Source organism: Dermacentor andersoni, chromosome 6 (assembly GCF_023375885.2).
Source record: "Dermacentor andersoni chromosome 6, qqDerAnde1_hic_scaffold, whole genome shotgun sequence".
NCBI lineage: Eukaryota > Metazoa > Arthropoda > Arachnida > Ixodida > Ixodidae > Dermacentor > Dermacentor andersoni.
In genome coordinates this window covers 12,509,610-12,581,698 of record NC_092819.1, presented here as the reverse complement: position 1 = coordinate 12,581,698, position 72,089 = coordinate 12,509,610, and the positions used below count along the sequence as shown (strand labels likewise).

The following is a 72,089-nucleotide window of genomic DNA, read 5'->3' as shown; positions in this document are numbered from 1 at the left end:
TTTGGACAAAGCAAAAAAGGTGAAGAAAGTCGCTGTATGACTGTTCTCACTGTATTCTTTGCAACTTCAGAAAAAAAAAAAAAACACTGGCAAAATGACATCGATACGTCGGTGAAGATAGCGTAGAATGTCTGTGCTGTTTGTTTACTCGGCTGAGATAAATAGGTTACAAATCACACCGAATTACTCCCACAAAGTTGAGTTTGCTGATCATAGACATAAAGGATAGTTTTTCATCTTTTGAGCTGATCTTGTTGAAGTCTTTCTCCCTGCGTGTCTGTTATAGACGGAAAGGTTGCTGGTTTACAATATGTGCCATGTCAGACCTTGGCGTTTGTTTTCCGTAAAGAATCTACTTTCCGGTGTCGAACTTATTGCACGATTGCTCTGTACTACAGAAACAGCTAACGGTTAGACGCACTATCACCAGGCCATTTCTCTCACAACACGGTTAATGGTAAAGAAAGAGCTAAGCAAAATTGGGCAGATATAAACGTAAGCTCAATGAAAATTCGCGATGCATGAAACATAATGGCAGGGATTGTTCACATCACAATTCTTAGATTTTTGACACGATGAAAGACGGAGCTGTAGCTCAGGCCAATGACAAAGCATGAAAAGGCAAAAGGAATTGCAGTGAAAATTGCTCCATCGTGCCGTCCCCGCCATGTGTTGTTTTGTGCTATCTTTTAAAAATCATGTTATCGTTCAAGGGGAATAAATATTTATGTTTTGGATGTCAGCAAGAAAATATGCTTGAAAATATAGTGAACGTTGTAAGAAAGCAAAAGTGCTGTGCAGACGTCCACGACAAAATCACAGAAAAAAAAAAAAAAAGAAACCGGCTACTGGGTCGCAGAAACACGACTGTGCACTATGCGTCCGCGCACGGTATCGACTCACGGATCGAGACAATTGTTTTCTCGCTTTCTCAAAGAGATGACCAAAGCTGAATAGTTTTATTTTGTTGACATCAGGCTATTTATATTTTGCCGTTCGAAAGATATCAAACAGCTTCTAAAGTGAACAGCCTATGGGCTCTTTATTTTTCTTCTGTTTAGTGAGGATGCGGTCCAGTTCACAGGACGCCGTTGTGTTTAGTTTCATTGAAATATTTGTCCTCCTCGTGCCGCCTTCCCTCCCTCACTTTCCACTTCTCTACATTCACCTTAGTCAAGAGAATGCAGATGCCGAGATGCAGGACAATCGGCTGAAACGTTATGTGACTTATTGATGCACACGGAAAGAGTGAAAACAGGGGTTAGCGACATTAAAAAGACAAAACAAAATGAGAAGAGAGATTACAAAGTAAGCGACATCTTGGAACGAGTAGCAAGTCGTGGTAACAGAAGATGGTTGCGCTTACAACAGCTGATACCGACCATTGGCGATTAAAATGTCGGAGCATATTGGCATCTGTTATTGGTCGCTCATTCGAGTGTCTCTCTGCGGTAGTGAATGGTGATGACTGTATAATGAAGGAAATACACTGGAAGAAAAAGAAAGAATGATATTCTTACTGCACCCGTCAACCTAGTGACAAGGCCGCTGGGATAAAAAATGAGTTTTGAACAACTAGATTGCTTTCGGCATGATTGCTTGCCGCAGACTGCGGTATGATTGCTTGAACTGTTTGTTTGTATGAATGTACTTGTATGTTCCCACCCTGCTAAGATATTGTAAAAGATCACGGTATCTATGAATAAATAAATAAATAAATAAATAAATAAATAAATAAATAAATAAATAAATAAATAAATAAAATATCAATGCCTATGCACTATACTAAGGAAATTGCTTCCCGCGGCAAGTCAGCACTCGAAGGCTTCCTCACATCATGACATGTCGTGTCTGCATTTGTTGCTGAAAATTGCGAAGATCTAGATAATTGATTTTTTTCAAAGCATAAAGAGTTCGGGCAACCGGAAGATTAGTACGCAGGGGGCTCAAAAGACGCAAACTCTGGCCACGTTGATTGATTTGCATTTGTCTGCAATAGAAGATCTAGGCGGTGAACTCAGCTGGCATTCCTTAAGAGGAAATCAAGAAGGTGCATTATGACTGCAGTTTTGCATTTCATAGCGCTATTAGAGAGGGAACTGTTCAAAAGCACTCCGAAATCCCATTTATAGAAAGTGAAATGTGCTTCAAGTAGCCGCTCTTTTTAGCTCGTGCATAGCAACTTTCATCCCTTACATGGGATAATTATTATTTTCTTTCAGACGAGTTATGCATGAAGTATCGCAAATATTTTTCGATTGTTTTACACCCTCAGTAGAAATAGCAAGTTGAAGTCAATAAAACAGCAGTTCGAGTAGATTGGATCATCAGACGGCTACGATAAGGGCTCGAACTGTTTTTCTGGTAACATCCCGAACGCGTGTATTATAAATATTTTCTCGTTCCAGCTTCGCCATGCCAAAAAAATCAACCAGCGATAAATATTCCTTTCTGAGTTTCGAAATAAAGCAGATCAATTTTACTGAATGTAGGATAGCTGAGATATACGCTTCTTTTTAGTGCAGCCATATAAGCAATAACTGTAAAGAGAAGCTTAGGTCCTGGAGGATACACTCCAGGATGCATTATTCTTGAAAAAAAAAACATCGGTCTACTTTCTTCCGAGCACTATGCCGCGGTCTGTATTCCCGGTGGCAGCAAACTTGTTATGATAGTAACGGAGCGTGTACATTCCTCAGTAGTGAGGATGCTTTGCGTGTTGAAGCGTTCGAGGCAGTCTAAATTAACCTTGGCCGGCATTTTGTTTGCACCGCTGCATTTCATTTTTTAAATTATTGTTACGCGTCGCTGCAAATGACCAATGCTCACGTGGCGCGGTGGTGTCCGAGTCACGAATATTTTTCAGCTCTTTGTGGAACACGAAACGAAATGAAGCTTTCTGTATATGATGGAGTTCCTCAGAGCGCAGCCTGCACTTTTGAGATATTACATCCACGACAGAAATGTGGGCTAGTTGGTAGTTCATTATCGTAAGAAACATGAAGCGCACGAAAGACGAGAAAGTGTTTGTGTGACTTCTTACGTCTCTCGTCTTTACTGCGCTCTAAATTTCTTACGAGAATTAGGTACAGCCCTCATAGTCCTCTTTCCAAGCACTCACCAGAATTGGGTAGAAGGGCTGAATGAGCGAGAAGGCAGCTGAAATCCAAAACTCGCTATGCACCAGAGGTAGTAGCCAGGCATCACGCTTGCACTTTTCCCAGCAGCCCACCGGGGCTTTCTCCTTGCTGTTTGATTTCTCGGCCTCGGAGTCATCTTTCCATATGGCCGACCCGTAGCTGGGGTGCACCGTCTTGGCGACATCGGTGCCGCCGTTAGCAGAACGCTCGTACGGTTCGAACGCCCTGTTGACGAAGGCTGTTCCGTTGGTAGAGGCGTCGCCATTTCCGCCGAAGCTGCCGGAAAAGCCGTTCCTCGTCGTTAGCGATGCCGCCATCCCTGGTCAGCGCGTCACAACCAGGCCGGTATCTCCTGATCTGTGGTGTGCGAGGAGGTCACCGCCTGCGTGCAGAGGGGTGGCGATGGTTGCGAAATTGGCGAAAAGCAAGGAAGAATAACACGAGGGCTAATCATCTCGCGCCCCTGGACCGACAGAGTTCCGCGATAAGCGGGTAATTATCGCGACAAATTTCCACGCGGCTTCGGCGCTGCTTGTTGGGCCAGCCTCACTTCCGAGCTTCGAAAAGCGAGAACACGCATTCTAACTGATAAAACTCGAGTAGCTCGGTCAACCACTTCTGCAAGTAACCCCTTGTTTTGCGCTGGTTTTGTAAAGGCATCGATGTGCCGTGCTACTCATGTTAGGCAATATGGGTGCACCACGAAGAACTGCTGTTGCTTGTGTTTTTTTTCCTCCGAGAAAATTATTTATTTGAGTGCAGAAGAGCAGTTTGCTACAGTTGAAAGCGTTATATTACTAAGGCACCGTTGCGAAAAATGTATACCACTTTCCTCACTTAGGAAAACAGAAATGTAAAAATCTTGATTTGAAGTTTTTTTTTTAACTTGTGTTCTACTGGCATGCTACATGACCGGCAATAATTAAATTCAATTCTGGGGTTTTAAGTTCCAACACCAGGATCTCATTCGGAGGGATACTGTAGAGGGGACTCCGGAATAATCTGAACCACCTGGGGTTTCTTAACGTGCGTCTACATATGAAAGTAAACTAGCGCTGTTGCTTTTAGCCCCCATCAAAATACTACAGCCGCCGCGACCGGCATCGAACCCGAGACCTCGAGCTCAGCGGCGCAACGCCATAGCGACCATGATACCGCGGCGTATTATCGCCAATTGTTGATGTATAGATTGAACTTAATAACCAAAGCAATACATAGGTTACGAAAGGTGCTTTGGAAGCATGGTTGAATTCTCGGGATTAGTTATGAGGTTCAATTTTAAGATCTTGAACGCCACTAAGGAAAGATATAAGTTTTTTTTTTCCTTGTTCTACACTCATCAGATTGCGGTGGGCAGCAAACGCGAGCCACCGAGCCTCCATGGCGGATACGATTTTTACATGTCAGATTACGTTTAAGCTGTAACTCGCAAAAAATATTTTTTTTTACTCTCGCCAAAGCTCTATTTCATACCTCTTGAAGAACTAGTTCTAATTTTTTATTGTTTAAAATACTTTCAGCGAGGAAAGCTCTGAGATCACCGGATCATATAAGAAGCATCATAAATGAACAAACACTATTTTGCTTTTCAAAAACAAACATAAAGCCTTAGCGCAAAGTCTGAATTGTTTCCTCCAATACATCTTGCAAATGATGTGATCCGTACAAAAATAAACCTGTCATATAGGCAAGGTTAATTCGCGTCCGCAAGATCTGGTAGAACAGCACAGCGGCAAACGAAAGCTTAATGAAGAATGAATCAGAAAGGAAAACATAAACACAGCAATTATTTTACATCCAGCTTTTTTAAGGACTGGTGATTCGCATAGATCAACTTGCTTTACTTACAGCATGAGCGCAATCCAGACTTTAGGATGACTGTAACGAACAGTGAAGTGGAAAGGTGTCATTTGATGCCGAGTGACCAAAAACAGATTTCCAAAGTGAATGACCTTTTTTTACATTTTTTTCTCTATTTGCTGCACTGGTGTGCCTTTCTTACTTTTTTCTGTTGCTTGAAAATATTTGCAGGCTGATTTTATTTCTGTGCAGAAACAGACCATCAAACTCTGCATGTTACGACGGAAGATGGCCAGAGATACGTCCATGGGGCGCCATATATTGAACAGCACGAAATACATGAGAATTATGCCATTGACGGAGGCATCCGAGTTACCTTTTGCTTTCCGCAAGACCAGCCTGTTGTGGTCAATTCTCTTGCTGCGCACAATCTCGCGCCTTGCTTCCTCGTATGCACCGTGCGCAGTTTCGAGGCAAGCCAGAAACCAGAAATAGTTGCTCCAGAACTCACGAACTTGTTAAGACACAATCCGTAGTAGGTCCATGCTCTTTCATCATGGGTACACGACAGCGGGGAACAGGCTGAACGAAAGGATATTGCTGCTGCACTACCTGGCAGGCTGAATAGCATTTAAATCAACCGCATATGAGTGCTCCCTTCGGGGAAAAAATAAATGAAAGCAGTGTGCTACCTTATGGCACCGCGTTAAGCGTTCTTTTAGTTTATGCGCGGTCATTGCAGCTGCGTGCCTAATTGCATTGAAGGAAGTTTATGTGGTGCTACACTGCTGCTATGTTTTCCTAATGAGATAAAAGTAAACAAAGGAGTTGTCGCTGTTAGTTGTCCTTCGTTTGCTGACCCGTTTTCAGGACAGGTGGCAGAGCTTTTGCAAGTGCCACGTGCTTAAAAACAAGAGGGAGCGAGAAACACAGAGGAAAAAACCCGTCGGGGTTGCTTAGTGGCTTTGGTGTGGCGTTGCTAAGCATGAGGTCGTGTGATCAAATCCCGGCCACGGCGGCCGCATTTCGATGGGTGCGAAATGCAAGAACACATTTAGGTGCACGTTAAAGAACCCGAGGTGATCAAAATTAATCCCGAGGCCCCCACTACGGCGTGCCTCATAAATAGATTGGGGTTTTGGCCCGTAAATGCCTATAATCTAATCTCTAGAGAGGAAAGAGGCACATCTATCAAATTACAGCGTTGTGAGTTACCTTCTAGCATATTTCTTGTGAACACTGGGGGGATTGCAACAGTCAGTGAAAATTAGCACCAGGATCCACTGTCTTCAAAAACATTGGCAATGGCTGAGCTCGGCTATGCCAGGATATACGTAGCGAAAGCTAACGCATAGCATGGTTAGCCTTGAGTAATCTTGATTGCAAGTCCAGGTTAGTCTGCTTAGAACGACAGAAAGCTGAGGTAGTTGGTAAGGATTCATTATGCAAAATAGAAGTGAGGCGTGCAGACAGGACACAAGAGAAGAGAAGTGGACAACACGAACGCCGGCGTTCGGCGTTCGGTCGGCGTTCGTGTTGTCCACTTCTCTTGTGTCCTGTCTGCACGCCTCACTTCTACTTTGCATCAGGTTAGTCTGGTTGTCTAGCTATGTTGTGGCGTTTAGCCAGTCATTCGGCGCGCTGTTCGTCTGTTTCCTGGGCAATCCGTTTCCTCTTCATCTCGTTCCGATGTCGATTCCAGGCCTCTTTCTGCTTATCAGAATTGTCGCCGTCCATACTGCTGCCTCAACTGTGGTTGCGGCACACGCGAGCTCTCCTTTTCAATACTCCGACATGTTATCGTGCATGTGACGCAGCTGGCGAATGGTGTTCCCACGACCTACTGTATAATACAGTAGGTCGTGTCCCGCAGGGAGCAGAGTTGCGCATAACTATTCCGGCGCCGCTCGCACTGCTATTCGCCGAGCACGATCACGTGGTGCAAAATCACGTCAAATGATCAACTGCGCGCTCCGAAGCCAACTTTACGGAAACGGCGCCGGCTCGTTTCTGTCAGTGCCATCGAAATTGCAATCAGCGGACCGTCGAGCATGCGTAGCAACGATCGGCTCCGGTTTGCAGGCACGGTATTCGAGGATGTTAAGTTAGTGACTCTGGTGAAGTGCTACGAAGCAGATCATCTTGACACTTCTCTTCCAGTATGACGGTTTGCAGCGCACCAAACTGCGCAAATCGCACAAAATGTGGCAAAGCTTTTTACGCGGTGCCGTGGTGGACGGACGAGACCAGCCGGCTCCGAGAGGGACCAAGATATGCGAGGTCCGTTCGCCTTGTTTACAGAGGTGAGTTCGGCTTGTTTACACTAAAGCTGCATTTATCTCGAGTAACATTCCTGTACACGCTGAAATGCGTACGCCTGGCATGAGAGGTTGTTGACTTGTGCGATTTTTGGTGTATATGTGCAGCGCGACACAGACGCGGTACAAAGAAAGGCCGACACGTCTGTGTCGCGCTGCAGATATACGCCAAGAATGTTAAGTTACCAACTCGCTCAATTCGCTTAGTTGCTCGTACAATTGTTCTGACTATGCGGCTCCAGAAAAGTATGTTCAGAACAGAGCAAATAATAGCAGGTACAATTTGCCCGCTGCACCCTGGCTTTTCTCTGCTCCTATTTTAAAAATTTTTTTTTGTAGGCGTTCTGATTTTTTATGTAAAGTCGATTGATGTGCTGGTGTTCATTGTGTTGTAGTAAGCGAAAACACCATGCGCTCCCGCTTGGGAGACAGCTGCGATAGCTTCAGCATTTACCGTCCGCAATTTGTTGCTTGTTCTATCAGCCTTAGTCGACGTGAGGAATGGGAAATTATTTTTGTACGTTTAATAAGCGCTGTGTTATAGTAAATTAACCTGAGTAGTATGAAGAGATAAAGAAAAATGTGCTGTCATATTACAGTCTGCAATGTGTGAATAATTACTTTGCCAGTTTGTCGTCTTATGTTATTAGTTCAATAAAAATAACCTGTTCTTACTATTAATGACTTATTGCCTTTCCAGTGGCCGTGAATACTGCCCTCCCCCCCCCCCCCCCCCCCCCAAGGCTCCAAGAACCAGTACTCATTCCCTGTTGCCACCAGCCATTGTTCATCCATTCCCTTGTACGAAATAAATTTGATCTAGAAGCTCGAGCATCTTGAATCTTTTTCCACTTGCACATTTGCTGCTACAAAGCAGCTGTTCAGTTTCCGGTATGAATCGTAAAAATAAGCTTTGCAAAGATGTGCGCATGTGAACATTTGAAATGAGTTTAAATTTACTCTGCACCGCATATATCGAAAACGTGCAGCTGCATGTGAACGACGTTTAGTGATGAACGACGGTCAACGGTCACTGACATAATTGCAGGCACGATAGTTCTGTTGACGACATTCATTATTCGTCTCGTTTTGCAGCCAAAATGTGCTCACATAATTGTCTACCACACGTGTGTGAAGTATTCTCTAAACACCCTTTAAAACATTTCTTGCCTTCCTCCTCCGCGAGAAAACATATATTGCATGCTGAAAAACATTGCACCGCTTTTTGTTGCAAGGTAATGTGCGTTTGCACGCGAACTTTTGAGCTGTTCGAGCCACGAGCGTAGTCGGGATTTTATTTCGAGGGGGGTCCTATTCTTTATATGTGCAGTCAACAGCAAAATATTACGGGATGCGCGACGGCGTGGGAAAGCGATTCTCCTCCCCTTCTAGCGGTGACCCCTGGTGTCGAGACCGACGCCTGCACGCATGCGCGTCCCTCCGAGACTGCAAGCTTGCGTGCATGTTTCCGCGCTTCCTCCTTGCGCGCCCCCGGCGATATCCGAATGTAGCCGCGAGGTAGCCCTCTTGCGATATGCGTTGTGGCGGCTTCAACGGCCGAAACTGTGTCAAACGTGTTTAGAAGCGAGAACTTGCGGGCGCCACTGCGGCCGCTTTTTGTCGAGTCACGAGCTCTGGCGCATAGGGCCGGCCCTATCGGCTGCCTGCTCCTTTTCGTGGCCAATCTTCGTTGTTTCCTTCTTTTTACGAACGGTGCGTGCTACCGTAGAAGAGCGTGGCAGAAGACGAGCTCTATAGAAGGAGACCGGCAAGACGAAGATGGACAATTGATTTCCGTTGTATAGACGAAGTTCTGCCCGTCGAAGCCGCCATGGCGCATACCGCAAGATGGCTACCTCGCGCCTACATCCGATATCGCCTGCGCGCAAAGAGGAAGCGCAGAAACATGCACGTTTGCAGTCTCGGAGGGACGCGCATGCGTGCAGGCGTCGGTCTCGACACCAGGGATTCACCGCTAGAAGAGGAGGAGGGTCGCTTCGCTTCGCACTCGCGCATTCCGCAATCTTTTGCTGTTGACTGTACATTCGTGCATGTGTTTATATATACGCGTGTATATATGTACACACAAACTAAATATTTCGGGGGGTTGGCACCTCCGGCTATGCCAACCGTTCGAGCTTAGGCTGCAATAAAAAAGTGTCATCTTGCTCAGCGCTTGCGTACAGTTGCCGCATGTAGCTCGCGGCAGCAGGCAAAAACGCAAATGGAACACCGCCCGGCATTTGCGTCCAGCACGCGCGAGGAGTGGCTCTACTGCAGAGCTGGATCATAAACTGGACCTATGCGCAAGTCTGCTCTTTGCGGGAGCATATACAGGAACACTACTGGTGAAGCGAGCGGAGGCGAGCGCAACGACGAGGAACGCGGTGTGACGTCATACCAAATGGTGGCGGCGGAAAGGCGCGGCGCTGCGCAGCGGTGGAACACCTGTGGCTCGGTGCTACTAGTGTCGCATGCGCAGTAGTGACTAGGGAGCGAGAGAGAGAGACATATCCGCGGCGAGGCGCGCGTTGTGACGTCATGTGCCTCCTCGGAGCACCGCCACGGCGAAATCGCAAGTTCGCGGCCAGTAAAGCTTTCGCTTTAAAATTACGGCTCAGGACAGCCTAGGCAACCTGTATCCAGGCGGCTGAACTGCCGGCGCTTTGAGGTTAGCCGTCCCGTGCAGGCGCAACTTGCCCCCGGACTTGGTTGAAAGCACAACGACCATCTTCATCTAGATTTAAGAATTCAGCGTTCTAATGCGGGAACGTTTTCTAGACTGATGTTCGATAGACTTTGTGCGACAAATGGACAACAAAATTGATATCAGCTGCGCGCTTCTGTTGCGTTGGCCTCACAACGTTTCTTTTAGCAGTTAAGCGCTTTATGTTCAAAATTGATTCAGTGTATTCCGCAATTTAAAACTCAAATAAATTGCACTTTCTAGCATGTGCGTTAAATATAGATAATATTTAGGAAGTCATGCATATTCTGGGTAAGTTCTTTTGATATTCTAAAAAAATGTTTGCTAGAAATATTCCGGTAACCATTAATGACGTTATTTATACTAGTACCCGACCGTCAGGTGTATGCGTGCAACTCTGTGCAGCAGTGGATTAAAATGGCGTGGCTCAAGGCGAGTCAATCTGGTTGATGATCCACGTAATCACTAAAAGGATGGTGTTTTCAGACCGGCGTTCTGATATATTTTACTAAAGCATGAGAACGCTGGCTTGCACAACGTTTGTAGCGCACACACAATGACCTGCTCTGTTTGCCTGTGCCATCTTCAGAAATATATTATGGGAATGCGACCACACACAGTACAATTTTGTCCATAGGTCCAAAAATACCTACTTCAAAGGCAAATGTGATACTTGCAGTCTTGAGTAAATCGGTTCCGCAGAAATCTGTAGGGTGGAAGTAATTTTATGAAGAAAAAGATGTTGTTCGATTGAGAGAGAATGACAGAGCGATGAATGAGAGGAAATGAGGCTTAACAGGCTGAGCTTGGTTGGCTACCCTGCTCTGGGCAAGTGGAAAAGGGAAGTGAAAGTTGAGAAGAGAGAAGAAAGATTTACAGAATGCAAGCACAAACCCGAAAGTACCACGAAGCTTCAAAGGAGCGCGCATAAGGCTTCCTCAGAAAGAAAGCTTCTAAGTTGAAGGGTCAGGGGGTGTGATATTGTACCAGATCAACTAGACGTGACAGTCTCCACAAAACGATAAAATGAAAAATTCTGGAATGTGGACCCTTGGGATTCGCCGTTTAATGCGCGGAATTAGAGGTGGCAAATTTGCCGAGTCTTTATTCACTGTTTTTGAAATGTCGGTGTCTGTATTGAACTGTAATTTCGCCGGCTGCAGGTTATAGTCCCACTAAAGATACGTCAAGACAATACTGCAGCCTTGCTACAGTATTCAGGCCGCCACAAGCACCCTGACGTAAGCAAGAAGGAAAATACTGAACGTGCGAGGCAAAAACAACGCCCATCAATCTTACTGCCAGATTGCTTTTACGTGCACGTTCTCTCAATATATATCTTCGTGTTATTTATTGGATATTATTGCAATATAAATTTTACGTATGCATACCACTGGCGGCGGTAATGAATGATTCTCATGCGACTGCACACATTATTTTTTACAAACCTTGCTCCGATGAATCACGCTGCTGGCAATTTTCACTTGTTGGTGGAAAACTGCGCTGCCATCTAAGTGCTGCCAAGCGGTGTGGTGACAGATGAACTTTGGCGCACCTGCTTCCGCTGTTGCTCGACGCTTGTCCTGCTCAGTGAGGGACAAACCTTGACGGTGCGCTCTTCTTGCGCGCGCATATCGTCATCGTGAAACGCCGCCGCTCTTGGCACGAGGCAGATAAGCGGCTTGTAAAAGCTTCAAAGCAATGGTCATCTTAGATCCTGATGGCTCTCTGTTGACTTGGGCGGATCTAGCGTATAGCCCTTCGCGCACCGCTAGACGCGGTCCTTCCAACTGCTGCGCGCAGTAGCAGCGCTCGAGGATGTCACTCGCGAGAGTAAGTGTTGGCCGTAGTTGGCGCGCTTTATGTTAGCAGCGTGAAAGTCCACGCATGTGATCAGGCAAGCTTAGCCTTCGTTGTGCATGCGCGTCATTCGCCGATAGCATCCGTCGGTATCTCGAGAAAGCGCCGTAAGTGCAGTCAAAGGCCAGTCGCTGAAACGACGTTACTACCGCTGAGGACGTCTGCACAATGTGTAAACAGTGTTAGGGCCTATGACCGTCTGCGCATCACGTGTAGCGTAGAATGACAGGCTTTCCTATGGAGCTCTGGATTAAAGGCCAGTGTGAGGTGCCTTTCTGAACTTTTCCCTAGCCTCCAATTTCCCCCGAATTCACACTCAATGGGTAGTATAGCGGCGCCGCTATACTACCCATGAACACAGCGACGCCTGCAAGAGGATGTGACGAGGGAAGAGCCGCAAAAATAAAAGGCACCAACTTTCGACAGCACTGCCTTTTGTATCGATTTTACTCACTTTGCCCTCATCTGGTCTTAATAGGTACATTTACCCGCCGTGGTTGCTCAGTGGCTATGCCATTGGGCTGCTAAGCAAGAGGTCGTGGGCTCGAATCCCGGTTTCGGTGGCCGCATTTTCATGGAGCGATAACACGCGTGTGCTTAGATTTATGTGCACGTTAAAGAACCCCCAGATGGTCCGAATGTCCGAAGTCCCTCACTACGGCGTGCCTCATAATCACGTCGTGGCTTTGACATGTAAAACCTCATCATTTTTTTTTTCAAATAAGAGATACATGCCTTCTGCGGTCGAGAATGAGAGGGCGTTAGCTTAACCTTGCTGTCCGACTTCAAGGAAACGTGAGACGCCAAAATATTTTCGTTAGGCTGCTCGAGCGATTTAGGAGAAATTAGCTGCATTTGAAAAAGGAAAAGAGTAGTGATATAAGGAATCCTCGGAGCAGATTGTTATTTATGCTCTCAGGTTGTAAAAGAATTCGCGAAATGCGCACAAAAGAAATTTAAGCATGCTGTTCTGGAATTTGTGATTCCGGATCAAAAAGAGATATCACAAATTATGCAAACGACTAATACAGTGTTTAAAGCGAATAAGCTTGCTGTAACTAACGGTAGCTTGCCCAGGGCTCTTAGTTTGCTTACTTGTCTTTTGAAAAACTTATTCACAAAATAGAACTGGTGGCTTTATTACAATGTCGTCCTGCTTTTGATAGTCTAGCAGACGCATTTACAAAATTGCACTACCTGTTTTTGATGGAGCTACGTGAGAGCTTCCTTTTTCTTTTCTTTTTGTCAACTCTACGTTGTAGTTTTCAAGTCGCAGTCGATAAACCCGTAGAAGACGCGAAACGGTGCCAATTAAATGTTGGTACTATTGGGCATAGTTATGACAAAATAATATGTAGGCGTACATTAGCAAAGTGTCGCGGTTACAAGCCTCGATTCATTACTTACGTCATCCTGATGCCGTCACAATAAATAAGTACTTCGACACAGTGTTATACGCGAGAGTTACGGCGCCTGCCGATCGGCGCGAAGACGATAACGATTCCGGGAAGGTGCCGGAGATTCCAATGCCAATGGAAAATAAGCAGGAAACAATTATGCGAAGCGACCACACAGTGATTGAAGAAACAAAAACGAGAAACCGAACAGAAGACACAGAAAAAAAAACGAAAAGAGACGGCACGGGTGAAATAGAGGAAAACCAAAGCAAACCAGTTTGATCGGAGGAGACTTCTTTTGCATTTGTTATATTATTTTGAGCTGCCCTGTTCTTAGCCAATCCCCCAGGGCTGGGAATGTGCTACTGCATAGCAACGTTACTTCTGCAATACTACTTGGGATGCGGAGATGCGCGCTTGCAGGCCAGAAGGACCCAGGCATGCAAGACCTTCACCCAGTCACTTTGGTGCTTCCCCGATGGCATGGGGGCTCCCGACAACGATGCGCCCCCTTGAAACCAATCCAAGGGCAATGCAGCTCCTGGTCGAATGAGCGTGGCAAAATGGCGCTTTGGACCTGGTGCGTGACACCATCGCTCAGCCACCTAGACCGTACACCAAAATGGTATGGCGAATCTCGGAGACACCTTGCCTATAGCAGCGCAACGGCCAAGAATGTTCTTGAATATTCCCTCTACTGGAAACGCAACCGGCCACCTGGAGACTTCCAAAAGAGGTGTGCTACGCCGCTGACCCTATCATCGCCGTCCAACTTCTTTGAGGATAGTCGTCAGCAATTGGGATTGCTTGACTACTTTGTACCTATTGTGTCGACTTACAAGTAAATGGATATTCCTTCTTTTTGGACCGCTGTTTGTGCGGATACTGTGACTGTGACTGCTACAAACGCATCGTATATTTCCGTTTAACGACATGCTTAGCTCTCTCATTGTTTGTTAACATCGTGAACTATTAGGCACAACATTCTTGATTACAAAAACACAGCTGTCATGGTCAAGTATGTTTTACTCTTGGTAAAGTGATAAAGGCAGTTAGCTGTATAGGAAGTACTTTTTGCTTTGCTAGAATTAGCTCACGAATTGTAGAACACGTAAAATAGAGCAAGGCTCATCGCTAACTGTTAAATGAATATTTCCTTCCTGATAATCCGGAGGTATACATCAGAAACTGTGAGAAATATGACAGCCTGATACATGTTTAAATGCTTGACGTTGATCAACCCTGCTTCAAAGATATCTTCATTGCTTTATAAAAGTGATGGACGGGGCACTGACATCAAGACAAAAGCTACGGCGCGTAGCATACGAGGACGAAGTAAGACACAAACGACATATACGGGCGCACTTTTCACTGACACCCCTTTCACCGTTTTATTCGATGGCGAAGACTTCCAATATTCCCAGTGCCACATTGTTACTGGTTAGAAAATGGCTAGGGCTGCACTTAGCCGTGGGCTGCGCTGACACTGTTTGGGCTACATCTATGTCTCGTGGTCATCAATGAATATTGAACACGTTGAGCAATGTTCTATGTTCAAGAAGGCTCATTCATTTAGAAACCGTCTTTCGGGTATTTCCTACATTTTTCTGTTCTTATCACTGATGTGATTAGTGTGCATGACAAGTTCATGACGTTTTTTTCGAAGATCAGACATTTAAGTTTAAACTGGACTTGGTGGCTTGGAATTTTTTGACAGCATCGGCCAATTACTGGCGTTCCGGGCGAACACGCCCCGGCTGGGCGAAGTGGTTGTCCGCCAGCGCTTTACGTATTTGTTCGCTCGAGCAAGGTGCACCCCGCAGTCTATACAGGGTGTCTCTTTGTTTAGCTGCACCAAATCTTTAAAACTAGAAAAATATGAACCACGGCAACGTTATGATTACCATTCGAGTGTACAGATAGGCAGCCTCTAGATACAGAGCAATTTCCACAATTACGTGCGTAATTAGCGAAGTTACTGTAATTTACTTTCTAATTATCAACAATAAGTGGCTACAGCAAATGAGTACTTTGGGGCCCGTCCTCGGCACTACCTATCCTAACGATTAAATTTTGAATAGCGGATTTGATGTGGGAGCTACGCGAACAATTCGTTCCCCTTGGCAGGCTCTTTGAAACCGGAACGTCGTCGATGTGCCCCCTCCCCCGCCTTTTGTCACGTCTCCGGGGTCACTATGGGTCCGGGCCCGCGAGCAGCTTGCGTCATTTCCTTGCTGTCTGCGGCGTTGGCCTAGCCCTTCAACGCCGGCGGGCCGTCAAATTTACTTCGTCATTCCATTGGGCCCCTGAAACGGCATTTCGTCGATGGAAGTGCACACGTGGCGCACAACGGAATGACGAAGTAACTTGGGCGGACTGCCGGCATTGAAGCGCTAGGCCAACGCGGCAGACAGCGAAGAGATAACGCAAGCTGCTCGTGGGTAGGACCGGCAGTGATCTCGGAGACGCGACGAAAGGGGGCGGGGGGGCACATCGACGACGCAGACGCTCTTTTTCCAGCCAGTTTCGCTTTCAAGGAGCCTGCCAAGGGGAACTAACTGTTCGCGTAACTCCCACATGAAATCCGCTGTTCAAGATTTTTTGGTTTGTATAGGTAGTGTTGGGGATGGGTCTCAAAGTACTCATTTACTGTAGCCACTTCTTGTTGATAATTAGAAAGTATATTACCAAAACTTCGCAAATTACACATGTAATTGCGGAAATTGCTCTGTATCTGGAGGCTGCCTATCCGTACACTCGAATGGTAAACATAACATTACCGTGATTTATATTTCTCTAATTTTAAAAATTTGGTGCAGTTAGAAAAGAAAACACACTGTATAGCACTCGGACAGCTACCATAGTAGGCACAACATAGCACGAGTTTCCTGGAGGAGAGTTGTTTTGTTAGTTTTAGTCATTGGAAAGCAAACATCACCGGTGTGCGCGAAGAAAGCACAGGCAAGCAGGCGCATAGTACTTCCAAAGCGATATACCGGAGCCGGTGCCCTCACTCTATCGCCGCTACACTGCATACGTTTCTGGCCGATCCCTTACCTGAAGGCATCGTCCTCACTCCTCTCTTTTACAGGTTTCCCTGTAGGGCCTGCTTCACCTCGACGGAACCTGCAGCCGTTCGCTGGTCAATTGTGTGAAGCACGGAGTTTCGCGTCGGCGGCCGCGCCAAGCGCAGAGCAGTCACAACATTGAAGACAACTCCACCTGAAGGCGGCCTCTGGCACTAGGGAACGTGTTTTGAGCGGCGAGGGCATCGATTTTTCCCCCTCACCATCTCGAGCGATTCCTTGCGCGCTGACCTCAAAGCGAAAAATACCAGATAATCGTGGCTAGGCGGGTCCCCTAAGCCGGCGGGAAAACACGCAAGGAAACTGGGATGAAGTCTTACAGGCTTTCGATTTGCTATTTTGCTGTAGTGGCGGTCACTTATTTTCTAAGCTTAATGACATGGTGTTCGAAGGTATGCGCTGAAGCTCATAAAAAGCATTCCATTCAAGCAGTGTGCTGACAGTGGACAAACAGAAGAGAAGCAAATAGCTTTCCTCCTTATCTCAGCTCGTCCACTTATTGCAATATTCACAGGACATGAAAATCAATCATTATACCCCCATTGTTTTGCCAGGAATGAAGTTAAAAGTGCCTTTCATGGAAAACCTGTACATTTGCCGGAGAGGAGCATTTATGCCCCCTTTTCTTGACAAGATGCACGAGAAGAGGCATTGCCTCTTAATATAGACCGTTCAAACGCACGCTAGAAGGTTTCGCATGTTATATAAATTTTATTTTTGCATAACGAAACTGCAAACATTGATTAAGGTGTAGTAGAGGGCTATTATCATTATTATCATCAGCCTGACTACGCCCACTGCAGGACAAAGGCCTCTTCCATACTTCTCCAACTACCCCGGTCTTGTGCTAATTGTGGCCATGTTGTCCCTGCAAACTTCATAATCATCCGTCCACCTAACTTTCTGCCACCCCCTGCTACGCTTCCCTTCTCTTGGAGTCCAGTCTGTCACCGTTAATGACCATCGGTTATCTTCCCTCCTTATTACATGCCCAGCCCATGCCCATTTCTGTTTCTTGATTTCAATTTAGATGTCATGAACTCGACTTTGTTCCCTCACCAAATCTGCTCTCTCCTTATTCCTTAACGTTACACCCATCATTCTTCTTTCCATAGTTCGTTGCGTCGTCCTCAATTTAAGTAGAACCCTTTTCGTAAGCCTCCAGGTTTCTGCTCCGTAGGTGAGTACTGGTAAGACATAGTTATATACTTTTCTCTTGAGGGATAATCGCAACCTGCTGTTCATGATCTGAGAATGCCTGCCAAACGCACCCCAGCCCCATTCTTATTCTATTGATTATTTCAGTCTCATGATCCGGATCCGCGGTAACTACCTGCCCTGAGTAAATGTATTCCCTTACCACTTTCAGTGCCTCGCTACCTATCGTAAACTGCTGTTCTCTTCCGAGACTGTTAAACATTACTTTAGTTTTCTGGAGATTAATTTTTAGACCCACCCTTCTGCCGGGACGGATGGATGGATGGATGTTATGAGCGTCCCCTTTGAACGGTGTGGTGGGTTGCGCTACCAAGTTCTTGCTATTATGCTGCCTAATGTCCTACCTAGGTTAAAAAAGAAAAAGAAAAAAGAACACGATGAACTCCCACAACCAAATTTTCTGACCCCCTATTTTGAACTTTGCTTTTGTATGTCTCCATTTTTTGTCGTTTCACTTCTTTTCCTCCACCAATCTACCAATCCCCTCTTACTAATCTCTGTTGCGGACATGTTTACTTTTCCCCTGCTCTCGCTGAACCCAAGGGCTTCAAGGAGGGCAGTGGTGCCTAAATCGACCACTGGGCACATGTTTTCGCATTCTAATAAAACATGCCCCATCGTTTCCCTAGCTTTACCGCCGCAAGCACATGCTTCTTCTTCCGTCTTATTTCTCGCTTTATAGGTGCGTGTTCTAAGGCACCCTGACCTCGCTTCGAAAAGTAATGAGCTTCCCTTTGAGTTATCATAAATTGTAGCTTTCCTAATTTCGTTTTTTCCTTTTTTTTCATTGCAGCCACCCATGAGATTATTTCAGCCTCCCTGACTTTCCGCTGACCGAACGACATCCCCAGTGGGCTTTCTCTTCTTCTTTTAATCTTTCCGTCCCCTTTTCTCTTTCCCCAGTGTAGGGTAGCCAACAGGGCTCAGTACTGGTTAACCTCCCTACCTTTCATTTATCATTTGCTCTCTCTCTCTCTCTGTCTCTGACTTTCCACTTGACGTTCTTTGTTGCTGTGTTCCTCACCGTACAGGCCGCATACTTGCTGGTAAGCTCCCTAGTTCTTTTCCTCCACTGTGAATCAATATTTTTACTGTACAGATACCTCAACAGTCTCCCAGGCCATTTACTATCATCCATATTCCTCAGTCGTTCTTCATAATCAATTTTACTGTGAGATTCCCTCACTTCCAAACTTGTCCAGCCCATATAACCCTGCACAGCTTCATTTGTAGTCTTCCCGTGAGCGCCCAATGCGATGCGATCCACTGACCTTTGGTTCACATCGAGTCCTGAATGTACCCATGATTTCAAGCAAACAACCGCATTTCCAAAAGTAAGTCTTGGGAGCATTACACCTTTACACATACCCCGGAGCACCTCGTGCCCATTGTATCCCCATGGCGCTCTGATGTATTGTTGGTCTATTCTATCCTCATAGCCGGGATGAATAAGGTTCCTGAATAAAATTTAAAGGTAACGACATGCTTTTATCTAGCCGCCGCTGCTGTGAGGGGCATGAGAGGAAGCAGGAGAGAACGTCTGCGTCTCCCAATTAGCTGATTGCCGTCACGTGGTGTTTTTCGCGCCCTTTTCTCTATTTTTTCTTCTTTTCCGCGTCTCGGTGGACGTACCACCATGACAGTTGGCCGTCGAGTTTCCGCGGCAAAGCTTTCGCATGAAATTTCGGATATTTTGGCTGTTTCGTGGCTAACCGCCTCATTGAAGAACTCAGTTTTTGGTTTGTTTTCTGTTAGGGAATGATTTTAGAGTACTGGAGGTGCAAACGTGTACGAGCGGAGCTTTTTTGCCTTGTTGACGGGGTGCGGAGCTCAGGCATGGGTAAGCTTATGCACGGGTGCTATTCGTGGTGCTCGTTCAGATTTCTTTTCCTGATCGCGCTGTCGTCAACAACTGTATGAACCTATGGAATGCGTAGGCTGTGTTTTGTCATATATCATGCTAGAAACGTTATACGTGTTACTATTGTAGTACTGATAGTGTGTAGCTTTGTCAGTCCATGATTTTGTTAGGCGCTGCAAATATATTTTGCGAGGACAAGCTGTTCCCTACCAGTGCAAATGATTTTGACTATTGTGAGTAGGCTTTCTCCGCTTCGCCGTATCGGCAGGATAAAGTGGCGCACGAGTTTGTTGGCTCATATTGACTTGGAATTGCGTAAAGGGGAAAGTGCTCATTGTTAGAGACCATTTCTGTGTGTAACTTTCGTCCTTGCATACGCTTTGTTCAGAAATGAAGTACAGGTTCCACTGTGATGTTCGCGCTTGAGAGCCAACTGCACCAGTTTGTCATGCAAGCGTAAGACAAGTTTCACTGCATAAAGAGATGCCAGCGCCATTACAAAACGACGAGAATAGCTGAGATGATGCGTGTTGACCGCACACGTTTCTACACGACGCTCGCGTTATTCAGGCGAATATGTCACGCGCCTTGCGTTCGCTCATCATGGTACTAAGATGATTAAATTATGAAGCTGCACACATGGCAGTCGGTTGGGTCCACACACGTACGCACTTCGAGCAGCGCAAACACATCCGAGTTGTTGAACCGGCAGCTATATAGTGCTGCACACACGCAAACGCATCGCCTTTGGAATCATTATGCACAAAGGTGCGGCATGCAGACAGGACACAAGAGAAGTGGACAACACGAACGCCGACTATCAAGTAAAGGGAGCACTGAGGCGTAATTCTCAGGCGTTCAGTATTTGAGAGAGCAAAATCCTGGTGATTGTACAGCTCTTAGTATGGATATCGAAGACCTGTATTACTCATTGCCGCATGACGAGTTGCTAAATTCTGTAAATGAGTGCATTAAAAAACAAATGCAAGAGCCGGCTTTTATTGACAGATGCGGTGTTTCCCCGGGAGCTTTTCTAGAAATTCTTTCAATGTACTTAAAGTCGACGCTGATTTGGCGGAGAGACGGCGTGTTTCTGCAGAAATCAGGCATTTGTATTGGCTCAAAGGTTACTCCTATTCTTAGCAATATTTACCTGAGTAAGGTTGACAGCTGCTTAGAGAAAGCCTTAGGTGATTGCGTTATCAAGATATTTCGGTACGTTGATGATTACCTGATTTTCTGCAACAGGGAAGAATTCGATTCCGCTGCTACCTTAGTAAGTGAGCAATTTAAACTTTATGGATGAGGATTAAAGTTTACGAAGGAATTTCCTCAGCGCCGCGTAATTCCGTTTCTAGACATTTCCTTGGTCTTCGAACAAAATCACGTTTGTTGGCAGTACTCCCCAAGATCTTCGAAGGCCTTGTTAAATTTTCAATACAAGCATTCCAATGTAGTAAAAAACGAAATTGCCATGTCGTGCCTTAAGTCTTCTCTAACCAGATCCTGCATGCACAAAATGAGCGCCAGTTTTAATGCACAGGTCCGGCGCCAATTAGAAGCAGGCTATCCTAGCATAGCAGTGGCCACTGTGGCTGAACGCCTAAAGAAGTCGGTTTCGAGGGGGACGGACGTGATTACAGAAAGCAGTCATAGCAAAAAAAAGAGTAGTGGCTATTCCGTACATTCATTCAGTATCGCACAGGCTTAAAAAAGTTGCAAGTAGATATGATGTTAATGTTGCTTTCACTGCTCCCAATAAGCTAGGTAAGATATGCGCTGCCGGGCAAAGGAAAAAGGAGCAGGTAAAAGGCAAAAGAAGAACAGATATTCGTCCTGTGAAGCACAATAAGAACAACAGTTTTACTGACTGTCGTATGGGTGTGGTTCATAAAGTTCCCTTTAGCTGTGGCCAGTTCTACGTAGGGCAAACGGGGTGGTGTATCAATCAGAGGCTAATGCAACATAAAAGGTCATTAACCGGTGGATCGCCTTCTAATCTTTCCCTACATTGCCAAGATTGTAACTGCACGCCAGAGTTAGATGAATGCGCGATATTGTAAAGGTACAAGAATGAAGATACGCGTCTTATGGTAGAGGCATGGCATATCTATAATGTTGAAAGTGCGTGCGTGAGTCAGCCTTCGATTACTTTACATAAGAAAGAGATTAAGTGCCTTAACAGCTATCTCTCACGTAGACCGGCACATGTACCCTACTGACACGTGGTCATACCATTCCAGAGCTTACGAAGATTAGTTTTATGTCTTCTTTCTTCTTTTCGCCTCAGTGCTACCTGCAGCTGATAGTCGGCGTTCGTGTTGTCCACTTCTCTTGTGTCCTGTCTGCACGCCTCACCTTTTTTTTTCCATAATGATTCCTTACCAACTAGCTCAGCTTTCTGTCGTTCTAAGCGTTTGGAGTGTACTGGCGAAACATTCATCGCAGCCCTTTCACGCCGGGCAAGTGTCGTTAGAAAGCCAAATAAAGAACCTGATCAATGCGATAGAAATAACTCGCGAAGCGGGTTGATCTGTGCAAGCCGCGACAGTGTTCTTGCCTTCGAGTACAATGCATGGCAGTGGACGACATAACACTCAAAGCTCGGGCATGTATATAAACATCGTGTTCATCATGTATACATTATTGGCGAGACAAATAACTTTGATTTTTGAGCTAGTACTCGACACTAAAAGGAATTTGTCCACCAAGCTAGCCTCAAGAGCCTTCTTCTAACTGGACGCAGGCAGCCAAGCCGAAGCCACAAAAGAAGCGCGCAGTTACGCGCTGAAAAAGCACAAAAAATATCTGCTTCCGCCAGCTTCACAGTGTTCCATCATCGCTGCTGGCACAGCACACACTAATCAAGCCTTAACTGCGGCAAAAGTTCATGCGCCAACACCCAACAACAATTTTTAGTGTCTCGATCTCCTCGTGTAATTCTATGGGCGACTTCCAAGCGAACGGCCCAACTTCGAGGTCGAGCTACGAGAGAAAAAAAACGAGCTGCGAGAAGGCCAGGAGAAGAGGAGGCCGGGCGAGAAGGAATGTCGCTACATTTAAGTTTTATTCAGGGACCTTAAGGATGGATGGACGGATGGATGCTATGAGCGTCCCCTTTGGAACGGGGCCGTGGGTTGCGCCACGAAGCTCTTGCTATTATATTGCCTAATGCCCGACCTAGGTTAAACAAGAAAAAAAGAGAAAAAAACGACACAATGAACTCCAACCACCAAATTTTCTGATCCCCTATTGCGAACTTTGTTTTGAAACCCAGCAGCACGCGGGGCAAGGCCACAACAGCAGCAGCAGCAGCGCTATAGGAAAGTGGGGATAAGAGGCAAAGAAAGCTTCGCTTCAAAAAATAGAGACGAACTAAGCGCGGAAAGCAGCTGTATGTTGATGTAACTAAAAGGAAAAAGTGATTCTGGGTTTGGGTTCGCAATTTAAGGTAGGAATACAAGAAATGAACAAACCAATATTTAGATTTATTGATTGTAAATAGTTGTTACGCCAGCATTCAGCGGCGGAAACAGTAATGGAAGTAAGCGGCGAAGCCAGTCAAGCAAATCTGTAATTTAGCCTCTTTAGTAACATACCTGCTTTATGTTCGTAGTTATTTGGTGCTCCAGTCTTATAGGGCAATGCAAATATCAGCACTGCTCGCTAGGGTCTTAGATAGGCGCGCCTTACATACTGAATGTCTGAATTATTGCGCCTTATAACCTAGCCTCGGCAAACATGTGACATTTCTTGTTTCCACTATGCCCTTCACTATAGTGGGTGAAATGATCAGCTACACGTTGCAATCAGCCCAAAAGACCGAAATAAAAGGAAAGCCGAGAACTCTTACATTACAGCTGGATAGACATAAACAGTTGCAAGAACACGTGCGTTATTGCTTTCGTGCTCGTCTGTCCAGCAACAAATATGTCCCTTTGAGAACGCCAACTAGGCTAACAGCGAGTTCCTATATGCCGTAGGCTATCGCTTCACATTTACCTGTAGTGACGCCATCGTTCTCACAGAGGCGTCGTGCCTGACGTTCGTAGAATCGCCGAGGTAAAACAGTGCTGCAGTGGAACAGGCAGCGAAAGTTGGGGTACAGGCTGCGGAGGCCTCCAAATAGCAACGCTTCCGAAGGGAATGAGGGGGCAAGTTTTGGCACGCGTTCGTGCCTTGTCGAACGGTCTCCCCAGACAGCGCAGCCTGGCGCTAGGAGTCGGAAGGATCTCTTATACAGGGTGTCCCACGTAACCTGAGCCAAGAATTGAAAAATCAAAGGCGCGTCGGAAGCGAATTGAACCGAACGCATACTATTCGCAATAGCCTATAGTAACTCAGATAATTCTTTTTGTTTTCCACATAACTCACTAATTAATTAGCGTAATTATTCAACTATTTAGTTATTGACTGAGGACCCCAAGTATGATACGCAGATTTGTAGAGGACCCTCAGAAACCAGTGATCGAGTTTCCTTTACGATATGTCTCACGTAGCCCTTTTTTCCGTGTAGCAAAGAAAGCCCGCGAAATATGAAAAAAGCCACGTGGCGGAGCGTTTGCGCAGTGGTATTGTACTGCTCTCAAGCGTGCATTCGGTGAACAAGGTCGGCTGCATCGTGACTGGCGACGAAGAAGTGGCAGAGCGTTCCTTATCTCATGGGCAGCGCTCGGCCAGCAGCATGCATTTTCGCCAGAATCCGCCGTCATCCATTATTTCTTGCAGAAATGATGGCGTTTGACAAATGTAAAAATTACGATTACATGTGCAACTGCTGCGCTGCTATTTATTTTGTTCGTTAAGAACAGTGGAAAGAAATGTGCATACGCAAGAATAAGGCACACGGGGTGCAAACAGATTGCCATGTGAACAGTTAGTTGGGTGGTATAATTTTTTTTTCATAACATTTCTTTGCGGTGAACTTGATTTCGCCGTTTTCAAAAGGATATCATTTTAGATTATTTGATTACGAATACACAGCCAGATGATAGCTCGATTAGCCGAACGAAACATTTTCACGTTTTATTTGTTTGGCGCCGGCAACATGAAGCTGTCTTTTTCTGATAGATATTATTTAACTTTGTATACCTAGGTTAGAATGAAAAGTTTAGACAGGCATTTCTAGTATCCCTTGTTCGTTGTCAATCAAAACAGACTAATTATGCCTTGTTCTTAGTTTGTGATAGAAGTTTCTCAAGCCTTATCAGCGTCGTAACAATGTTCATTTGGATTCTGCAACGGCCAGTTAGGGTCGTCTTAATTAGGCATTTGTCCAATTGGGCGTGACAACTAGCAGCGTACAGTCACTTGTCAAGCGATTGATTAAATAGAAAAGGTTTCATTTGTGCGCCAGTGCAGCGCATGGGTTCCTGGCTTAAGTATATGAGGCTTTGGCACTGTGGAAGCTTTAGTTCGGTACATTGAGTGTGTAAATTGTAACATCTCGCATTTGCCCTTTTGTTGTAAGTAGCGCTATATTTCATAGTGGCATAAAGAAACGTGCAGTATTCCGGCCACGGCGGCCGCATTTCGATAGGGGCGAAATGCTAAAACACCCTTGGGGAACTTTGATTTAGGTGCACGTTAAAGAACGCCAGGGGGTTCAAATTTCCGGAGTCCCTCACAGTGTGCCTGCTAATCAGATCGCGGTTTTGGCTTGTAAGCCCCCCTTGTTTATTTCTTTAGAAACCTGCAGCAGACAAAGGACTTAAGTAAACAGAACCCCATCTTTTACTTCGCTTTTTTGTCTTTGTGTGTGTATTTTTTTCTGCCACTATAATTTTAATACACCTAGCGAATCTTACAGCAGTGATATGCGCTATGTTTTTTTATTATACGGTATTTAGATGTGGTCGCCTTTAATTTGTGCCAGCTACTCCCTTTCACATAGGGATTTAAAAGAAAGAATAAACCATAACAAAAATAGTGGCACCATAACAACACAAATTCCGGTAACGCAAGTACACTAATGTCACACTATAACTGAAAGACAACTCAAAATCATAAGAATGCAAAGTCCAGTCACGTACGTAGACTAATGCCACACTAAAACTGAAAGTCAGAAACACAGCAACACAAAGTCCAGTCACATATGTGCACTAAAGTAAAGACAGAGTCCGGTCACTTAGCTAGACTAAAATAAGGGCACATAACAAATCACGGAATAAATTTTTATGAAGTTACAAAAAAAAAAGCATTGGATAGGCCGAAGTCGGGACAAAGAAAAAGCTAGAATGCGCTATCACATTTAAGCCCTCTACTCAATACTTTCCGAGAATATTGCTCGCTTCTAGAAACGTTGGAATGACGAGTAACCCTCGTCTTTGCAATGAGTATTGAATTCAATTGAATTTTATTTCTCGTTCATTCAAACGAATGTAGACTGAGACTAAAGGCATAAAGCCTGACAAAGGTGTCAGCCCCCGCGAACGACAGGTTTGACAGCAGATCACACACATATGAACAATTTTGCGCGTTACAACAGCGTTGGTTACTGTGAAAATTCATGGTCCATGGTCATTAGTACAATGTACAGCAACGGCTAAGCACAACTAAGCATTTCAGATTCTAATGGTGAGCTAAAATTGTACAGTTATAACGAAATAAACGTCAGCGAATCTATAGAGCAATTAGGGCAAAACATCCGCAAGAAAAAAAAAACATTTTAATTGTGTGCCAAAAGTAATAAAAAACTGGCAACAGGACGTGGATGCAAACATATTTGTGTTAATACAAAACACAAAAAAAAGAAAATGGAGTATGTTGGCTAAAGACCTAAGATCTTCCTGAGCCTGAAGGGCCTGCTATCTAATGCCACTAAATCAAGTGCTAAGCGTTGTCTGTGTGTGTCGCGTCGCGGACATTTTAGCAGGAGATGCTGTACATCTTCATCAGCGTGGCCACAAGAGCATTCCGCACTATCAGCTCTTGAAATTCTATGTAGAAAGTCTTATGTGTACGCCGTACCGAGCCGCAGACGGTGAACCAGCGTTTCAAAGGCTCTGGTTGTATTTAATGTGGATGGCATTTTAAGTTGAAGTGATGGGTCTACGTAAAATAAATATGAAGATTTCGAGTTCTGATAAAATCATGTCACTTTGCAACAACGGGCGGATATCTGTCTTAGTATGCGGCGCGATTCGCCTTGTGTTAGAGGGAGAGCATGTGTGGCGTTATTAACATGGGCTTGTCCAGCTGCCTTATCTGCTGCAACATTCCCAGGGATATTGCAGGGGCCAGGTATCCATTGGAACATTACTGTGAGATTTTCTGCACTTGCGTTAACTAACACCATATTTTTCAAATTGCTTATGTCCCTATGAAGTGAAGGCAAAGCTGCCTGGGAGTCGCAAAGGATGGCCTATTGTTCCCCTTTTTGGATTGAATTTATGTAGAGTAGCAAAGGCAATATTGCAAAAAGCTCTGCTGCTGTTGATGACGTCATGCGAGATATTTCAAACGTTTGTATTTGGTTACATTCTGCAATGATAAAGGCAGCTGCAGAAGAATTTGTTTGGCAGGGACCATCTGTATACACTTGAATGTAGCCAGGGTATCGAAAGCATATCTGGTATAACGCCAGTTGTTGTGCTGCTAGCATAAACATATCTCGTTTGCGAATAATTCTCTCTACCGAAAGTTTAATTTTTGGAGCTGCGAGTCGCCATGGAGGGTAAGAGACATTCGTGATTTGGTTGTAGATTCGTGATTTGGCAGTAGATTTTTGTGCACATGAATCACCGAATTGATGTTCGCCCTTTCTCTCTCAACTAGTGCACTTGCTAGTGGGTGCCTTTTGTGCTGCGCTGAAACGCGAAAGTAGTGTCCACAGCTTTCAACCGTCCTCACAATAGGAGATGGAGGGTGGCGTGCCTCTGCAATTACTAAGGAACTTGAGGTTGCTCGAGGAACGCCTAAGCACACTCTAAGGCCCCTAGCTATTAATCGTTGGAGACTCTTCAGATGAACGAGAGATTCCATGCAGAACAAGTGAAGAATATGCTATGTTTCGCTTTATACGTGCATTATGTACTTTTAGTAATGATGAAACCGACCCTCCCCATGTTGTGCCTGCTACGCGGCGAATAACATTTATTAATGAGTGTATTTGTTGTTGAAGAGTTTTAATGTAAGAATTCCAAGAATGTTGCCTGTTTAGTATAACGCCTTGAAATATGTATTGTTTCACTGTGTCTCAAGGTTGGCCCTCAAGGCGCAGCTGAAAATCCTTTAGACGTCCTCTGGTGAAAGGCAACACAGCCGTCTTACTGTAAGACAGTTCCATTTCTCTTTCCTTTAAGGATTTGTCCACAATGTTTAGGCCTTTTTGCAAAGTTGATTGAACAAGGCTGGTACTTGAACCAGAGGCCCAAATGCAAACATCATCCGCATATATAGAGTATATATAGTGTAGTGCAGGTGGAAATCTCCGAGGTAAATCCGCCATCAAACAATTAAACAGAAACGAGGTTAACACACTGTCTTGTGTGACTCCTTGAATAATATTATGATAGGAACATTTTCCTTCGCTTGTTTGAATAAATATTAACCTGCCATTCAAGAAGTTGGATATCCACCGTCGCGCCCTTCCAGAGATTCCCTGTTCTAGCAGGCCACACAGTATATGAGCATGGCTGACTGTGTCGAAGGCTCGTTTAATGTCTGAAAACCATTATAGTGACATTTCCCCTAGCTCGATCGTGTTCAACATACGTAACAATATCCAAAATTGCATCCATGGTGCATCGCCGCCTTCGAAATTCTGTCATGTGATCGGGAACTGTTTCTGTTTGCTCAAACCACCATTGCAACCTAGTGTCAATCATTTTCTCCATGACCTTGCATAAACAGTTAGTCAGACTCACAGGACGAAAGGATTCAAGAGAAAGAGGTGTTTTGCCAGGCTTCTATGTAGGTATCACAAGTGCCGTTATTCAAGAGCCAGGGACAATGCGCTATGTTATTCATACTTCTGTGGGTACACTGACTCAGATTTATTTGTTTATTTAGTACATGTTGCAATCCCGTCGGTCCAAGCAGTGTAGCAATAGACTACGTACCAACAGTAGCGAACAATAAGGAACAAGCAAGTACAAATTTATATTAATTTTTAATCCCACTGTGTCTGTAAACCATCGTTCGAGCACGATGTTGTTTGGGGAAGAAAAGAAAATTTAAACATATCACTTCGAGCATAATAGGGTGTTATTGAGTCAGGATGACGCTGTCTTGTGTGCCTTGTTATTGCAGGCGTTATGTAAGTCGATGATTTCATTTCAAGCTTGTTGTTGAGAAAGTGGGAGAGCTATTCAAGCCTCAGCAGTTTTCCGTGTGATTCATGTGTAGGTATAGAATTTTCTGTCATAAATTAAAAGGGAGAGTCCGGTCTTGCGAATTTATGAAATGTAAGCCTAACTGCCTTTGTATTTTTTCAAGACGCGTGATATTTGACTTAGAATAAGGGTCTCATGATATACATTCAGTTTAGCTCTGGTCTAAAGAATGCACCAGGAGGGGCATTTGTCAGTTTGTGTCTTAGTGAACAGAGTTTTCGGAAAGCAGAAGAACACTTATTATTAATGTGCATGTTCCACGATAATGTGGAAGTCAAAGTAACACCTAAGTATTTGTAGGTTTAGTCTCACGCTGTGGTGAAGAACTTATAGTGTATAAGAAAATATAATGTTTGTAACCAGTAATACGAGGAAATACGGATTTCTCAGTGTTAATAAATATCCCCCATTCATTGCACTACTTCAATAAGTTAATTGAAGGCTTATGAGGCATTTTGCTTGTTTCGTCAATACGCACTCGGTTGTTCTTACTGCAAGTGGAAAGCTTTCTCAAAGTAATTTCCTGGCAGTGGCCCTGTAGCCCATTTGCAAGAATTCAGCTCAGATACAAGTGACAATTATTAGTCGCCTTTGTGATTGGTGTCATCGGTGAGACCCTATGAAAGATATCAACTTTGTTTTGTTTACCGAGCATGGTCGCTTGCGTCAGCTCTTTGCAAAGGAAAAAAGAATGAAACGCTACCTTGTTTAACGATAAACAAATTGAGAAATGGGTTTGTTCTACGACCGCAGTACAGTAAGGTTGGCTGTCGACATCGTTTGACTGTACGCTCAGTTTTGCAGCCGTGGCGCAGATAAGAGAAGAAAAAAAAATGCTTACCGGGTTGCCAAGCCCTCGTCTTCGCTTGGTGTCACAATCAGTGACACGTGTGCTTTGCAGCGTTCGCACGAAGTCGGAAAGGTCAACGTAGACTGCTTAGGGTCTGTTAGCGTGCAACATATTCATTATCACAGGTTTGGCTGTGCTTGCAGCTTGTGCCCTTACCTCACGTGACATTGGTTTGTTGTCCATTCTAAGAGCGTTGTAAATGACTGCAGCGTAGCCACATAATTTGCTTTCGCTTCTCATCGTAAACAAGGGACTCGTACGGGCTCCGGGAAAGGTTTTCGTTCTCTTACGTTTGGTGAGTCCATGCTTTATTTTACCACAGCGTAGCTAGATGTGCATTGTGAAATCTGCCACGCGTGGCATCACAGGGTAAGGGACGCTTCATTATTGATGGAATAATTGGTTGATTGAAAAATTTAATTAATTAATTATTAATTAATTGCTTAATACATTGGGTTTAATTACATGTCTAAGAGAGGCACCGTAGTCGAAGGCTCCAAAATGATTTTGACCAGCTACCTAAATCTAAGAAACGAGAATTTTTTTTCTATTTTGCCTGCACCGAAATACAGCTGCCAACGCTTCCTTTCAACACTAAAGAGTGAATGAAAGAAGAAGAAGAAGGAGAAGAAGAAGAAGAAGAACAGAAAGCAAAAAAAAAAAAATGTTAGCGTGTATTCGTGATGTGACGAAGAAGATCGGCAGGCTGAAAAGCCCCATTGTCATCGCGTGGCTCGTACCCTGTTCGCTCGCTGGCTGCGCCCTACCTGCTGTTCCCGCGTTGGTCGCTGCTTCTCTACGACCCGAATAAACCCCCCTTTACAATTGGTGGAGGTGCTGGGTATCGATCCCCGTACCTCTCGCAATTGTAAAGGGGGGTTTATTCGGGTCGTAGAGAAGCAGCGACCAACGCGGCAACAGCAGGTAGGGCGCAGCCAGCGAGCGAACAGGGTACGAGCCACGCGATGGCAATGGGGCTTTTCAGCCTGCCGATCTTCTTCGTCACAGTGAGAAATGTCTCACCATTGTGCGAACACAATTTTTTAGATTATTCAGAAATGCGTATGTGTGGACAGACTTGGTGTAACGGTGCTAAGGCAGTCCGCTCCGTCTGACAGAAAGGCAACGTCTAGCGGTTCTGAGTGATCGATCGTGGATACAGGTGCTCTATCTTATTGTCTCCAAACTGACAACACCCGTCGCGTTTTAAATAACTGCAGGGAAGCTATGTTTGTTCTTTCCGAGAGTCGTGACGCCATGGCCTACGTGACTACGAAGTGCGCATCAGTGCGCGTCACCAGCTGGTTTAAAATCAAGGAAAGGCATATTTGAAAGCAAGACGATGAGTAAGACGACGATATTTGGAAGCAGTTCTTTTTACAGTTAGTGAGTGTGCTATGCGAAATTCATGGTATATCTACTTCGTAGCAAAGCTACATTGCTTCCTCTGTCAAGCATTATATCGAGATTTTAGATCAGAGGGCTCAAGTTCAGACAGCATGCGATCATTATACGAAGTACGGAGCCTTGTCGCTGCCTTGTCAACACACTGTGTTTTTCTTTCTAGTCGATCTCATCTCGAGCATTTTCGCAAGCTATTGTGCGATTGAGTCATCACCTTAAGGAAGTGGAAAACACGGGATTTCACCAACCGACGCATACACGCCATGGACCTATACTGCAAGACACTGCAACATTTGCCCTCTCTTATTTGATGTAAAAAAATACTTTCTTGCTTGTAAAAAGGATTTTACGAACGAATATTCATTCCTAATTGGGATGGCGCACATAATTAATTGATCATGAACAGCAGGCTGCCATTATTCCTCAGGAGAAAAGTGTATGACAGCTGTGTACCAGTACTCACGTACGGGGCAGAAACGTGGAGGCTTACGAAAAGGGTTCTACTTAAATTGAGGACGCCGCAACGAGCTATGGAAAGAAGAATGATGGGTGTAACGTTAAGGGATAAGAAAAGAGCAGATTGGGTGAGGGAACACACGCGAGTTAATTACATCTTAGTTGAAATCATGAAAAAGAAATGGGCATGGACAGGACATGTAATGAGGAGGGAAGATAACCGATGGTCATTAAGGGTTGCGGACTGGATTCCTAGGGAAGAAAAGCGTAGTAGGGGGCAGCAGAAAGTTAGGTGGGCGGATGAGATTAAGAAGTTTGCAGGGACGACATGGCCACAATTAGTACGTGACCGGGGTTGTTGGAGAAGTATGGGAGAGGCCTTTGCCCTGCAGTGGGCGTAACCAGGCTGATGATGAGGACGATGACATAACTAATTGTAACACATGTTGCACAAAAGAAACCTTAAAGCACCGGTTGAGGCACTGCCCATCGGACGAAGATGAGAGGCTCGCCCTACGGAAAGCTTTAGGACCATTAGACGACATGTCTTTTACAGCAGGCAAGAAGATGGAAGACGCTTAAGCTTCGATAGTATTCAAAGATCCCTAACGGCTTTTCACGCTTCCCGGCAACTAGAGCGTATGAATCCGTAATGTTTGCGTGAAACACTGGCCGTGAACACTATGCACGAAGGCGGGCTTTCTGGTAGAAACACGGCCTCTTGCGTGGGCCGCGATGGATGGATGGATGTTATGAGCGTCCCCTTTGGAACCGGGCGGTGGGTTGCGCCACGATGCTCTTGCTATTATACCTAATGTCCTACCTAGGTTAAACAATAACAAAAAACACTATCAACTCCCACAACCAAATTTTCTGATCCCCTATTGCGAACTGCGCTTTTGTACGTCTTCGTTTTTTGTCGTTTCCCTACTTTTCTTCCACCAATCGCCTCTTACTAATCCCTATCGTGGACATGTTTATTTCTCCACTGCTCGCTGAACTCAAGGGCTTCAAGGAGGCCATTGGTGCCTAATTCGACCGCTAGGTAGACGTCTTCACATTCTAATAAAACCTACTCCATAGTTCCCCTAGCTTTACCGCAGGAAACACATGCGTCTTCTTCCTTCTTATATCTCGCTTTATAGGTGCGTGTTCTAAGGCATCCCGATCTTGCTTCGAAAAGTAATGAGCTTCCCTTTGAGTTATCATAATTTGTTTCTTTCCTGATTTAGTTTTTTCCTGTTAAGTAGTTAGTCATGGCGATGCGGCGGAGGCGAGTGCCATCTGGAGGCATTGCAATGAATCGGGCGCACCACTCCGTGGCCCCTGAGAGACTCACGCGCCGGCGCACGCAAATGGCGGACGCAGTGGGGGGTCTATGAATGGTAGAAGCGCTGGAAAAAGGGCTTCTTTGAGTTTTGGCGCAGCGGAACCACGTTTTCTCGTATAGTGAAATTACACTCCGACGCTACCATGTCTGTACGTTGAGTGTAAGTCGTACTTTACGATTTTTCTAGGTATTTTAGCTTGAGAAATTCAATTAGTTCAGTAGCTTCCTTGTTTCAGATGGAGGGCCTAGGTATGGTTAGTTCGTAAATATTTTTACGAAGTGACGTCCGGCGCCGGTCGCCGGACTTTTTGTGACACAGGGCCTTTAACGCTATGGCGCTAATGCCCTTCAAGAGTGGCGTCGTGCGCCTGAGATGGGCAAAGCCACAAGACCGCCGCGGCGTTTTCTGAGATGCACCACCCTTAGTGGCCTCTTGTGACGAAGTGAACGATGAACGGTTCATTACGTTTGTGTCCGTAAAAACTGTGCGCTTCTCCCATATTTAGGTCCACTGCAAGGTAGCCAACAATGCTTCAGCCTGGTAAAACTTCGTGCCTATCTCCCGCACCTGTCTTCGTGCATCACAGTCATATTATGGCGATAGCAGTTATGTGGGCACTCCAGGTGCATCTTGCCGTCACCGCAGGCGTGATATTCCGTAACAAGACCAAAGGCAATAGCAGCGTCGCCGTGCGTCATATGCTGTATGTTCGAGTGAAAGCAAGCGAGGGAAGCTCGCCGCTCAATCTGGCGCGAAAGAAGAAAGTGGAGGGCATACGCACCGTCTTCCGTCGCGCGAGAGGCCGTGGGGGGATGGGAGGAAAGGAGGGGCGGCGGCGTTGTGCTACGGCAGCTACCGGCAGCAACTGCGCATTTCGCGACCGGGTGCACGGGACCGGGTGCAAGGGGAACTGACGATCGTGGATCGGTATCACGCACTTATATAGAGGAAAGCGGGAAGGCAGCGCGAAAGGGAGTGGGGGCGGATTCGACTCTGCCAAGAACTGCGTACTTTGCACGGTCGCGCGCAGTATCTTCAAAATGATCGACAGAGGCCTCATACCTTTGTGCGCGCTGTGTTCTGGTGCTTTTGCGTGAAGCGATAGATCGCACGGTCACTTCGCTCGCTGCTGCTGCCGCGCTTGCTCACACCAGCGTTTTGAGAGCGAGTGTACGCGCTCATCGAGTGCTATGTGTTCACATTTGTTTGCGCGCGCTGACACCATGCTTGTTAATTCACTTAGTATGCGAATGTTTCCAAGTTTATACGCCCGATAAGACTACTATCGTTGTTCCGTATAGGTGCCTACTAATTTGCTGTTGCAATCGATGCTTCTCCTTTCGGGCGAAACTGCTACTTTTTTTTAAATAAACAAAATTACCTTTCTGCACAAATCGGAGGCCCTAAAACGTAGAATTATTCAACTGTTTCTATTCCAATCTCCTGACGTCAAATTTACGTAACCGCCAACGCAATAACCGCGCGGTGACCCGCAGCGCTGTTTGAACGGGTCAATGAAATGCTATGCCCGTTTATAAATGAATAAAGCCTTTATTTTAAGAAAGGGTACGGCTCTAGGCCGCTGTTGGGGATTAGGTGGGAAAGGAACGTGGGTTCCCGGATTGTTGGATAATTATAGGAGGTCACTTTTGTTGGCTTTCATAGCAAATAACAATTGCTTACCTTGACAAATTGTTCTTATCTAATTGGCTGACTGACAAGAGGCGATACGCACGCAGAAGGGGAGAGCGTTTCACTGGTGCGTGGCTAGCAAAATGTAAGTAGATGACTTGGTGAGGAGGGTATAGTGCCGGCGGGAACGATTCACCTGCTTCTCCTTGCTTGTGTATAGTTTGGTGGCTGGAAGAAAGTCGCGGTGACGTGCAAGTGAAGGGTAAAAATGCCTCCCACTAAAACGAATTCTCAGCAAAATTGACAAAGCGATGTGTACGTGCTATGAGGGCTAGACAACGTTATACGGCTAAGCAAAACATTATCCACAAATAAATTGATTCTCCCCGGGAGCTCCGAGTAGTCAATGCCAGAACGATCGGCGGCCAGCAACTTTCTATTAATTTCGGAACAAGGCAGCATCCGGCTATTAAAAAAAGTTTTGTTCGGCATATTAACGCATTTTTAATGCGTGCAAGTCACGTTGACGTCGCTACTCTTCGCGGTTTTGTGACGTTGCGTGACAAACAAGCGAAGTGGGCGCAGCTCGAAAATGTTTGACCAATAGCGGAAAGCTGATGGCGGAAAAAGGTGTAAAATTAGAAAGCTTTCTCTGCCTCTTCCTTCGGCTTTCCCGTTGCTGCTGCTGCTGTGGGCTGCTGTCGCGCACACAGCGTCGGGGATTGGTTCAGAACGTGCATATAGATAACAGCGCGAGTAAGAGAGAAAAGGCGACGGGAGAAACTCCCTTGGAAAGCATATTTAGCGCCAGCGAACAAGGACAGAAGGGAGACGACACCACAACGCGCTTACTTCAACAACTTGATTTTGAGGAAACACCCACCTATTTAACCCATGCACAGTGGCGCCACCTCATCCAAATCTTAACGATCCAAGAAAGCCGCCTCCTTATCTAAAAGTCGACCGAAGGGGCTCTAACACACGTACCACAATTCCGACAGATAGCCTGAGTTTCAATAATCTCTCGCACATCTTTATCTCTGTGCCTCGCAAGAACCTGGCAGGATCCATACACCGGCGCACAGTCGCATTCCTGACAGTGAGTTGACAGATGACCGTATTGCTTATTTTTCACGGTTAGGCTATGCTCTTGTAACCGGTCATTGAGACACCTTCCTGTCTGTCTGATGTATTTTTCCCCACAGGACAGCGGGAGCTCATAAACAACAGCTTCTACGCAACCCACTGGTGCTTTACGCTGATCCGTAGGGCATCTGACAGCTGGTCTACGGTACGGGTCTGTTAATCGACATACTTTCGCGAGCTTTTCTAGCGCTGAAAAGACCACTATTGTGTCCACCAGGCTAGCCATTTTCTTAAGACTATGTGCCGTTCTATGCAGGTAGGGCACTACCGCTACTTTCCCTCTGTGTTCCGTCCGTTGATTTGCCGCGCCCCGAATCGTGCTATCTAACACGCACCTCTTTAACAGCCCCTCTACGGCCGAAACTTGCACTGACGTTGAATGTAGAAGGACAGTGACCGAGCTTGGCGTAGATGAGGAGGGGAGCCACTGAACATGGATTTGACGATGAACACAGAAAAGAGCCTGATGTACTAGAAATAAATTTCAGCATTGTCATTTGTTGGGCGTGTTGGTAAACTGACTTGGAAAGCATATTTCGCTGGCGCTAAATATGCTTTCCAAGTCAATTTACCAACACGCCCACCAAATGGCAAGGGAGAAACTTGTTTTCACCCCACCACGTCGAATGGGCACAATGCCCTCTGGAGCTCCTTGGCCGTCGCCAATTAGCAGCTTGACAGCTGTAATTGTCCGTGACTCCCCTTAGAAGCATTGCAGAAACTGCAGCGCTTCCCTTTTTACTAACGTGCGAGGCTACAGGGGACGAAGATAGAACTGTAGAGAGGATAAGAAGGAGACGGAGAAGAGGCAGTTCCAATATAAGAGAGGGAGAAAGTGACGTGAGAAGGCAAGGAAACCCCACTACTATACGACAGCTGTTGCAGGGAAACAGGCTAAGCTTAAGTTCGAGAGACGGTACAGTACGTTGCTGCTATTTCTGAAAAAGAAACTCCATGCAAATATGTCAAGCGGGCAACTTACCCAGGGCGTGCAGAAGCAGAGCCGCATTGACTAAAGCGCACCGCAGGGTCCAGGAGACACTACGGAAGCGGTCGACCCTTCAAATCAACACTTCTGTGGCCACCGCGTTGGCTTTGCGGCTATGGCATTTCTAGAGGTCGTTGATTTTATTCCAATAGCGTCAGCCACATTTCGACGGGGGCGAAATAGAAAACGCACGTGCACTTAGATATTGGGACACGTTAAACACATCACGGTGTCAAAATTAATTCCGGGTCCGCCACTACGGCGTGCCTCATAATCCGATTGTGGTTTTGGCACGTCCAGCCCCTAATCCAATACAAGTTTAATATTTCTGCCACAATGTGATGTGCCATGTGAGGAAATGAGAACGCTCAACCCTCTCAGAAGTTTTAAAATATGACGCACAACAACGCCTCAAGCAAACACCTCTCCCTGTGTGTTCTGTGTACTACGCAGACAAACAGCAGTGGTGCACGCAAGGTAGCGTTTAACATCAACTCACCACTCTCGTGTTAGCCTAAACATCGAAGACATTAAGCTTTAGCCGTGAACATCAGCGCTAATTTCTTCAATCAAAGCATGCAGCATGGAATGCTTCGCTTACATCGATTCCCACAGTGCGTGGGATCTGCATAATTTATTTGTTCAATCTAATCATGCATAGTCAGCGTGTACACGTCATATCAGACAGCAGTGCTCGCAGTTTTCCTGACGTCGCGTGACAGACAAGCGATGTAGGGGAAAAAGACTTTTGACCACTCGTGCAGGACTCACTGCAGAAATGGAATAAAAACATTTGTAACAGTTAGGTTATAGCGCCCGGGAATTGCGTTATGCCTCCAATGTATTAGGTGGACGTCGTAGTATTATGGGCGGTGCAATGCGTGTGCATTTTGTTCCTTAGTTTATTTTTTCTTCTTCTATAAATATTGAAGCATACAGCCATTAGTTGCATTTTTGTCATTGAAAGTAGTATTCTCATCAAATAGTTTTCTTCCGCACTATGTCGGCCGGATGACGGACGGACGGACGGACTGGACTCCAAGGGAAGGAAAGCTTAGCAGGGGGCGGCAGAAAGTTAGGTGGGCGGATGACATTAAGAAGTTTGCAGGGACAACATGGCCACAATTAGTACATGACCGGGGTAGTTGGAGAAGTATGGGAGAGGCCTTTGCCCTGCAGTGGGCGTAACCAGGCTGATGATGATGATGTCGGCAATGAGGGCATGCTGCCAGCGAACATATTAAAAATAAATAAATAAATAGATTATATCGTGCGCTGTAGCGATACTTACTGGATCAGACAATTACCCTTCTTGAACCTTTCTTCAGGCGCGGTAACAGCAAATGTAAGATGAAAATACTTAATACACGGCAGAAATTCTCCACATTTTAGGATGGCGGCCATGTGCCAACGAATTAAGATACAGGGAAATCCACTTTTCCCTCTTTTCAACCCTGCATCCCCTTCCCCCAGTGCAGGGTAGCAAACCGGACGTGCGTCTGGTTAACCTCCCTGCTTTTCCTTCTCTTTCTCCAGTGTACAGATATAGAAGATTTCGAAATAGGTCCATTGTCACATGCGTTTGTCAGATCGCATGCAATAATGTTTTTGAACTCGTAAAGCTCGTGTACCGAAATGTCATACGAAAGAAGGCGAAAGTTATTGCCACCTTCTTTGTCGGTTTGCCGCCTTGTCCCCTTCCTTTATTTAATACTCTAAGACGAGCTGGAAAATGCAAATATTTCATCACTGCTTGCTTACTTTTCTTCTTTCATAACGCGACTTCATTGAGGAGATCCACACGCCGAATGTCACAGGAGTCTGTAAGAAAAATGGAAATGAATAAATGGCTCACCGTGACGTCATTCTGCTGTGAGCAGTTCACATTTAAAGCAAAGCCTTCTTTGCATAAACTCCTGGTTTCGCCGCAACTGTCTGCTGGGTCGGTCAGTATCTTGATTAATATGCTTGTCGACACACACACACACACACACACACACACACACACACACACACACACACACACACACACACACACACACACACACACACACACACACACACACACACACACACACACACACACATATATATATATATATATATATATATATATGTATATATAGTTGAATAAACGAAGGAGCACACGTACGAAGGTGGCACTTCTAATGTTTTAACGTTTCGGCCGTGGCCCGGCCTTCGTCAGAATACATCGTGAACACATCGTGAATACATTGTGTATTCTGACGAACCACGGCCGCAAGGTGTTAAAACATGAAAAATGCAAACTTCGTAAGTGTGGTCCTTCGTTTATTCAACTACCTATGCACCGGATCTACAGAACATTTCCTTGAATTATATATATATATATATATATATATATAAACATTTGACAGCGCAGAGCAAATGTTAGAGCGAAAGCTCTACTCCTCGAGGTACAACTGCCAAGGTCAATCTCGGCGCGCGTTTGACCTTCAGCCATCGGCGCGTGGGTGAAGGTGTGACGTCACATCATGTGATCCGCTGAGAGGAGTCGCAGATATGCACCACGTGACTAGGCGAGGGCTGCTTTGCCGGCACTTGGTCGCTCAGTCTCGCCACGGATGAAGCACGCGCCGGTGCTAGCCCGTCAACTCTTCGCTGCAGGCCCTGGGCTGAGTTTGAGCATTACAGTAACCCAAATTCTAACGGCAACTACTTACAGTCCATAAATCAGTTTTTACCTTAGTCAAGCCACAGTAAGATAATGATGAAGCCTTTGATGTGCAGTCAAACATTCAAGGAAGCGAAACCGTGTCTAACCGAGCTTAACAGAGCTTTCGCTCCTATAACTATAGGTGCAAGCGATGTTGAACCCTAGACACTTCTTTTTTTTTTGCCTTTTCTGGGCGCACATTGATGGAAAAGTAAAAGTAACCACAGTTTGCATATGTAATTTTTCTTCATGCAACCAAGCTTAGGTGTATAAAATCGAAGAAAATCAAGTAAATGAAGCAATCTGTTGGATATAATGCGCTGTTCCACTAGCAAGTCGATGTGCTTGAGATATACCTGTGAGCCGACTTTATAGTTTTATGCAGCAATTTATCACGATTTCTATTTATTTAATTCATTATTATTATTATTATTTATTTTTTACGCACAGCAGAGGTGCTCTTACTGGCACTACTTTGTCGGTCTGCCCCACATCTCCATGCAAAGGTTATAGCCCTTTCACTGGTATTTGCATTCAGCGGACATATAGCCGAATGTAAATACTAGTGAAAGGGCTCTAACCCAGGTTACTGTGCGTTATGGAAGACGAAAAAAAAAATTGAAGGCTCAATCCACTCTGCGAAGGTGTATTGCCAGCAAAGCTGTTACCATCCGCTTAACCTATTCTAGTCGAACGAATGAAATGAGTACGCCGTAAAATGCCGTGATACTCTGATCGACATGAACGGGATCCGCGGTGCAACCAGCCATTCTTCCGCAACGTTCAGCGGGGGTAGATGCGGCGGAATCGGAGGGTACGAGTATTCCGGAGTCTTGGAGAGGAGAGGCAGTTTACCTTCGAGTAGAGAATCCTTGCAGATTCACCAGCACACGTGCTACACGAAGAACAGGAAGAAGTGCCGGTTCGGCGCGCCCTTCATGCCGAGCGAGAAGACCACGATCGTGATACCGTACTGTCGCCGCGATCCATCACGCAGGTGACACCACGCCGCCCGCGTGCGCGTGCGCTACACGTGTTTTTGCGCTAAATCGTCGATTTCTCGAAAGCCGAATTTTCTGTGGATCGCCACGAAATAATCGCCAGGTGGTACAGGTAACCAAAGATATTTCAGAGCGATGACTACAGTTATTAACACGCAGAGTGTACACGTTGGCATAAAATCATGCCGCCCGTGTGCGCGTGCGCTACATGTGTTTTTTGAGCTAAATCGTCATTTTCTAGAAAGCCGAGTTTTCTATGGACCGCCACGAAAAAATCGCCGGTAGGTAGAGGTAAAGAGCTTCGCTCTAAAAGGAAAGCCTTTTGGAGGGCACATCTGGAAGGCCTTCCAGTCGACGGCCTTCGAAACGCCACAACTCTATCGACTCAAAGGAGTTGTCGCGCTGCTACACGGCACTTTTGAAAGGCCGCTGAGTGGTTCAGGCGTATCTCGCAAAATTGTGCGGCGCTGCGGATGTTTATTTTCGTTTTCATGTCACGAAAAGTTACACAACAACAAAACCACTAAACACTATAATTTCTTTTATGTTTGTTTCTACATAAAAGAAAATTCTTTATACATTGCCATACATATACGTTTAGTTTTTAAGTTGTTGAGTAGCGAAACTGTGGCAACGTTTGCGCCACTCGATGCGGCTGCCGTTTTGGTGTGTGTTTACATGTTTCAAACTTCAAAGTGCGCTGTGACTGCACTCTTGCTCTGTAGGGTGACGGAGAGACAGAGACTCAAGATGACAAGGCTGATATGATATTCTATATGGGTGCGATCATGCAGCTTGATCCCGGGATTGAGGCGGCGAATGCGGAAGCCGATGCCATTGAGGAAGAGCTGCTGATCGTCAACAATTTGATGATGACAATAGACTCTGTGACCGAAGCAAGCGTGAACAGAGATAGATGGTCGGTCTCTGGCGGGACGAGGTGGTTTGAGGAGACTGTGCCATTGCTTGGTGAGAAGACTGGAGACTGTGCCACTGTTGTCGAGAGTATGTGCAGTTCGCACATATCAAGCGGCAAAAGGACTTTATTGAATAATTAATAACACTCATATATAGTATATTTCGAGCATTTTGGTTTGATTTGTTCTTTCTAACCGTGAGTACGAGCACATTGTGAACGAGAGGGCATGTTCGCGCTGTTTTAGCTTGCGTTGCTCAAAGGGTATCGAGATTTCGATGGAGTTGTAGAGTGTTCCGTTAACTCGATAGACTATTGACTCGGTGGCCTTCGAAACCGCCCGTGAAGCAGCTCGAACTTGACCTTTGAGTCAACTGACTATCGGTTGGAAGGCCTTCCAAACGCGCGTTTGACACGGGTATAACTTTTGCCGGTAAGGCGCAAATATACCTTGCAGTAATTTTTGAGGCAGGGGAGTGCCTACTTGACTAGGGAGAGGGTGAATGGGCAAGCGATCGTTGTCACACGTCCTTTATACCAGATATTCTGATTCGTTGTCACACGTCCTTTCGAAACCGCCCGTGAAGCAGCTCGAACTTGACCTTTGAGTCAACTGACTATCGGTTGGAAGGCCTTCCAAACGCCCGTGTGACACGGGTATAACTTTTGCCGGTAAGGCGCAAATATACCTTGCAGTAATTTTTGAGGCAGGGGAGTGCCCACTTGACGAGGGAGAGGGTGAATGGGCAAGCGATCGTTGTCACACGTCCTTTATACCAGATATTCTGATTCGCAGAAATTCGGGGTTGGAGAGGAGGGGGGTGCACGTTCCTGTTACCCCCCCCCCCCCCTTGCCCCCCGAGCTACGCCTGTGATATCTTGAATTTCACGCAATTATATGTTGCTTTCCACTTGCCAACCAGCGTTTTACATACTTGTGGTGCACATTACTTCTCAGATAAAATTTTTTTGATATGCAATGACGCACGCGGCTGCAATTAAACTTGCCTAGGCCTTCGTTTTTCATCAGCAGGAGCTGCGGGTAACTCATTCAACTGTTTATGCCGAATAGGTCGTCGGATAATATAATGCACAAACAGTTACTACATGAAAATATGAGACAAATAACAAGAACAATCCAACTGAAAGAGAGAGGAGCCAGGACCACGCTGCGCAAAAAATGGTACCACGCACGTTTTGTTTTTCCTGTCATGCATGGAGTCCACTTACGTGGACATTTTAGAAAACGTTTTGTGCTAAAAGAACTTGTTCTTCGCTCTGGCCACAATATTTAAAGGTCTTGCCTCCGAAGGCTCCTCCTATCCCGGGTAGGCAATTATATGTACCAAACCACAATGTTACGAGATTTATAAATCGACGTGAGAGCATGCGTGTGACTTATCTGCAGGAACCACAGTACACTATCTTTGAAGGAGGGTTGGGTTAAAACTGTGGTTGGTGCCACCTTCTAGGGCAGCTATAGAAAACGTGTATTGTCCACTGAAGTTGACGCTATGCACAAGAGCTTCTCGACAGCGCTAAACTTGCTCCAGATTTCGCCGAAGCTGGTGCACTCTAGCGCACAGCACGTGCAAATGGTTAACTATTCTGCATGGGCTAATTGTCCAGAGGAGGAGGAGGAGGAGGAGGAACATTATTATTGCAGAAACCGTTGCGCGGTTTATTCCTGGGTGGTTCCCTCTGACAGGGCTCCACTGGCGATCGCGGCTCGCCGGGCCTGGTCGAGGGTCGCCAGTTGGCTTCCCAGGTCCAGTTCGGAAAGTCTCGCCTCCCAAGACCACGTAGTGAGTGTGTGTGTTGTGACTCGTGGCGAAACTGCGAGTGTCGCTATGTGGTTGCTACACCAGGGACATGTTCGGGACGTATAACTGTCTGAGGAGATTGCGTGTAGACGAGACAAGTGTGGGTATGTGTTAGTTTGCAGGCGGCGCCAATCCCTTGCCTGGAGTTTATTGAGAGCTTTGTGTGGGGGAGCGTATTGCGTTCTTCCGAGCCGTTGGTCCTGTAGTATTTGTTGACCTGTCGTTAATAACTCGTGGGTCGCTCATCGGTCTGTCGGGAGCTGAAGAACGGTGTGGTCTGCCGCTCGGCTAGTGAGACCTCGAGCTGCGCAGTCCGCCTCTTCGTTGCCCCGCAGGCCTTCGTGCCCGGGACACCAGACGATACCGTGGGTCCATTCTAGTGTGCGACCCAGGATTCGAATGGCTTGTATAGGGAGTGCTCCATTCATGTATAAACGACACGCCGCTTGTGAGTCCGTAAGGACGCGGGTGGCCCTTCCCTTGCTCTCGGCGTCGCGAAGTGCGAGAGCGATTGCTGCTGCTTCTGCTGCTGCGCTGCATGTGGCGCAGATGGAGGCTGAGGCTACCAGGTTCCCCTGATTGACAACGGCGAGTGTGTATTTGGGCCCGCAACGTGGCGACGAGGGAGACGGGCTAGCGTCCGTGTAGTACGTATCCGGGTCTCTGATACAGCGTTTGTGCAACATGCGGGCACGCGCTGCTCTTCTTTCTTGATTGTGGTTGGGGTGCATGTTCTTGGGAATAGGGTCTACTACAATATTCTCTCTAATGTGGTTAGGCAGGAGTTGTGTTTCTTCTTTGCAGTACTGAGGTGTCAGCGGGTACCCTAGCCGTTGAAGAAGGTGTCTTCCCTGTTGAGTCTTGTTGAGGCGCTCCCTCTGCGCTATGAGCGTGGCACTTGCTAGCTCCTCAAAGGTGTTGTATACGCCTAGCGCTAATAATTTCTTTGTGCTTGTGCTTGACGGTAGCTGTAAGGCCGTTTTGTAAGCCGTTCTTATAAGAGTGTCCATGCGCTCTGTCTCGCTTTTGCGCTTCACTTGATACGGTAGTGAGTACGTGGCACGGCTGATGACGAGGGCTTGTACCAGTCGTAAGGTTTCGTCCTCTGTGAAACCATCTTTGCTGCGCGGTACTCTGGCGATGAGTGATGCGGTGCTTCTTATAACGTGATTTAATTTCTCTGAGGCTAGCTTTATGCCGTTGTTTTCCTGGACGTGCATACTTAGTATGCGTGCGGTCGGGACGCGCTTTATAGGTTGCCCGGCAATCTCGCGATGTATTGGCGGGGCTCGATGTTACTTAGTTTGCTTAGGCCGGACTTGAAGGTACTCCGACTTGTGTGGAGCACACCTCATTCCTGCTGTGGTTAGGTATGACTCGATGTATCCGATAGCTGTGAGTAATGTGTTTTCTCTGTCGCCGTATGAACCCTTGGTTGCCCATAGAGTGATATCGTCGGCATAGAAGGCACATCCGAGTTTTGGGATGTTTTCCACTTGTAAAGCAAGTTTTCTAAGTCCGATGTTGAAGAGGAAAGGATATATTATTGATCCTTGCGGAGTACCCTTCTGCGGTAGATCATATATGTCCGATTGTAGACCTGCTATGCCGATGCGGGCTTTGCGGTGGCTGAGAAAAGCCACGACATAATGGTATACTCGCTCTCCGCATCCTATGTCGGCGAGGCCATCTAGGATGGTTCCGTGTGCTATATTATCAAATGCTTTTTCTACGTCAAGGGCTAGGAGTATGTTGTTGTTGCTGCCCGGTTGTGGGTTGAGGACCTCTTCCTTGAGGAGGAGGAAGACATCCTGTGCTGACATGCCTTTCCGAAATCCTTACATGCAATCGGGGTGTAGTCCATGTTCTTCCATGTGTTGTTCTATTCGAGTGAGTACAATTCATTCAAGAAGCTTGCCTAGACAAGACGTGAGCGAGATCGGTCGTAATTGATCGAGCCTGCGCGGTTTTCCTGGTTTGGGTATAAGGACTATGTGAGCTGTAGTCCATTCCTCGGGTAATGTTCCGCCCGGTGTCCATATTTCTTCGTTCAGCTGCTTTGTAAAGGCTCGCAGGGTTTCATCGCTTAGGTTTCTCAAGATGGCGTTGGTGATCCTGTCGGGACGCGGTGCCGTGTTTTTCTTGAAGCTCTGTGCTGCCGCGTATACCTCCGCATACGTGATGGGTGCATCAAGTATCTCGTTCGGAGCTCCCGGATATTGAGGGTATGGTTTCGGATGCCCGGTCCGGATTCCCGTGTACGTTTGCTGGAGTTCCTGTATGAGTTCATCCTGGGTTCCCGGATATTCGCCAACGAGTTTTTGTAGGGTTGTGTTTGTTTCTGTTTCGGTATTTGAAGGATCGATGATGCTGCGGAGTATGTTCCACGTCTTTTTGGTGCTTAGCGTGCCTTTAAGCGAATCGCAGAACCTGCGCCAATTGTCCCTGTGAACCTTCAGGGCATAATCGCTGGCCTGTTTAGTGACCTTTGAAATCCTAAGTCTAAGTTTGCGATTTAGCTTCTGTTTGCGCCATCTTCTTGTGAGGCCTCTGCATGCTTCCCATAAGTGTATGAGATGGTTGTCGATTGCCGGCGTGTCAGTATCGGTTTGGTACACTTTAGTGTTGGCGTCATATAGTTCTTTGATGCGTTGGGCCCATTCCTTGATCGTGGTTAAGCGGCCTTGATATTCCGGGAAGGGCAGACTTGTATCTAAATCGAGCTGTTGCCTCTCCCTAAACTTAGGCCAATTTGTAATTTTGGCCTTCCCTAGGGGTCGGCGTAGTTTGGCCGAGGCGCTGGTGATTTCGATAATGTAGTGATCACTACCCAGCGAGTCGTCTAGGACCCTCCAGCTTGTTCCCACGGTATCGTTGGTGATGGTGAGATCAGGAGTCGTGTCCCTGCTGGCGCTGTTTCCTATTCGAGTAGGCGTACCTGGTAAAGTAATTAGTGTGTATTCGTGGCGCTCTATGGCTTCGAGGAGCTTGGCGCCCTTGGTGTCTGCTTTCGAGTAGCCCCACGTGTTGTGCTTTGCATTGAAATCTCCGGTTATAATTAGGCGATCGCGGTGCTCCAGCATTCCCTGTAGGTGCCGGAACAATGACGCGAAGTCAGCCTTTCTGTCGCGGGGGGGGGGGGGGGGCGACTGTATACGTTGCATACGACTTGTTTAGGTCTCCCCTTCTTGACAGGCCATATCGTGGTGACGAGATGTGGGATTTCCTCACCGGGGAGCACTGTCACGGTTGTTGCCAAATCTCTGCGGACGAGCGTGGCCACCCTACGGTAGTTGGGGTCGTACTGAATTTTATACCCCATAATTGGCTTCGGTTGCTCTCCCGCCTCTTGCAGGCAGATAATATCCGGGGGTACTAGCGCCGCCTGCACATATAGCGAGAGGGATGCATGCTTGCTTTTAATGTACCTACAGTTCCAAGACCAGATCGTGATGCTTTCGCTTTCCATTTGAGGTTTACGGGCCATGATGGGACTTAGAAGGTATTGTGCTGTCTGTGTGGGAAGTTAGCATGCTACCGTCATCTGTCTGAGAGCGCATTTTACTACTTTTTCGTTTACGCTTGGGTTCCTTGGTTAGGGATTCGTTAACGTATTTCTTTAATTCTTGGAATTCCGCAAAAAACTGTTGAAACTGTTGCTGTATTTGTTGTATTATTTGTTGTTGTGATTGTTGCAGAGCATGTTGCAATTGGTCCTGGGTTACCAGGTTGCTCTCAGACGCTGAGTGCGCCTGAGGCTGCTTTGGCTGTGTTGTTTGGGGGGAGGGGGGCAGTTGTGATTCTAGTGGCGGATGTTCGGTGAGAGTGCTTAGCTGTGGTAATTGATATTGTGGCGATCACTCAAAGGTCGCAGCATGTGCCGATTCAAGCATGGCCACTCTTTTCATTAAAGTTTCAATTGTCGAGAGTGGGCATGTGCCACTGGGACAATAGGTTTAAAATGCTTAAATGTAGCGGTAGTGTTGCACTTTGTGCACACGTATATGTCATCGCGTTCATTCTCATGAAATCGCTTCGTAGACCTCTCGCAGCGTGCATCCGCCTGATTCAGTGTTTGCATTCCGACTAGTTTGTGAGCTGTGTAGTGACTAAACATAAAAATTGTATGAGAATGAAGCTGTTACCTTTGTGATGAATGAAAAACAAACACTGCAACAAGTTACACTTTGCATAGGTTGAAGCTAAACACGATTGTACGTATCACTATAAGATTAACAGCTTCACTAAAGCTTCGCTTCACATAAATTTCAGCTTGTGTGTTGGACAAGTATATTTTTTTCTTCTTAATATACTTTAGAATGAGCATTTGCATTTATACCATCCATATGAAATACGTGGCTTACCAACGTGAGCAGCAGGAAAAACATGAAAGTCGTGGCCTTCCTGTAGCCGTAGGCGTCCATTAGCTTCCCAGCTATGGGGTCTGTGATGATGGAGCTGCGGATAGACGTGCAATTGCATTGCAGTAACTGGTGAAAGTGCATTGCGCGTTCAAGAGCTCACTCGAAATGGGACTGATATGTTTATGTTAGGGACGTACTCACGCATGTTCAGGTAGACTTTTGGTAAGAGTTACGATGCCTTTAGACAGTGCTTTTATTATATGCTGGTGAAAGTGATAGTAGACTTCTTTATGAGAAATAATTGGAAGTAGTTTAGTTTAAAGGCTACGAAAGAAATTACAGTTCGCCGGCAAATGTTTGATACCTTAACTAAGCGCAAAAAAATATTCCGAGAATCAACTGAAGTTGACGCGGCGATGGTCAGGCAGAGCACAGGGCTTATGTGATTCGCATTTTGAGTAGAAAAGTTAGCATACTTCTTATATTGAAGAAATACGCGTGTTGGAAGTTTGGTCGAAGCAGTTCTGTTATGAGCGTTACGTTTGTATGAGAAACGGCATTTTTATTTGAATACAAATAAGCATAATAATTCTTTTGTGGGAGAAATTCTTTCCTCACCCCGAAACCATGAATGTGAATACAGTGCTTGACACAAATCCATGGGTAGTAATGTCATCCGGGTAGTCCAATTCCCTGAGAGCGTTAGAGGAACGGTTTTTTAATGTTACAGTACAGATAGGACGTCGCAGACCAACAAAATATTCTTTGGTAATTTAATTAGGAGGCGCTCGATGAGATTAGTGGTCGCATCATGTTTCAAGGTTTATACATGTAGTATATAGAATAAAGTTATTTTCGTAAATGTTTAACATTTCATGAAAGGATGTGAAAGGTGCAGTATATTTTGTGTATGTTGCATCTCATTAAGACACGTACCATGAAATTTGAAATCCCAAGGCAGCGTTTGTGTAAGCCGCAACTCCTGAATATGATCATGTCATACTGACAGCAAAGTTAGTAACGCATATGGAAGAATACTACTACAGGTAGTCATAATCGATTCTCTCAGCACTGTTAATCTTCACTTCAAGTTGTTGGTTCCGAATTTTGTGTGTCCTGTCCCAAATGAGTTGTTGTTTTTGCTCTCGCGTTGTTTTATAGAAGTTACTAGATATTGTGCGTTCGAGTTTTTGTATACTTCTGTAATACGTTTATTTATTGTCTGATTTTCTAAAGGAAGAAAGGTATATCTTTGTTGAGATGCTGGCGAGTATATATGGCACGATTTTCAATTATAATCAAGTAACTGAACATTAAAAGACGTACGTGGCTCGTTGAAGTGCTTGGTGGTATGCACACACAAATAACGATGACATTCCCACTCCCAGCAACACTTGTGACGCATAAACAAGTCCTAAGCTCCTATGTAAAAAGGAAATTGTGAGTTTTCTATAAGAAAGATAGCACGAGCCAGCAAAGTTTCCCAAAAGATTGGCGCGTACAAGGTTCTAACAGAAAAAAAAATCATGGCCTTTTCGCCGTAAGGTCTTCGCCGTAAGGTCGCCGTAAGCCAAGGAAACATTTATATAGGAGAAACAGGACAGTGTTTTAATATTTCAGTAAGTTATAACAAAACAGTATAGGAAATGGATGGACTGCAGGTATGGAAATTAGTTTGCTCTCAATAGCCATTGTGAAAAGAAACTTTTACCAATTCCAATGCTTGAAAAGACCAGCTCCCACATTCGCAACACTTTCCATACTTAAGCACCGGCTAAGAATTGCCATCTCCATGGCAATCATGTTGTGATAGTATGGATCGCTATAACCATTGGCGAGCGCCCAGACATCTGTTAGTAAGAAAGGGCTCTTACGCAAGCGAGATTAGAGAAGTTTCGTCGATACGATTTTTGCGTTGCCCGATGCGGAAAGTATACCCGTCGCGGCAGCTGAATGGCTATGGCTTTGCGCTGCTGGCTCGCGGGCTTGCTCCCGGCTCCGGCGGCCGCTTTACAACAGGGGCAGAATGCAAACGCGTTCGAGCATTGGGAGCGCGATAAAGAACCCCAGGTGGCGAAAGCCAATCCGGAGTTAATTACTGTAGCGTGCCTCATAATGACATCGTGGTTTTGGCACGTCAAGCTCTAGAACTATATTTCGAGTTCTAACTATGTGTATGTATATATATATATATATATATATATATATATATATATATATATATATATATATATATATATATATATAAACTTTGTCGGGAAGACATCTTAAGGAGGGGTGGCCGCCTGCGTGACCTGGCTAATTAAATTATGGACTTTTGTCCTGCCAAATCGGAACGGGCCAGTTGTGCCTCCCACTGCTCCACTATGGCATTGTTGTTTGGCCTATGAGGGTTCTTAGTGCATTCTCAGGTTACATGTATTAGGGTGAGTATGCCACCGCACCAAGGGCAGTTGGCCATATAGCGAGTGGGATACATGACGTTTAGCAATTTTAGATGGGGCAATACCACAGTCTCTATTTAGCGCTAATCGATGGCCTCTATCCCGCTAAGTTGTGCGTGGGGCGGCGGGTATTTTCTGCGGACTTCACGCTGGTGAGCAAGGATGTTCTTGACATTTAAATTTATGGAATTTTGAGAGGGATAGGGCGAGTGGTTAGGGTTAGAAGAGGACGCCGTCGCTCGGTTGGTACACCCTCGAGCTAACGCGTTAGCCTGTTCGTTCCCTTGTACCCCCGTGGGACCTTGTCCGCATGCTTGGTCTGTTTCGGCGATCGTAAAAGGAAACTACTCGTATAATAGGCCACCCTTGTTTGAAATAATATTCAGTTAACATGCCTCAAGTTGTGCTATTCTTTCTCATTTGTGCTTGGCTTCGTCGCACTGTTGCAGGTTTTGAATGCGATACCGTTCAATGAGATGTTATGAGCAAGTTGTTGGAAGCTTTCTCTCGAATATCAGTAAAGGAGCTTGCATTAAAGCTTGCACACATTTCAGTTACGCACATAAGTATGCCAAAAGCGGGGTTAAGACTGCACCCAGAGTGTTACGGATTGTATTGTTATCAGTTTGTGGTAATTTATTATTTATTTATTTCACGATAGCCCTATAAGCCCTCTACGGAGGGTATTTAATCACAACGTTCTCGACTTGGTGGAATCATCCCCGGGCAGCGCCTACCCTGCATGGTTATCATTTTTCAAGTGAGCGCTCATATTTCTTTCATCACTTTTGAAGCACACACACGCTTGCAACCTTTCTGGTGATTGAAACGTTTGCCTTTTTCTACCACTTATTCCGCGTTTAAAGTTCATTTGTTCATTTGTTTACTAAACATGGAGAATTAAATTCGTACATATTTATCATCGGCAGCTATTAGTCACCTTTCCAAACTCAGTGCTCATTATTTATTTAAGAGCTGGGCAAAAAACACTCAAAAAACACTATTCGGCATCATAAGGCGCTTGTCAGTTGAGCACATACGACTAGTAGAAAAAGAATTGGCTGAAGGCTTAGCTTGGTTAAGCCTGGAAGATTGCGAAAGCAATACCCTTGGCTGCGCCTTGGTTCGGCTGACGGTGTGGACATGGTTGACCTTTGTTAAACTTATGGCTATACATCATCCGACATAGCGCAAGGCAGCGCGCCGACCACTGCGAGGAGCCGAGCTGTAGCCCCATTTATCCCACACCAGCGAGCGTTCTCTCTCGGTAGCGCCGCAGCAGCGGCGCGCAAGGCTTAGCCTCCACCATCGATGCCGCGAGCTGGGGCCCCGTCTCTCGGTCTGGCGTGACGTCACATGGTCACGTGACGCGCAGCTGTGTAAGGAGGCGCCACGACCACTGATGGGCCGAAAGTGCGAGCAGTATTGCTTTCGCAATAAAAGGTTCAGTGAGTCAAAGAAAGCCATACCGTTCAAGCTGTATTAGTACTACCGGTCCTATGATGAAATATCCAGTCAACGTAAGTAGGTGACCGAGGAAGGCATATAATGCCATAACCTAAATGAAGGAAAACGAAACAACACAGAGAAAACGTAATAGGTAAGCCGTCTAGATGCATTAATAAATTCCTTTTCCTAAGACATCTTTTCTGAAACGTTCACCACTATTCACGTAGCTTGTCAGCTCTAAACAATATTCTCACTGACAAACAAATGATTGAAGTCCTTCATTGGGACAAAATATAGAACAAAAATAAAGCATTTGGGAGCTGCAGGCAGGCGACTAAAACACTTCATTCTTTAACGGTGCTGCGTCCTCTAGGTCCTTTTGCTCGCCATCACGTGTTCCACGTTTGCGGAACCCATGTGGGCTGCCGGTAGCATTTCTGAGCCAGCGCTGTTATGATAACAGCTTATTCTCGTGGTTTCGTGGTTTCGTATGTGCAGCAACTGCCACGCATAAAAAAATCACATACGTTAACCAGTTAACTGGTACTTTATTCTTGAATATGAACATGGTTCATTGTCATGAATATATACTCTACATATGTTATTTATTCACCAATGGATCGCTGTCGACCATGACAAGATATTTGATTCGCTGATCTAAGACTTAGAATACTGAAGTTATTTACCTGTAAGTGGCAGAAGGTAGCAGCGAGTGCACAGCCAAAGACATAACTCGTGAATTGAACTGCAAACACTGTTCCTCGAACAGTCACACTTGTTTGAAACTGAAAAAGAAAGGTAAATGCAGAAATATCACAAAGGGGGCACAAGTGTTCATAGATTCCTATATTGCAAGCTGAATAATGGATGTTGCTATAAGGAATTAGCATGAGAAATACCGAGGAGACCATTATGATGTGGTAATGTGGCACTCTGATTGCATGTAAACGTATCGTTGATGCGGATACTTCAATGGATACGCTGTAGTTCTGTGAGTAGATAACTTTGATCCATAAGTGCAGTTTCAAGCATACATGGAGATGGCTAAAGCTTAGATTTGAGCGTGTCGCTGGTAATGCATTCATAAACTGACAATTCTTGGACGGAATATAACCAAAATGGTGCGCGTTATAGAAAGGCAATTCAATGTGGCTGATTTTCCATTATTTAGCAGTTTGTTTGTGCTATGTTTTGATAATGCATAGGCAGCTGATTATTGCTACTTAAAACATGACCACAAAACAAATGCAGACTGAATATTACCATGTTTACCTTGGTTGTGATGCTCTTATTTTTGTTTGCTTCTACATGTAATCTACATAGTTGTAACACACACTCTTCCATACTAGACGCACAAGCCGTGTGAAATCACTGCTAGGTCACGGATGTTGTAACCTTGCGCGATAGCCCAGCAATTATCACACCTACAGATACATGTAGCGCGACCTCTAATTGTCGCCATAAACACCGCCTGTTTCAAAGCTCACGATTATGCCATATAGGGATCGATTATTCATGGATTTATTTGATCGACTTACAATTTATTACGCCGTCAGCGTTGCCGCTGTTGCGGTAAACTTGAACATACATACATATTTTGTGGGCGACAAGTGCATCCAATGAAGAATTAGTGATTGAAGTTCGTCTTATAGGCTCACCGCCTGCTTGCACCAGTCATAGGAATAGTAATCAAAGAACGCCAACGGAGATTGTTGGTTATGTTACCATACAGAGAGTAGGTAAAGTAAAATGGGGTTTTACTGGAGAGATTGGAAGAGGAGGTTTGGAATGCGGCAAAGGGGAGAGACTGGATAATCTGCTGCTCCGGTGCTCACACAGCGTGGCACTGAGAAGTCCTGACGACTTTATTTCAATTTGGGACTCGCGGATCACCAAGTTGCAGCTCGTTTCTCCCCACAAGCATAGCCAGACGCCGGGCTCCGGCGCATAAAAGTCTAGCAATATTCTTAGATGCCACCGGGACCACTTAGCGCCTCACGTTATACTGTGCCCGACTGTGCGACAGCACAGAATGCCTACCAACGAAGCACGACCACCAGGTCCCGTAACTCTCTCTTTCTTCTTTCCTGTCTACATTCCAAGCTCCTTTCTTTCTTTAAATTCTTAATTACCCCATCCCTGACCACTTACCTACTCATACTGATTATCGTTTTTAGGCCACATTATAGTTCAGGTGCAGTGAGGCAGTCATGGTGCCTGTGGCCACACAATTTTATCTTCTCTTTGTCAACTATATATTTTTCTGCCCTCCCCCCCTTATGTTGTCTGCATTATAAATAAATTGTCAGTGTTCTTTTGGCTACTCCATTTTACTTACATAAACATAATTAGCTATAAAACGAATTAAATAAACATGAAATATAATGATGATAGAAACACACTTTAGCACGCGCAAACGCTAATGCACACAAGACGAAAGGAAAAAAGAAAGACTAGGCATCAACAACAAACGCGAGACACATCTTAAAATCTCATTATCATTGCAATTTACAACACGAGCGCCGTTTATGTTGAAGAATGGCGAAGTGTTCATCCAAGATGTCAGAGACCGAACGTTCGCTCACCTCTTCGAGGCTCGGCTGCAATGTCGGCTCATTAAACGCTGAGACAACCCACACCGTTGTGAGCGCAGCCATGTGAGCCAAGTACAGCGGGTCGCGCATTAGATTCGAGTAGTTGGGTTTCGCAGCTTCTACCTTTTCGTTGATTGGAGGTGGCACTAAAGGACAAAGCAAAACGAGGCACAATAAGCTTTGAGACACAAACGCACGCACGCACGCACATACAAATAGAGAGAGAAAGATATATATATATATATATATATATATATATATATATATATATATATATATATATATATATATGTATGTATGTATATACTATCACACCGAATACCGCGCGCGAAATGTAAACAGGACATATTGCTTGGATAGGAACTTCTCTGTCGCTAGACCTTGTGAAAGTTCGTACACATGTTGTGCAAGTTACAGTCGTGAGCATGCCAGTGCCACGGATGCTCACGGGCACACGTCCCTCTTTGTTTTCTACCAGGTTACGCGCTCGGCTACGCTTAACTCAGAGACATGTGCTTTACTTTTCTGGGGGTATTGCGTACTTGGTCTAGCTTGTTAAGACAGCGGCCATAAGCATACTTACTGCGGTTAATTTTTGTTTTTGATGCAAGCTTTGTATTCCAGGGGAAAGAAAGCATAAGGATCGCTGACATGACGAAAAATGGCAGTGGGTAAGCCCAGATCTAAAGATGGAACACCAAAGAAAGGACAACGAAGAATAATCAACCTGCTTTTTGCGATGATATTTTCTTTATGCTTAAGGAGTATACTATCGACGCACTAACTCAACTTTGTTGCCGATGTACTTTAGCGACATTTCTGCTCTTTCATTTTCCCCTTGGTTTCTCTGGCCAACGAGCGGCCGCTAGCAGCTATTTTCACCTCAAGTTCGCAAATATAATCTGAAATAATGAAAACTTGAGTGACATAATATCGTGTGGATATTTACAATATGATCATCATTACATTGCACATTAAATTATGCCACACGACCAATTTTCACTAATGTAGTACTTTGTTTAGGTCAAGACCTGTAACGAATTCTTGTAAATTTCAGCCGGTACCCTCAAATTTACATTTTGATAAGGGTTTCTAAATATATTTTGTTACTCCTCTTCCGTTTTGGTATGTGCTAGCGCTATCAATCATCAAAATATCAAAATAAACGAGGCAAGATGGATATAAATAACCTTCCGCTCCGAAGTAATAACACTTACGTCAATCATCTTTCCTCCAAGGGCGGAACCGATTATGTTGCCTGTTCCCCAAGAAATTTCTAACGTGGCCTGCGAGGTTTTTATCCAACAGTGGTTACATGTTTGCTGTCATGATAACATTAAACAAGACTGCACTGTGAATGACAAGCATATCGTTAGTTGGCTCCCTTAGCCGTCGAAGTCTGACTAGGATAATTGATCACACCTTCATTGGGAGTAACACTAACTACCGCCTTCCGTTGCCTTGACTATTAAAGAATACTGAACCCGACGTCAGCTTTCAGAGGAAGCTTTAGCTCAGGGCAAACTCCGATTTTCCAATGCAAATACACGTGAAATGCATAAATAATTTTAGGAGACAACTGCTGAACCCATTTGAATGAAATTTTGTATTAGTTGAGAGAGAAAGTTCCAGCATCTCTAGGAAGCTGAATTTTAATTTATTATGTCGAACTTCTCACCAAAAATTGCGGCAAATTGGTCAGCTTAAAAAAAATAAAAAGCGAAGTTTACAAATTCGCAACTTCGCGCCAAAAACAGATATCGCACTTCTATTAGCTGACCTTTTAGAGGCGCTCAAACGAATAAACGTCATATATAGATTTGCAGTTTACTTGAAATGAATAAAATGTTTACGGGGATTTTGAAAAAGTCCTACCAACGAAGTAGAGAGATATTTAGAATAATAATGCATTAATAGCTATAGACTTGATGATTAACAGTTATAGACTTGATGCGGGGCTTTATTGAAATTTGGACAATTTTCTAAACCTTTTCTCAAATATCGATGGCCTAAATTGAAGATTAACACCCTGCAGTTGCTATATTTCAATTATTTCTTTTAAATACAACAAAACGCATAAATATATGGCAGTAGATGTCAAGAAAAATGATGTCTTCGTTGCCATGTATTTAGACAGGAGCTCCCGAGCTAAATGTTTCTCTTATATATTGTCGTTGTTTACAGCTATTCTATTTACAACGGCATTCGTTAGCATTATTGCTTTATTCGACTGTAGTCTCATAAATAACTTGCATCAGTGCTACTTTCACATTGTTTTCTTGAGACATTTCCACAAAAACATATCCACGAATAAAACTAGCGATAACGCATAGACATAAACAAATCAGCCACATATAGTTACTTTTTTTTCCAAGTCAGCCTAAAATAGAAAAGCCACAGCGCGCAGCATGTCGATGAGACCTAAAGACTTACGATTATGAGTCCAGGATTTTTGCTAAACTTGTGCGTGACTACCGAGAAGAGGCTGACGAAGTACAGTCCGACGGCGAAGCCTCCCAGAAGGACCGTGGCAAGCGAGAGCAAGAACAGCGACTGACTTCCGGACGACCAGTATAGAGAGCTGCGCAAATATACGCGCAACGTTATTCGTGGTAATTGATACCATGAGTAAACCGCCATCTGAAGGAGCTCATTTGCTGGGTTGGTCAAATAGCGCACATGGTCGACTGTGAAACGCATGTGAATACAGACCATAGCTCAAGAGAAAGTATAAAAAGAAGGATATTTTTGTCACATACAAGATCAAAGACAACTCATAATCCAGCAGTTCAAATCTCGAAAACAATCTTATACGCGTACGCCAAGATAGGACGAGGGAGGACGGCTGTCGATATCTGCAGCTGGATCTAGACCGCCATATGCAGCCGGTGTCTAATTCGCCGCAACACTGCATTTGATGCTGCATGCATGAATTTTTTTTTAAATTTTACAATCATGCCGAGCTGTAGTCGAGTGCGGACATTCTTGAATGCCCTACATTTATCATAAAGGTGCAGGCACACACACCATTCGCGAGTAAAGCTAACTGCTCCCTCCAGGCACTACGAATGCTATTCTGTTCGCACTACTACGAAAACGTCTCCTGGGATACTTCTCGAGGAGAGATGGGGATAGAAAGTGACGTCACAAACTTCACTATACCTCTGGATTAGTATTACCATTCATAGGGTCTCCACGGCTATGTCATTCTGCTTCTGCGTACAACGTCTGAGATTTGAATTCTGTCCGTAGTCTTTGCATAGGTGGCGGGACAATATATATATATATATATATATATATATATATATATATATATATATATATATGATGCTGACGAACAAAATAACGTTTTTGCTAAGTAAAAAGACTCCAATCGACTCAATGTTGCCTCTGAGACACCCGCTGTGGTCTCTGCCGTGGCTTATGTGTGTAGCTCCGTCCTAGAAAAAAGGGAGAGAGAAACTATGTAATACTACGTGTTTGCCCGTTAAAAACTGATCTGCGTATATTTATCCCATGTGTGTTGAAAACTGCAAGTCAAGTCAAGGAAAAAGTGGAGAAGGAAAGGCAGGGAGGTTAACCAGTTTAGCTTAACCGGTTTGCTACCCTACACATGGGAGCGGGATGGGGGGGATGAAAGATGGGGAAGGCAGAGAGAGACAGCAAATAAACTGGAAAAGAGTTACAGAACTATTAGTCCTCGCAAATCTAAACCACGGGAATGGTATGGCCATCCGTGCAGCGAATTTTTGTGTTGTGAAGAAGGCAACACCTCTTGTTATTTAGACAAGGAGGACTTACCCTTCTGAAACCGAAAAAATGAAGGCTCCTGACTGTCCAATTAGATAGCACGTCTGTGGAGACGTCCATTGAAGCTGTGAGAAAAAAAATACATGGCATAGCCTATAGGTACTTTAAAACAAAGCAACAATCTGGATAATTCAATGATTTGTATATAGGTTTGGAGTAAGATGGCCTTGTTGGTAGCTCACATTCAATAAATCACATAGTTTTAAATAGAGTTTAACTTTGATTGACGTCTGTCCCACTTAATGAACGTCATGCGGTAGCGCGTTTCCGAGTACAATGGGAAATTTAGAACTATACTATAAGAAACTGGGATCACTCACAGTGTAAAATTGTATCACTATTATCATGCATCGGCTGTATCAAGTGTATCAAGTTTGTATCACTGTTTGATATCTGAAGTGTCATGCCCCCTCCCACCCCCCCCCCCCCCCCCCAAAAAAAAAAGAAAGCAAGATGTCGTACCATTCTGTCTCCCAGGACCGAAGCGAGGAACATTGCCGCTTTGAAAGTAGAAAAGACCAGTCCACACTTCCATGCCGGTATGTCTCTTTTCGTTGCCTGTCGTGTTGAAGAACAGAACTGAACAGTGCTTATTCTGCTTTCGTCGCATTGCACGTGTAGCCTGTACCAGTACCTTGAAGGCGCCAAGAGTTTCATCTGAATTTGCACACACTGCGTTGCAAGCGACAGGCCAAAGCGGCGGTCATGTGTTCACGCTACCTAAATATCTTTACTGCAACAATTATACACCGCCAAACGGATCCTTTTATACACAGAATTGGTTTCTTCGACTTATATTTCATTTTAAACCAACTGGCTTTTTCTTTAGCTCTTTCCACATATTTGTACTGCACCGCTAAGGGCGCTTGCTAACCCAGTTGCAGTTCGCGTTCGTCGCCCGAATGTCACGTGCAATGTGACAGCTTTCTGAGACGCACGTGCTGTCGCGCGAGATCTCCATGACGCTGTGGTCGGTGGTGCGGCTGTGTCGCGTTCCACCCACGCCTGTGCAAACCGTTCCGTGCCGCGTTTGTCCCATGTGCTTCTCTTGTCGGGATGCGCCGAAATGTACTTATCCTCAAGTCGTGTGTTGGGGAAAGCATCTTTATCCTAAAGATCAAATAGTGGCCTCCAGGCCAAAGTCTGCCTTGCATCTGGGTAATACACATTTCAATGCCATATAATTGCAAGCGTATTTGTGATCATTTGAACTGTCTCTACACATGCGCCGTGGTGGCGTAGTGGATTTGGCCTTGCGCTTGTAAGCGCGAGGGCACGGGATGGAAGCCCTGCCGCGGCCGCTGCATTAAGATGGGGGAGAAATGCAAAAAACGCCCGTGTACCGTGCATTGGGTACGCTTGAAGTAACCCTAGGTGGTCGAAATTAATCCGGAGTCCGACATTGTGGCTCGCTTCATAATCATATCGTTGTTTTGGCACTCAGAATTTAATTACTTGTTCAGATAGCGCTTAGGGGCCACCGCTTCTACAGTTACCTACATTAGTGCAGAAATAAAATAGTCCTATATTTTGCTTCGAATGTGTGATTCATTCAACTAGCTGGAAAACCAGAACATTGAATACTTCTACAACGTTTTTACAACGTTCAAGTCACTCATGCAACTGTGTTGGTGCTCGTGGTCGAATTTCACTTCTGAAAGCTCTCATATTTGGAACTGCAGAAAGGGAGCTCGTCAAGTTTCGCGCATATCTAGCTTAAGGTCTTTTCTTCTATACCTCTTTTAGATAGAGGGCCTCCAGTGCACACAAGTGCAGTTAAATTAGAGAAACTTTCGGAACATACACAACGAAACTCTTTTCGCTGTTTCGACCCATCGTTAACACCGTTACTCTTAAGGCTGTAAACATATTGTTTACTGTAAACAGCTAGCTCCGTCTACTCCTGCGATGACAGAAGCCGTAGTTGAAAACAGCATTTATTCTTACCACTTCGTGGGCATTGACATGTCTCACACGGGAGTTTGACGGCGATAACTCTTAAAGCGATAGTGTTAAGGGTCGCATGTCTAAGAAAATCCGGTGTCCGTCTCGGCGTAGGTGGAGTTGTGCGTGAGCGAAAATTTTCGCATATATTTAGGTATATGTATATGCCACGCCTTGCTATATGACATGCGGTATTTGTGGATTGTATTGAGACGCCATTCTATCATTAAAGGTGTTCATACCTTGTCTTACATTCTTGACAAAGGTATTCCTTGGAATGACAGCCCAGAAATGACAGCCCACAAACAAATTTCGTGAAACAAAAGACCGTCAGCACATGCCTTTTATGTTAAATCTTCTCAGACTGAACTATTAAAATTGCGAAACAATAACAGAAACCTGAAAATTAAGTAATTTTTTTCTGGCGCAGTTGCGCGGGATCAGCCCACGCAAGAGGCCGCGTTTCTTCCAGAAAGCTCGCTTTCGTGCATAGCATTCGCTGCGAGCTTTTCCCGGTAAGCATTACTGCTGCGAAAGCTGCAGTCACCGGGAAGCGTGAGCAGCAGTAAAGAATCTTTGAATGCTATCGCTTTCCACTCTGAAAGGCAGCTATTAAGTGTCCTCCAGTTCTTAACTGCATAATTTATAAAGTTTTCATGTCTACTGGCACCTATCATTATGTTTACTTGCCACAATACGTTCCCCAAGGTGGAAACTTCATTTGTTCACATCAGCGATTGGATTTTAGTCGTAAAGGGCAAAGGTGTTTGCTATATGTCACAAATCAGCTCCCTTAAGGGCGGAAAAAGCTTTACTGTTTAGTTACAAAATTCAGCAGGATTAAGAACGTAAACCGCCCAACGTCAACTATATGTACGCTGCGTAAGCAATGGCTGAGTGGTTTTTGCTTCTGTGGATATGAGGCAGACTGACGATGAGGACAACTTGTGATCGGCTGGGTCATTTGTGGGCCAAGCCGTTTTATTCTAAAGTAAAGCATTTATTACATTTTTCCTCTACCTTGGGGCTTCGGGCGTCGGTGTTACCGAGTGGACACAAGACCTTTATCCATTATTCCACGACCACCACGCTACACCAATTACACACTATGCACTAGGCCTGCACTTGGCTTTAGGCGACGGTATTGCCCCATAAATGGCGCCCAAGGCTGACGCGGTTTCCTGGTTCTGGCGGCGTGGGGCAACTACAAGCAGGAAATGAACAACAAGTTTACAACAGACGTAGCCGTGTGTGGAGGTCGCTTGCAACACATCAGAGCACGTTAGTAAGTAAATGAAACCAAAGGTACATTCAGTGCGGAAAAAAACACATGCGCCCGAAAGAAGTGTCGATCAGACCAAGAACGTATATGCAACGCTGCAAAGCGTAGCGCAGAACGCGAGCATGGGTTGGCTGAAAAGGGGGAGAGGAACGTCTGACGGCCATGCGCACCGAAGAATGCTGTGGACATTGCACCCAGAAGCGGGAAGCGGTGCATCAGCGCTTCTTGGTGGGCATGCATGCGTAGCCTGTTGAACATACTGCACAAACATCTGCGTATTACTGCTATAAGCTTGCATAAAACTTGCTTTAATACTTGCGTAGGAATGAAAGAAAGCGAATGTCCGCATGGTGCATGGGATCCGCTGAATTTATTTTTCGCTTCGTTCTTCCTGTCCTATGTAACGTTAGGCAGACTTCTGAAAACTTAAAATGCATCCTACGCAGGAAAAGTTTGTGCATGGTTGTTCACAGTAACAGTGCGCGTATTAGGATATCTTCTGCATTATCCATATTCAGGTGGTTAGACAACGATAATTAAGAGCTTTCTTAAATACGGAATTTTTTTGCTTATTATAAGGAACACATTTCAGAACATGGCCGAAAACCTGCTCTACCTCTGCTACCTCTCGCGCAGCCATTATTTGTATGCGTTTTTCGCGTTCTTTAGAAAGCGCGTGAAAGGAAAAAAAAAATACGCTCAGCGACCGGCTTTTGTGCTGCGACAACAGTACGTGCACTCTGACAGCCTGCAGAGGAACTAACCTGACTCTTATGGTACTCTGACGCCTTCGTCAATAATATCGATAGTTGGTTCTTTTTCGTCATCATGCGGTCCTACATGTCAACTGCGGTCCCGCCTATCGGTGTACCGTGAGAGCCTGCGCTGTTTCAACTTACAATGTCAAGCTGAAAGACTGGCTGCCAAGAGTTCTGTGGAGGCCAACACGCCAACGTAATCGAATCTGCTGTAGTATTGATGAATCTGTTAGGTAAGACAGGATCGAGTTTATTTACAGCGCTATTGAGGAGGGCGCGGTAGTAGCAAGGCCGTAGTACCTTGGCGGTGCTACGCTGGGCCGCACGGTTAGTCCGGTCGCAAGGTAAAGTGTGACTTTTGCGCACTGTCTTTTCATCGTGACGACTTATTAAACTTATATCATTTAAGCTAAATAAGACAATATTTACGAAGGTTAATTAATTTTAGGAAGGTGGTTTGATTATAAATTCTAGAGATATGCGAATAGTGGTTCTTTGGACCGAATCGAATATGATTGGAATAGTGCCAGAAGCGAATCGAATCGAATGCCAAATAGTTCTCGAATACTTTTCGATCAGCCGTTATCACAGTGAATAAAAGGCGATGTTCACATCCTACTATTCTTAAAGTTAGCAAGTCGCTGTCATTACATAGTACATTACGAAGCATTGTAAAGTAATTTATTGTAGGTTATAAAAGCACAAATGGAGCATTAGGTGCAAGCAATTTATTCGCATGCACAGTACTATTGAGAGAGTGGAAGTGACCACAGTATAGCCTGTAAAATATGGCTACCTAACCGTAGTAGCCTGCTCCACAACGCAAGTTCTTATGTTTTGTGTCTTTACTATGCCTGTGGGGGTGAAAATTCACTGTAATGTTACTCCACCTTTATGGTTAAATAGATGCAGATGACGTTACGAAATATTCGAAAAGTAATCGAAAAAATATTGGGATTTACGAATAGTAAATTCGAATAACGAATCTTATTCCATTAGTTGCTTAATTGACAGTTTCGAATATTCGCACAACCCTCAAAAATACAAGATGACGCCGTAATGCGAAAGTAACTGGGAAGAGAATTCCATCAGCTTCATCCGCTTAATTTCTTTTGTATTTAAAAAACATTCTGGCTTCATACTTTTTGTTAGGTGCAAGACTAAGCCCTATAATTAGAGCTTGAATTCTTCCCATCGCTCGTCTACTTGGTCTAGTGAGATGTTATTGGGGTTAAATAGCTTCCACCTGATATATACTTACAAGCATTGGAAAGAATGTCTGCATTACACCAAGCAGAGCCGACATCCATATCTCCGTGTGTAGGAGGGGCACGATCCAAATGTAGCGTTTCCAGGTTGACTCAGAGTCCTCGGTGGTTTTCTCAACCTCAGCCTTCTGCTGAGGCTCAACTGCCCCGTAATACACCCGTGATCCGCTGTCGGCTGTCATTGGTAAAGCATCCTGATCTCACTGACACTTAAGGTGCCTTCGGATGGATGGAAAAAAGCGATAAGAGATAAATAGCAGGATGCTCACGTTATTTGTAGAATCGAGGGGCCCTCTTACATAAAATATGGAAGGCGTTATTCGTATGTCGAGTTCAAGACCAGGGGCTTATGATGGTCGCCCATGCCGTGCTGTTCTCCTTTTCCTTTCCGCAGAGAATTGTACCACTGAGCCTACGCTTACAATGTAGGTAAAAATAGTACCCAAAGCGCTTCAATGCGTCATCTTTGTAGCTGGCAGACTGAACAACGCTCTTCTTCCTTCGCATGCTGAGAGTGATCGCTGCGTGTGTTGCTGACTCAAGCTGCATTTCTAAAATAGCCAGTGGAAACCCCCGTCCTTCATACTGCGCATATGCGGAAAATTCACATGTGTTTTAGAATGAAGGCTGCTTTTGGTTTTATGGAAACACTGTTGAAAATAACGCATGCCTAGAGAGCGGATAATAACCAAGATGTAGCTTTAAAGACAACTACTAGAAGTGGGCGGGGGGCGGGGTTGTCTGGCATTGTTCAAGAAACTTATCTGTGAGAGAAATAGTTGTATATGGAAAACGTATGCCAGGTGAACACATTTTAGATTGTTCTTCGATAGATTTCAATACATTAGTATATTCTGCATTATTTTGAATGAGCAGCTCAAGGGTGCGCAGCCGAGCTTGAACGACAATAACGATAACAACCATAACAACAGCATAGAAAGCCTCTGACATATGCTATAACACTGCATCTAGGTGCCTATAATGGGAAGCACTCAGAGGGGTAGGCAGTGTTCCCGAATGCAGTAGTACCTTTTCTGCGCATTTCATTTCGGAAACATCACTTATGAAGAACAAGTATGTAGAAAAGTTACTGAGTAAAAGAATAATCATGCTGACTGTAGCAACTTTAGTTACATTGCGAATGATAAATGATGGAAAGCTACGCTCGTATTTGCTAAGTATAAGCGGTGGGTTAGGGACTACTCATTTGGGGCTTAGAGAATGCTTTGGAGCGACGTATAGGTAAGATCAAGCGACAAAGTGCAAGTTGCACCATGTACCTGGACTTTGGAGCTGCGCTGGTAGTGTCTTGAGCGAAACAAAGGCGCTCTTAACCTTCCTCATAGATACGGGCTTTTTCACCAGCGGACCTTTTATTTGCTTTTTTACTGCGCGTGCTTGCGTTTATTCTTTGCTTCTGTACTAGGTACGAGTACTTCATTTCGTACGTCAACCCCTGTCATCTTGAGTAGAATGCTAGGTGCATGACCAGGCAATCATCTCCAGCAATCGATAAAGAATGCTTCTCTCTCTCTCTCTCTCTCCTTCCCACTGAAATACTGCTGCTGGGCCGGGCAAAACGCCTTTCCGTGATATATGGCAAAACCGAGAAAAAAGTCTCAGTTTCGCCCGAAAGGCGAAGCATGAATTACGTTAGGAAATTGGTAGGCAGCTATATGAAATAAGGACAGTAGTTTTATCGGCCTTATAAACTTGGAAACATTCGCTTACTAACCGAATTAACAACCACGGTGTCAGCGCGCATAAGCAAACATGACCACATCACACTCGATGAGCGCGGGCGCTCGCTGCCAAACCACTGGCGTCAGCAAGCGCGGCAGCAGCAGCGAGCGAAGTTACCTTCGTGCGATGTATCGCTTCAGCGAAAAAGCGGAGAGAACACAGCGGGCACAAAGCCCCTTCCAATACAGACCGATTTATTGCGGGCGCCGCCATTTTGCGATAACAGCGCCGGCTATCGTCCGGCGCCATGCCGGTATGTGGGATTGCGCAGGAGAGTGCATGGAGGGAGAGAGAGAGAGAGAAAGGCAAAGGAAAGACAGGGAGGTTAACCAGAGATTACTTCCGGTTGGCTACCCTGTACTGGGGGAGGGGCAAGGGGATGCGATAGGTGAGAGAGAGAAGAATTAAAAAAAGAAAAAAGAAAATAAAAGCTGCACACACACGCACGTACACACACTGTTTCTGTGGGCACTGTCACGCAGCCCGCAAAGGCTTTCCTAGTGTTATGCAGTGTCACCGTACAATCCTGCGTCACACAGTGAAGTCACAATCCGTCAGAAAGTCCAGATCGGGCAGCTGCGTATGCTCGATCATTGCCATATATGCCACAGTGACTAGGCAACCAGTGATATATGATATCGTGTCCTTCGTCAACTATGCGATGGTGTACTTCTCTGATCTCTGCGACGAGCTGTTCATGTGATCCATGGCGCAGTGCTGAGAGTACACCAAGGAGGTTGAAGAAAAACTGCTGAAGTTTTCTTTAACCTCCGTGGAGTACACTCTGTAAGGCTGCCTTGGAATCACAGAAGACTGATTATGCATGGAGTGGTTCCTCCTGAATGAAATGAAGAGCCGCACGCAAGGCTACCAGTTCAGCAGCTGTCGTTGATGATACATGTGACGTTTTTAGCTGTATTTTGACGGATCTTGTTGGTATCACCACAGCAGCAGCTGAACTTGCAGATGTGACCGAGCCATCGATGGAAACGTGTACGCGGCCACTGTGCACCTCATGTTAAAGTTCTAATGTGGCCTGCTTCAGGGCAAATGACGGCATGTTAGCCTTCGTGATTCCTGGGATGATGAGGCGTATTTCAGGTCTGTTCAGGCACCATAAAGGTGAGGATGGTCTTGCTGCAGGCATGTAGTTCGATGGCAATGAGGTACGATTGGTAACAATTATATTACTGATAGTTGCGTGTGGCCTTTCTCCGGGTAGAGCGGCAAGATGGTGAGAAGGTAGTCGGGCAACGTGGCCAATATGCGCTCTGAGAGCGTCAGTTACCAAGTACGTTGATATTGGGTGATCTCGAGCTATGACAATTGTTGCCGCTGTAGACGCAGACCTCGGAAGACCGAGACACGTCCTTAGGGCTTGAGCTTGTAGTCCCTGGAGTACACGCAGGTTTGTTTTGCAGGTGTTACCAAGGACAGGGAGGCTGTATCTTGCTAAAACCGAGAAACAAGGTGTTATAAAGCTGCAGCATTGACCGCGCCGAAGTGCCCCATGACTTTCCGCCGAGAAATTTGAGGAGATGTATTATTGTCAATAATCTCTTCTTCAGGTATGAAACATGCGGGCTCCATGATAGGTCGCGGTCAATAATTAGCCCTAAAAAGCGATGTTTCCGTGCATTTGCAACTGCCTGCCCATTGACATTGACAGTGTAACGCTTCATTGCCTTCCGAGTGAATGTAACAAGGCAGCATTTCTCTGAAGACAGCTCTAAGTTCTGTTTGCGCAAGTACAGTGATGTTAACGTAGCTGCCTTTAGTAGCCGTGCTCGTACCTGCAGTAGTGTTACAGCAGACGCCCAAATGCCGATGTCGGCATATATTGATACATGAACTGTGTTGGGCAAGCATCTGACTAGGCCAACGAGCACTAGGTTGAATAGCGTCGGGCTCCCCCCCCCCCCCCCCCACCCAACACTCCACCTTGCGTTACTCCACGGAACGTTTGGTGTTGAGTCGTGGCGCCATCCTCGGTCATCACGAAGAAATGCCTGTCGGTCAAATAACTGCACAGCCACTGAAAAGTGCGGCCACCGATTCCGGCTTCAGTCAGAGAATCTATCATGGCGAAATGTGCTATATTATCATAGGCGCCTTTTATGTCTAGGAACAATGCCGCATTTTTGATGCTGAACAAACGTAACCAAATCGATGACATTATCTATAGATGAGCGCCCACGCCGGAAGCCAGCCATAGCATCTGGGTACACGTTGTAATTTTCCAGGTACCATTCCAGGCGAGTCAAAATCATTCTTTCAATTAGTTCCAATATGGAGAACGTGCTGTTGATGAGGAGTGGCAAGTTTTCGCCCTTTACCGAGAGGTGTCAGCAAGTTGCTTGGATTGGGAAACTTCTTAGCGTGTTGTCACTAAGCTTTTAGCTTCGATATACCCGCAATATTGAACGGCGACAGGCCTATAGAGGCGCTCCCGCCGCTTCGCCCACGACCAAAATAGGAGGCGAGTCAAGTCTGAACATTGTCGATACATAACGTTTACATGTGACCTGTTATTATTGTATGTCTAGCCTTAACCTCTATCAAGGTATCCCTCTGTCGACAACAATCATAGTTGTCTCCATGTGTCATGCGATGTGCCGCACCAACGTACATCCCAATTCAGGTAACCGCGAAGCTCCGAGGAAACACGTTTTGCTAGCTTTCATGCTCCTAAAATTTTTGTGGTACGATTTTCTAAACATTGTTTATCTGGCGCCCGGGCATCAAGCTTTACAAAATGAAGAACTGTAATATAACTCGATTGAAAGTGCTTTTAACATGCATAAAATGAACTTATGATAGTGGCCGCGAATATGCCACGAGATTATGCGCACTCTTAGGTCTCGAATGGTGCCTGTGTCGCCTACTCAAGAGAGATGAAAAACGAACTACTTTCTGCAACTACAACTTTATTGTCTGAAGCAACACAGCGCGCGATGACCGCCGTCGACAGATTGCCGGCGAGATTTGGAAGCACGGGAGAGCCCATGGTGAACTACAGCCGGCTATAGAATGGCAAACAACATACCTTCATTTCTTTGTCGGGGCGTACTGTTTCACAATGCGTCCTCGGTCAACTTCCGCCACAACGTTGCCTGCCAAGCATAATCTTAGGACACGTTTGTAAAGAATAAGTTTAATGCGCATGCACGAAGAAATAATTAACTTCAAACATTCGCAATAGTTGACCTACTCGAATACGCACCTTTCTTTCATAACCCAGTTTGACCATGGGGGCCGAGTTCCAAGTTGGTCGCCAAGGGTTCACTGGGAACAAAATCTTCCGAAGACACACGCGACGGCATCAAGTCATTTCTGTTTATGCTGGCAATGCAAAGCGAACACTTCTTTGCTATGACAGCGGCGGTGTCTACGAAGTCGCCGCGGCTGAAGATGCATTTGACGCTTGCTTCCGAAAGTTATTCTTGCAGCCGAACACAGCAGAGTGGTGGCCCGTCGATATTGAGTCATTGACATTGCAGAAATCCCAGACAGAAAACGTTAAAATCGCAGACGTGTCGCGCTGGGCGAAAGCAGAATCTCCAAATACCAGGGTTGCCAGATCGCTCCAACCACAGGTAGCCAAATTGGCCTCCGCAGTAGCCCAAATGTAGCCAAAAGCGAAACTTTTGGTTAGCCCCAAAATAGCCAAAAAGCTTTGTCTTTTTGTGAAGGCATTGCTTAAGCTTACTGAATTTTCTGCAAGAATACCTACATATTCGTTTTTCCACGCATGACCACGCATGACGACACATGACCTCCGCGCGCATCGTCACGGAGGCCATGCGGCACGGAAAACAGATGCTGTACAAGCGCAAGAAGTACAGAAACGCGAACATGCAGGCAAATTCATGATATGGCAAATGCGGTCTTCATTGCAAATGCACTGTTTCATTTTTCCCAGAGCACCAAAATATCACGAAAAGAACACAAATATAGCACCGCGCAATAAACACGCTAAGCAATGGCGTGTATTCAGGCGTTCAGTATTATTGCTTACAGCCCATGATAATTTCGCTTAACACCACACAATGCACTAACGGAAAAGTTCAAAACATTTCAAGACAAAGTCTAACACAATAGATGGCGGTTGGTACAAAATCTAGTACGATATATAGACATAAAATGTATGCTATGATTAAGCATCATGAGCTTATTAAGAAGTGGAACTGCTTGGTCCATGCAAAGTGTCAGAGCAGAAACGGGACAAAAATTCTTGGCCCGGTTTAAAATCCTTGCAGCAGCCTCTGTTCCTGGCCAGGCCAAACTTCACGTAGAGGAGCGATACCAATGTCTCGTTCGACATTCTATTACGAAGGTCGGTTTTATTGAACGAGATTTGGCTGAAGACTCGTTCAACGGCGGCATTTGATAAGGGTAGCGATCGCAAAGGCAGGAGGGGTGTTTGGAGTTGTATAGGGGACGGACGGCTGTGGTAGCTGTGGGGCAATGGAAGAGGCAACGGAAGACACAGGGGCAGTTTGGGCAGGAAGGGTCCGAGCGAATGGACACGTAGGCGCCATGCGGCAGGCAAAAAATTCGGCAAATTTCGGTTAGGTTCAGCCCGGTGCTCTCCCTCCGTTCTGGCGCCGAGGTCACCCGCAGCACACCGTCAACAGGAGCAAAAAGCATCTCATGCTTAAAATGTAGAACGCCGAAAGCTCACATGGGGAGACAGCAACAGTCTATGTTCGCTGGCGCGCGCGCGCGGGTAGCGTTAGTTCACGGATGGAGCCGCGTTTCCTGAGGTCAGCTTTCTTCATTAAAATTATCAAAAGGCCACGACCCTTGACCTTTTTGACATGCAGATGTGTTCTCTAACTTACAATTTGCAAATTTTGATCTTGTAGGAGACGCGCTCAACTTCTTTAACCAGATATCGCCTGCATTTTGATTCCAGCGTGCTTTTCATTTGTGCTTAACTATTTTTACTTTTTTTACACAGGAAAATGACGCAGCCCAAGAACAGCCATATAGCCAAAAGCGAAATTCTGACGCCAACTCGGGCATAAAGTAGCCCGATTTGGCTATTATTAGCCCAATCTGGCAACTCTGCCACATACCAGAGCGAGGAGGAGAGCGGCGCGCTGGTTCGAGGCTACGTCCTTCCTCGCCGATAAAACAATCTATACGGCGCGTGGCCGTGCGAAGTGCGCATTTGTTGGTGGAGTCGAAGCCGCAAAAATCGCCCCCCCCTCCCTCCCTCGCTGTCTCCCCGCTTTCCTGCATATATGTAGCGCAAGATTGAGCCACGATTAGTACACTCTATCCGCGATCGTCAGTTGTCCTTGCCCCCAGTCACAATATGAGCAGTAGCCGCCGGAGCGCAACAACGCCAGCCCACCCTTCTTCCCATTTCCCCTACAGCCTTTCTCGCGACGGAAGTTGCTCTCGGTTTCTTCTTTAGCGTGTGCCAGATTGAGCCGCGATCGTCGGCTTCCCTCGCGTGCTTTCGCTCGCACATACTACGACGCTCAGCGACGATGATATTGCCCTTGATCTTTACACGCAACATCACAGCGACGGCGACGGCAAAAAGGCGCCTGGAGTGTCCATATAATTGCTATCGCAATAAGAGAAGTGCGTTTGGGTGCAAAACAATAATAATGATAATAAGCATCCAGAGCGCGGCACTGTCGAGTGCGGCACCTTGGTTGAAAATGGAGAAGCGGTATTTTTACTTTTACCTTGAGAGCTGCTTGTTTACAGAACAATTATGAATTATGAACGGATTCAACTGCCACCTTTATTACAAGTAGAAGATATTACAGCAAGAGCAGTATACGCGGCACGCCGTCGAGCACTGACAACGCGCGAGAACGTGTGGCTATTCCGTCTCGTGCTCCATCCTCGTGATGTCACTTTGCGTCGAACAACCAATCGGGCTTCCTGTAGGATCCCCCGTCCGCGAAGTGCGGTTCTGCCGTATAGTTGTACAGTCCTCAGCCGTAATCTAATCGTTGTTGTCGTGCCAATATTGTCCTAGTATCGTGGACGTCATTGTCGGCGTCCGCCTGGAAGCCACCTCCATGAGTGACCTAAAATTTGTGATACCTTGCAGTAATATGGGCGTGCCCCATTAAATTATATTTCTATGTAATGAGTTTTTTTTTCTTGCGATAAGCGAGGAGGGTTCTAAAATTTACGAGTGAACACACTAAAAAAAAGTCGCAGTTTCAACGGAAGGCGAAGCATTGATTACGATAGCAAATTAGCAGACAACCATAAGAAGAACGGATAGTACTTATATCCATTAAAACTTCTTTCTGGGCGAGTTGGTGCATACTTGACATAAAATTTGCAACAGCGCAAGCACATGCAACCACAAAGTAACAAGGACGAGACACAAGCGCTGACTGTCAACTAAATTTTATTGACGGAAGACGGGTACCTTATATAAGGGGAAAGGCAGAAGTGAAGGGGGAAGGGAGTGATACAATCGGGGAAAATGGCATTGCGCATCGATGAACGGACGTGCCGGCAGTCGACGGAATCAGGCGCAGAAAAACAATAAAACTAGAAAAAACTAGAAAAAAGTTGGAAAAAGGCGAGGGATACTAACATACAATCAAATCAGTAAGCGCTCGCTTCCAAAAATTGAAGCTCTGCAGCAAAAAGCGATACAGAGGGGATGTTTACGCACTTGCTGCCATATTTCTTGGGAAACGTTTCCAAATTGACGCGCGCCGTCGCGTCGGCACTCTTACCGAGATTCGACGCGACTCTTACCGAGTGCCGACGTGACGGCGCGCGTCAGTTTGGAAGCATTTTTTGATGTCATGTTGATATATCCTTGCATATGAGAATGCCGGGCGAAAAAAATACAGGCACTTTTGTATCGAAGCCTTGGTCACTAAGGGCTCAAAAGCATGCTCCTAGATAGCCTGCACGAAACTACATTGTAAAGCTGCTAGCGAAACGGTTATGCCAGTTTGTCAATTGGCTTAACAAAGCAAAGTCGATTCTCCTTCACGAAAACAGCAGTGCGAAAGTGATACGGACAAGAGCCATTTTCTATGTGAAGTGTTTATTAGTAACCGAACTTTTCTATAAATGCACAACCATTTGTAAGTTAAGAACATCAGAAATTTCTTAAAAAGCATTGTAAAGTACAAACTGCATGAAGTTTGACACCATGACAAAGCTGAATACTGCATCTGAAAAGTGCGTGTGGCCGCAACGTTCAAGACATTTCCCAGTAGAAATAAATAGCAAAAAAATGCACAAGGAGACTGGCCCGAGGGTAAACAAGAACACCCAAATAAAGGTACTTGCTTGCTTTATTAAGTAGCCAGCGACAGTAACCATGACACGATTGGCATGAGCAGACGGTAGATACTGGCATAAGTCGTGGTAATTTTTAGGTTTGCCGAACTTTTTAAACAAAGCCTTCTGCAGATAACATCATTCTAGTCGTTGAGCGGAATTATTGAGATAGGCAGACATTACTT

At 45.4% G+C, this 72,089-nt stretch overlaps 2 protein-coding genes across 7 annotated transcripts in view; both read right to left on the bottom strand.

Moving 5' to 3' along the window:
• Positions 1–23,476, bottom strand: part of LOC126521227 (MFS-type transporter SLC18B1-like) — a 51,796-nt gene extending 28,320 nt beyond the window's left edge. Inside the window, exons 1-2 of one of the 5 annotated variants that reach the window (XM_050169858.3) lie at positions 23,390–23,476; positions 3,122–3,522 (exon numbers count right to left, since the gene is read on the bottom strand). In XM_050169858.3, coding sequence (XP_050025815.1) covers positions 3,122–3,457 — 336 coding nt within the window. In that variant the 5' untranslated portion in view covers positions 3,458–3,522; positions 23,390–23,476. Of the gene's footprint in view, positions 1–3,121; positions 3,523–11,413; positions 11,525–16,279; positions 16,434–23,389 lie in introns of those variants that run through there. The other 4 variants (XM_055065843.2, XM_050169859.3, XM_050169856.3 and 1 more) reach the window with 4 other exon arrangements.
• A 13,669-nt stretch (positions 23,477–37,145) lies between these two features.
• Positions 37,146–63,309, bottom strand: LOC126521529 (MFS-type transporter SLC18B1-like). 2 transcript variants are annotated; one of them, XM_055065836.2, is made up of 14 exons: positions 62,871–63,309; positions 58,088–58,183; positions 57,617–57,690; positions 56,249–56,396; positions 55,033–55,101; positions 54,399–54,498; positions 53,807–53,961; positions 51,908–52,006; positions 51,242–51,330; positions 48,655–48,750; positions 47,947–48,021; positions 47,329–47,422; positions 38,291–38,350; positions 37,146–37,299 (listed from the first exon to the last, which is right to left on the bottom strand). In XM_055065836.2, exons 1-14 carry the CDS (start codon positions 63,057–63,059, stop codon positions 37,297–37,299), a joined length of 1,347 nt encoding a protein of 448 aa, XP_054921811.1. In that variant the 5' UTR covers positions 63,060–63,309; the 3' UTR covers positions 37,146–37,296. The 2 variants fall into 2 exon arrangements, with proteins under 2 accessions (XP_054921811.1, XP_050026190.1); XM_050170233.3 differs by lacking the exon at positions 37,146–37,299 and having other exon boundaries at positions 38,189–38,350; positions 62,871–63,306.
• Positions 63,310–72,089: the final 8,780 nt, after the last annotated feature.

Coding starts and splice junctions, on each gene's coding strand:
- LOC126521529 (XM_050170233.3), bottom strand. CDS start 63,059: ATGACAGCCGACAGCGGATCACGGGTGTATTACGGGGCAGTTGAGCCT. Junction 55,102..56,248: donor AAAATCCTGGACTCATAATC/GTAAGTCTTTAG, acceptor AAAACCTCGCAG/GCCACGTTAGAAATTTCTTG. Junction 53,962..54,398: donor AAAAACAAAAATTAACCGCA/GTAAGTATGCTT, acceptor TTTGTCCTTTAG/TGCCACCTCCAATCAACGAA.